This window comes from Carcharodon carcharias, chromosome 32 (assembly GCF_017639515.1).
Source record: "Carcharodon carcharias isolate sCarCar2 chromosome 32, sCarCar2.pri, whole genome shotgun sequence".
In the NCBI taxonomy this organism is placed as follows: domain Eukaryota; kingdom Metazoa; phylum Chordata; class Chondrichthyes; order Lamniformes; family Lamnidae; genus Carcharodon; species Carcharodon carcharias.
The window spans coordinates 20003268-20075356 of record NC_054498.1 but is presented as its reverse complement, the minus strand read 5'-3'; the positions used below and the strand labels follow the sequence as shown (position 1 = coordinate 20075356).

The 72089-nt window shown below is 47.3% G+C and overlaps 1 protein-coding gene across 2 annotated transcripts; it reads left to right on the top strand.

The window, feature by feature from the left end:
- Positions 1-50560: 50560 nt before the first annotated feature.
- cib2 (calcium and integrin binding family member 2) lies at positions 50561-71841 on the top strand. 2 transcript variants are annotated; one of them, XM_041178197.1, is made up of 4 exons: positions 50561-50814; positions 51251-51398; positions 54702-54897; positions 70531-71841. In XM_041178197.1, the coding sequence occupies exons 2-4, from the start codon at positions 51332-51334 to the stop codon at positions 70550-70552; spliced, it is 285 nt and encodes a 94-aa protein (XP_041034131.1). In that variant the 5' UTR covers positions 50561-50814; positions 51251-51331; the 3' UTR covers positions 70553-71841. The 2 variants fall into 2 exon arrangements, with proteins under 2 accessions (XP_041034131.1, XP_041034132.1); XM_041178198.1 differs by lacking the exon at positions 50561-50814 and adding an exon at positions 51036-51107.
- The last annotated feature ends 248 nt before the right edge of the window (positions 71842-72089 follow it).

The window sequence follows — 72089 nt, the reverse complement described above, 5'->3', positions numbered from 1 at the left end:
ACACTCCTGACTTGTGCACTTCTGATCTTAATGCACTAAAAATGTCCCAAAGTGCGTCACAGAAATGCTATCAAACAAAAAACAACAAAGCCAATCAAGAATGTTACATATTGAGCCACATAAAGAAATATTATAACAGGTGACCAAAAGCTTGGTTAAGGAGGATGTGAAGAGCAGTGGAGAGGTTTACGGAGGGAATTCCAGAGCTTGGGCCTCAGCAAGTGTAGTAGTTATGTTTTTATTTAATGTGTAATGTACCTTTAAGAATCATACTTGTGAGGCAAGATCACATGATCTGTAGTAACCAATAGGAGAGTAGCGCGGGCTACCTCAGGAGTCAGTATAGAGATAGAGTTGGAGTTGAAAACACGCGTGTAGTTGCTGCTGAGTATATTGTAAATAAAATTAACGTTTCCATCTAAGAAGTGTCTGATGATCAGCTCTATCAATAATAGCACAACTCGGGCACCCTACAACAGGAAGTAAATACACAATCACCAATGGTGGAGCTTAGGAAATTGCAGAGGTGCAATAGGTGTAATTGAAGGAGCACAGAGATCTCTGAGGAGGTTACAGAGATGGGGAGGGAGTGATTTGAGCTCAAGGGTGAGAATTATAAAATCAAGGCTTTGCTGCACTGGGAGCCAATGTCAGGGGAGACAGAGAGGATGATATTAATGCAAATAGGCATTCAAAATGTGAACTGGAATAAATCCTTTTCACTTAAAAGCAGTGTAGAGGAGTGAACTTACATTTAATGATGCACTCCATGAATGAACAGGCTAAAAAATGGGAAGCTGCTTTACATTCTTGCTGACTTTACTGAGTCCTTCATGGTGTCTCCAATTTAACCATAGCTCATTAAATTCTTTGTGTGCATCTGAGAAGATTTAGAAATTTTGAAACTTTTTGCTTAGCAACAAGTATTATTGAGGAAAAATTCAGCACAAAAAATGAAACACATGATCAGATTCTGAGTAAAATATTATCCAGAAATCTGTCTCCAATCCTCCCATCTTCAGCTGCTTCACCAATGACCTTCCTTCCATCATAAGGTCAGAAATGGGATGTTCGCTGATTATGTTCAGCACCATTCACGACTCCTCAGATAATGAAGCAAGACTTGGAGAATATTCAGGCTTGAGCTGATAAGTGGCAAGTAACATTCACGTCACACAAGTGCCAGGCAATGACCGTCTCCAACAAGAGAGTAGTTAACCATCGCCCCTTGACATTCAATGGCATTACCATTGCTGAATCCCCCACTATCAAAATCCTGGGGGTTACCATTGACCAGAAACTGAACTGGACCATCCATATAAATACTGTGGCTACAAGAGCAGGTCAGAGGCTAGGAATCCTGCGGCGAGTAACTCACTTCCTGACTCCCCAAAACCTGTCCACCATCTACAAGGCACAAGAGTGTGATGGGATACTCTCCATTTGCCTGGATGAATGCAGCTCCCACAATACTCAAGACACGACACCATCCAGGACAAAGCAGCCCATGTGATTGGCATTCTATCGATCACCCCCAACATTCACTCCCTCCACCACCGACGCACAGCAGCAGCAGTGTGTACCATCTACAAGATGCACTGCAAGAACTCACCAAGGCTCCTTTGAGAGCACCTTCCAAACAGGTGACCACCACCTAGAAGGACAAGGGCAGCAGGCGCATTGGAACACCACCGCCTGCAAGTTCCCCTCCAAGCCACACACCATCCTGACTTGGAAATATATCGCCGTTCCTTTACTGTCATTGGGTCAAAACCCTGGAACTCCCTCCTTAACAGCACTGTGGGTGTACATACACCACATGGACTGCAGCGGTTCAAGAAGGCAGCTCACCACCACCTTCTCAAGGGCAATTAAAGATGGGCAATAAATGTTGGCCCAGGACCTGTGAATGAATAAATACAAAATAAAGAGCAGAGAGGACAGAGGGTGGGACTGCTGTATAAACACCAGTTAACCTCATTAAATGGGAGTGAAGCAATCAAGGTGAGCCAACCCACAGTTTCTGAACGCCCAAATAGTCCTTGTTTCTGTTAAATCCAGTTATGAATCAGTGCTTTTTGTGGAAAAAAAAAACACTTCAGCAGTGACACAACCACTGCAATAGTGATGATATTACTACCAATAATCCAGAAAGCAGGGGTTCAAATCTAATCTTGGCCATTGGAGAATTTGAATTCAGTTTTAAAATAAAACGCAGCATCAGTCAAAATGATCAAGAGGCCTTGAGAATGTGACACAAACCAACCTGGGTCCACGAATGTCCTTTAGGGGAGGAACCCTGTCATTCTTACCCTCTCTGCACCTGTGGGTGACTCCAGTTCCAAACACAGGGGCTGTAAGATGAACTGTTAACCTCTTCAAAAGGGGGTGGTGCAATTAAAGTGAACCATGTCCCATGGTTTTCGAGCCTGTTCTGCCATTCAGTGAGATTCTGGATGACCTATGACCTAACTCCATACATCTGTCTTTGCCTTATATCTCTTAACCTTTCAGCAACAAAAATCTATCAAGCTCAGATTTAAAATGGACTATTGATCTATATTGCCATTTACAGAAGAGATTTTTAAACTTCTACCATTCTTTGTGTAGCAGTTCATTTCTATGTTCACTTGGGTCTGGCACCAAATTTCACATTACTCTCCAACCAGTGGAAATAGTTCTCTCTGGGCTGGAGTTTACGCGCCCCTGTGGTGGGTTTGAAGGTGGAGAGGCTCATAAAATCCAGCAGATGGGCCTTCCCACTCCCAATGCCCACCTGTCCCCCCAAACCGATCTGAATTGTTTACGGTGAGAGAGGAGGCAGGGTCAGGCAGCCTGCCTGTCCTTGGGCCTACTGAGGCCCTTAGGTGGATGGCCACTGTCGCTATTTTATCCACAGCAGGGGGAGGCCCATGCCAAGCGGGTAGCTTGCCAGCTTTAGCTGAGTGGCTGGTTTCAGGCAAGGCGCTGGGGAACTCCTTTGTGGCTCCGCTGTGCCGAGAGGCACCCCTCCCCAAGGTCATCCCCTTTATCCTCCCCGCCCGGCCTCTCAAACCCCACCCCCCACCCCCCAAAACCCCTCACCAGGGCCTGCTAGCCTGGCCCAGAACTTCCTTAAGTCAGGACTGCCTATAGTCGCAGCAGTAACTACCTGTGGTAATCTGAGGTGTAATACACCTTTAAGAGACTGTGAGCAGATCGACCACGTGACGATAAGACCCAACAGCTGTGTAGCGCGGGCTACCATGTTAATGTTAGCCTAGAGTAGGGTCTGTTTGGAGAAGCTTACATCATGTTAGTGCTCTGTTGCTTGCGTAAATAAATAATATGTGCTTCATTTCGTATTGTTCTCTGTGTCTGCCGTATATTGTTATCAAACTCACCTGCCGACAGATAAACGTGCAGCCTGTTCGCGAACAAAGAGACCCCGTAGCAGAACATAACACCATCGTTCCTGCCTGGCGCTGATGGGGCTACAGAGCTGTCGGCCATCTGATTGGCCAGTAGCTCTCTAGGGCGGGACTTCCTCCTGAGAAAGGGACGGGGGTCTCACATTAAAGCAATTAACAGGCCTCCCAACGATACTGAGGGGCAGCCATCAGTGGTGGGTGGGCTTGGCACTGACTTTTCAGCTCGAGGTGGGGGAGGTATCAGGGACAATGGCCTCTTGTAATAATCCATCCCTCTATCTGTCCCCCGTAAAATAATGAAATATCCAATAACATTATGGTTGACTCTTAGCTGTCCTCTGAGATACCTGCTCTGAGCAACTGGAAATGGACATTAATATTGGTCTAGTCAGCGACACCTGCCTAAGAATGAATAAATAAAAGATTAATGACTGGATTTCACTACTGTTTATAGATGCTATCATCTATTCAGAAAACAAATGGGCTAGACTGCAGGCTCAGGTGTCTGGATACAGGGTCTGGAAGACTGTATCTGAGGCATGGAGCCAAAACAATTAACGACAAGTAGATTTTACAGAGGTTGACGCTCTCAGGAAGCAATTACCGAAGTGTATCTGTGACTGGAACAGCACTCACAGTGAACGCTACAAACCAACTGGGTTATTTTGGTGGAAAAATATTAAAGTGCTAAATGGTTACAGTGCTAATAAGGAGACCTGTTTGAGAGTCTGGTTATAGCCAGCAGTTTTTGGGGCAAATTGACGATGTTCATGATTTAAATGTGCTCAGGGGCACTAATTCAAACCATTTCACATTTAACACTCAAACCCTGTTTAGAACCATGGAGCTGGGCACCATGTTTAAAGTGCAGCCGTCCGCACACCTCTCAGTGCTTCCAGCCCATGGTCCTGAAAGGCAAGAAGACTGCAGCCCCCCAGATTCAATGGTGCATCCCTCGAGAGCTTTTTTGAATGCAGTGGTGACCCGCTGTGATGTCCTCTACTCCCGCTCTGGCCGCAGGATGGGCAGCAGCATCACCAATCCAGCTAGGGAGGCGGTGGTCAGTGCCAATGCCCTGTAAAAGAGGACAGTCACCCAGTGCCACAAATGGATGAATTATCTCCTCCATTCCGCCAGGGTAAGTCACTCTTCTCATCACTCTCAACTCACACACTCACAAACCCATCACACATCCACAGGGATCTCACTCACTGCCGGTTCAAGGGACATCATCATTCACTCTCTCACACTCATCTTCATTGTCCTCATCCCATCCATGGGATCACTCAGCACCCACACATGCCGGGCATACTTATCATCTGGCCTGGCAGGTGTCCTGCTTACGCTCTCTCCATCTCTATTTATGTCGGGCAAGCTGGCACACAACAAGAGGGAGAGGTAGCAGACCGGTAGCAGGATGCCTGAAATCAAGGTCCTCAATGACTTTGAAAACAGCCATCCAGCCAGCCGGTGACGATCTGGACCATTCCTGTGCTGACAGTGAGGTTGGTGCTGCTCAACCAAGTGAAGATCCAGCAGTGCAACATCCATCAGACAACCATGCTGTGAGTGATGTGTCGTGTTTCACAGGCCATTGCCTTGCACTAATTATCTCCTCTTGCTTTCACAGGCACATCTGGGAAACAGCCAAGAGGGTCCATGACCCAAGGCCTCCAATCAAGCCTTGAAGAAACCTCTGAAGAGGAATCTGGAGGCACCCTCCCTGAAGTCCCATCACAGCGCTCACCCACACCCTCCACCGGCACAGAGACACACACCTTGGTGGGACCTAGCTGTAGAGTAGCCCCGGAATCACAATCTGGTGCGCACTGTCTGATCCACAGCAGGTGGAGGCAGGGACTTCCCATTACCTCGTTACTCAGAGGACTGCTGGAGGCCAGAAACTTGCTGAGTCCGAGTCAGGTGATGAGCCTCTGGACTCGGTCATGTCACAGTTGCTGGAGCTGCAAAGGCAAGCTCAGGAACATCAGAAAGGGATGTCCGCTGCACTCCTCAGATTGCAAGACACATGGAGGAGTCCGTCTGCCTTCAGTCTGAGGTAATAGCACCAGCATGCCAACGCACCGAGGTCAACACTCAACTCCATTGCTGATGCCATAGTTGTCCTCCAACTGTGTGTATGTGAGAGGGGTGCTGGGCATCTCGATCTCACTCCAGATACCTCTTCACCTCAAGGAGTCAGCCAGGAGCCCTTGGGCACCCATTGGGAGGAGGATCAGAAGGCATACCCCGCAGGACCATCCACCCAGGTGACTCCAGGAGTGTCCAGCCCATCCGAATCCCCTCTTCCTGTGACCTCAGCAGCTCCAGCTCCACAAGCCGAGGAGGGTGTCACTGCCACACAGCAGGATCCTAAAAGCAGGGCGGGGCCCTCCAGGTCTCAACCCTTCAGAGGACGCCCGTCAAGGTCATCACAGCATCACAGACAGGGTGTCACAGTCAGCAGGCTGCCTCCACCTACACTGTGGATGTTCAGGGAGCACCAAGACATAGTGGCAGGGTTAGGAAGGTTAAGAAGATGTAACTCTTTCGAGTACAAACACGTTTCCATCTGTTCCTATTCAGATGAAGTTACATTGTTTCATAGTTTGCCATTGTGAGATTTGAACTCTAGATCTTGGGGTTACAAGCCCAGTACCATAACCACTTGGCTATTTAGGCCAAGCAAGTGCACAGCCTGGGCATGGGTGTTAATCACTTGAACATAATGTTCACTATTGTCAATAAACTCTCAAGAATGTCTCCCTGCCAATGGCTCCTTGTTCTGATAAGCAGTGTTCGTGTCAGCTCAGATGTGGAACATTTCTGCACAAGACAAAAGCAGGTGTCTCAGTCCAGGGTCTCTTCCCTGTGCAGTGTGTAACCTTCAGACCAAAGTGATGGTCCGGCTTCTCACTCCCTGGACACATTACTGATGCCTGCACCTCGATGGTGCTGGTCATTGCTGTCAGAACGTTGTGGGCAGGTGTCACAGAGTTCCCTCATTCTCTCTGTGTGCTCTCAGCACCTTTAAGGTGGGGCTGGCCCCCATCTCTTCAGTATCTGTGACCAGTAACGCTGTGCTCCTGAAGGGCTCAGGTGCTGAAGGTGGACAAAGGATCAGATGCTTTTAAAGTTTCTTGGCTGCGTCTCTATGACATGATCACAGAGTGCAAGTGAGCTGCCCTCAGCCAAACAGGAGTCAGACATTCTCGGAGGCTGTGTGAAGATCTATGGAGCATCCACACTGCGTGTTGTCATCATCCCCCTGCAATTAGGGCCTCCACTGTGTCTCCATGACAGGAGCATTCTCACAGAGGGTATGTGCGCTGCCATAAGCCAGACTGGAGTCAAACGTTCACTGATGCAATCTGAGGATCTATGGTGTCACCTCACTGCATGTTGTCATCATTCTCCACAAATCGAGCAGCTATGAGGGCCTCCCGAGGGCGCCTGCCTCATCTGGTCAGTACGATGGTCTCATCCACATCATCATCGCCTTCAAGGACCTCCTCACGCTCATCACTATCGACATCCTCCTCATTGGAGGAAACCGCCAGGTCCTCCATCTCCTCCTCAGCCAGCTCCTCTCCCCGCTGCAGTGCCAGGTTGCAAAGGCGAATCAGGCGATGATGATCTGTGACACCCTCTGTGGACTGTATTGCAGGGCCCCACCAGACCGGTCCAGGCACCGGAACCTCATCTTCAGCCTCCCGATGGTTTGCTCCACCAAGTTGCAAGTTGCAGTATGAGCCTCATTATAGCGTCGCTCTGCTGGAGTCTGAGGCTGCTGCATAGGTGTCATCAGCCACGTCCTCTGTGGGTAGCCCTTGTCCCCGAGGAACCAACCCTGCAGCCTCTGTGGCCTGTGGAAGACGTCAGAGATCTGTGACCGACTGAGAATGTGGGAGTCATGGGCACTCCCTGGAAACTGTGCACACACCTGCAGGATGCGTTTGTGGTGGTCACACACCAGCTGCACATTCAGAGAACGGAAGTCCTTGCGGCCGACACAGTCGACCCCTTGTTGCGATGGAGATCTAAGCAGTGAGTGCAGTCGATCGCACCCTGTACCTATAGGAAACCCGAGATCTGGGCAAATCCAATCGCTCTTGCACCCTGGCTCCTTGGTCATGGGTGAAATGTACAAAGCTATGTGCCCTTGTGAAGATGGCATCCATGACCTCATGGATGCATTTGTGGGTGGAGGCTTGTGATATCCCACAGAGGTCACCTGTGGAGCCCCAAAAGGAGCCACTGGAGTAAAAATTGAGCGCCGCTGTCACTTTCACAGCCACTGGCAGTGGATGCCCTCTATAACCCCGTGGTGCCAAATCCTGCAGCAGGTGGCAGGTGTGACCGACCAGTTCCCCAAATATGCGCAGTCTTCGGCAACACTGGTTCTCAGTCATCTGCAGGAATGAAAAGTGGTGTCCCTCAACCCGAGGCATCAGCCAGCGACGGCTCGCTTTGGCTATTCGGCAGTGTGCTCGGAAACCCCAGATGCTCCTTCTCCCTGAGGGCGTTGTCCTCCCTCTGCCCAGCCAGGCACCTCCGTCACTCTCTTCTCTGTCATCTCTGCTCTCTGTACACCACGAGGCATACAGATCGTTCATCAGGCTCCATGATCCTGATGTACTCCTCCTGCAGGATGAAAAAGAGAGCGACACATGGGTTAGCTTGGGTGTGCTAAGAATCTCTCTTGGTTAAGTCTGAAGGCCCCATAATGCATCCCGGAGATTGCTGGCCACCACTTGCATGGTCAGAGATTGGTGCGCTGTTTGGCTGCCTAAAACCCCACCTTCCTCTGCCCCACTCCTCCTGATCGGTTGGTGGCAGCCTTGCCCACTGGACTGCATCTGTGCTCTCAGCTCAGGCACAGGCATTCTCCTAACCCGCACTGTGAGGCTGCACTGTTAGCTTGAACCGTGGGGGAGACTGGTCCAAACTGGGATTCGAACATTGTAAGGGGCTGTGAGCACCTCCACCAGTGACTGCTCCATGGCCAGCTTTAGCGAGGAGATTGTACAACGTGCCCAGTCATCCAACTGTTCTGCAGCCACTAAAATGCCCAAGGGGTGAAAAGCTCTGGAGCATTTGGTGCCACTTTCATGCCTCTGTGTTGCTTGAGTGAGCAGATAAGCTAGAGCCCCGACTCTAAGCATGTCAATGTGGCTGCGCCTGAACTGTCTCAGCTGCAGGGGAATGGTCACTGGGGGTGACCGAGGCGGGACCCTGAGTGTGGCCAAGGCGGGACCCGGGGAGTGACCAAAGTGGGACCCGGGGAGTGACCAAGGTGGTACACTGGGAGTGACCAAGGTGGGACCCTATGAGTGACCAAGGCGGGACCTTAGGCATGGCCAAGGCGGAATCTTGGGGGTGACCAAGGCGGAATCTTGGGGGTGACCAAGGCGGGACCCTGGGGGTGACCGAGGCGGGACCCTAGGGGTGGCCGAGGCGGGACCCTGGGGGTGACCGAGGCAGGACCCTGGGGGTGGCCAAGGACGCTGAAGGAGATTTTCAAGGAGGTGGCCAATTGAAAGTCTGCCTCCTAGAGCCCCGTCCAATGGTGGGCAGATTCTGCAGCTGGGCGGCCAATAGAAGTGTCCGAGGCTCATGGTGGCCGGTAGCCCCACTGGGAGAGACAGGCCAGTTCACTTAGCCCAGAGAATCCAAACGGTGTGTGAACTCTGTGCCCTCAATTGGCACTTCGATTGATCTAATTGGATGCCCACTGCTAAGCAGGCAAGCAGGCCTCACTTCCTCAACCACCCCCACAACCCAGCACCACCCCCCACTCCCCCCACCCCCACCCCCCCCAGAAGCTGACTCCCTGGAAATCAGCCAGAGGCAGGTACATGCCAGCGGATTGTCACGCCGGCCAGGTAGTGAGAAAGTGCCAGCATGCCCACCCCCAAACCAGTCTCCCTGTCAAGATGAAATTTCAGCCCCGGGTGTCAGTGCAGGAAGGGGGTTGGACACTGAGCATTTTTAATGAACTGTGAAACGTTCAGAGGAAACGTCAGTTTGATGGACGATTGCTGCTAGAAAAACCACCCCCTTAAAAAGGAAAATATACTCCAGCCCTTCTTCTAAAAGGAGAATAGCAGTGCATTGAGATCAGTGCCACTATCATATCTGCAAACTGGTGGCCAGCTTTCACGAATAATATCGTCGCTGGGTGTATTTTATCTGCCAACTATTTACAGGAGGGTTTTGATTGCTTACTGTGATCAGAGATCCTCATGGGGATATCTGGTTCCTCTTTTAATTTGTGCTAATGAAGCAGCAAGGCTGAATGGGATATAATTAACATTGCAGGCACAAGCCTCCGGTAATGTGATTCCCGTCTCTGTTGACATATGGGATGGGGTGGCACCCAGCACCTCCCTGGCCGAACCACTTGCAGGGTTAATATCCTAATGAAAACATTACCTGATCAAAGTCGGTTGCTGCGACACGGCTGCTTTTCAAAAATTTATTCCTTCATGGGGATGTGGGCACCGCTGGCAAGGCCAGCATTTGTTGCCCATCCCTAATTGCCCTTGAACCGAATGGCTTGCTAGGCCATTTCAGAGGGTAACCTTTACACTTGCCATGGCTTCTAGTCAGTCCATATTTTACCTCACCACGATAACTTGAGGGCGTGTGATGTAAACTTGTGCGGCCAGGTTGTGTCTCTTGGTGTAAGATCAGTTCTGGATGATGATAAGAATTGGTACTGATGCTGCAAGAATGTTAAACTGCTGATGGCGTGCATTGTCCTGGGTCAGTCCTGTAGTGATTGACCAGGTCAAGATTAAGTCATGGGTACCTGTAAGGAGTCTAAATTTAAAAAGAAAAAAGAAAGGCTTGTATTTATATAGCACCTACTAGATGTCTGAAAGTGTTTTACGGCAAATCAATTACTCCCCTTGATTCCCATTGACTCCAGTTTTGTCAGGGCTTCTTGATGCCACACTTGGTCAAATGCAGCCTTAATGTCAAGGGCAGTCACTCTCACCTCACCTCTGGAGTTCAGCTCTTTTGTCCATGTTTGAACCAAGGCTGTAATGAGGTCAGGAGCTGAGTGGCCCTGGCGGAACCCAAACTGGGCATCAATGAACAGGTTTTGCTAAGCAAGTGCCACTTGATAGCACTGCTGATGACCCCTTCCATCACTTTACTGATGATGGAGAGTAGACTGATGGGGTGGTAATTGGCCGGGTTATATTTGTCCTGCTTTTTTGTGTACAGGACATACTTGGGCAATTTTCCACATAGCCAGGTAGATACCAATGTTGTAGCTGTACTGGAACAGCTCAGCTAGGGGTGCAGCAAGTTCTGGAGCACAAGCCTTCAGTACAATTGCTGGAATATTGTCAGACCCTTTGCACTATCCAGTGCCTTCAGCTGTTTCGTGATGTCACATGGAATGAATCGAATTGGCTAAAGACTGGCATCTGTGATGCTGGGGACCTCCGGAGGAGGCCGAGATGGATCATCCACTCAGCACCTCTGGCTGAACATTTACCGGTTTGATACAACTGAGTGGCTTGCCAGGGCATTTCAGGGTCAATCCCATTGTCTGGAGTCACATGTAGGCCAGACCAGGTAAGGATGACAGATTTCCTTCCCTAAAGGGCATTAGAGAACCAGATGAGTTTTTATGATTCGATGATAGTTCGATTATTATTGAATTCAAATTCCACCATCTGCAGTGGTGGGATTCAAACCCAGGTCCCCAGAGCATTACCCTGGGTCTCGTGGATTACTAGTCCAGCGACAATACCACTATGCCACCACCTCCCCAACTCTAACTGCAATCCAGGCCTTTACTTGCACAGCTTGTGATTATCAGTAATGTCATGGACCAGTGTGAGATGGAACACATAAACCCAGAATTCAACTAGCATTCATCCTGGGTCCAGGGAGACACACACTCACTGTTCTCAACCCATCATCCCAATGAGAATCCAGCCCCATGCCCTCCCCAACCCGTAGAAACTCTGGGGCAGTTAAACTGAGGCCAATCACTTGCTCCCTCTGATCCTGGCGTGACGCGAATTTAATCTGCTCCTTTGTGTGAGGGTCCAGTGGGAAGGGGATCCTGTTTAGATTTGCATAGTGGGTCTCATAGAGTCATTGAAAATCGATCTGTGTGGGGGATGGGGGAAGAGTCACTGGCATCGCCTGCCCCCTCTCCACCACCCCCCACCCAACCCATGAGGAGAGGGTTGGGGGGATTCATAGACCAGAGGAGACCCAGTCAGGTAGGCCTGGGGAATTGGATTAGTTTTGTTTGGAATCTGTCAGTGCAGGAGTATTCTCCCAAGGCTCACAGTGAATTGTTGGGATCTCCCTTGCCCTGATCCACCTCACCACTCCCCAGTCACATCGAGAGCCCTCCCTCCCCTCAATTGTTGGCCAAGTCCCCTCTCCCACCCTCAGGCCAGCTTGCATTTGCCTGGATTTGACCATTGACTCCAAGGGCATTTATTCAAACGAGACTCACTTATTAAGATGGTCTGAACCCAGGTTCACCACCGACATTTAAAAAAATTCTTTCAAAGGATGCGGACATCGCTGGCTAAGCCAGCATTTATTGCCCATCCCTAATTGCCCTTGAGAAGGTGGCGGTGAGCTGCCTTCTGGAAGGCTGGAGTCCATGTGGTGTAGGTACACCCACAGTGCTGCAAAGGCCTTAGGGAGGGAGCTCCAGGATTTTGACTCAACAACAGTGAAGGACCAGTGATATATTTCCAAGTCAGGATGGTGAGTGGCTTGGAAGGGAACTTGCAGATGATGGTGCTCCCATGAATCTACTGCCCTTGTCCTTCTAGGTGGTAGACGTCACGGATTTGGAAGGTGCTGTCAAAAAAGTCTTGGAGAGCTTCTGCAGTGTATCTTGTAGATGGTACACACTGCTGCCACTGTGCGTCGGTGGCGGAGGCTGTGAGTGTTTAAGCTGGTGAATGGGATGCCAATGAAGGAGGCTGCTTGTCCTGGATGGTGTTGAGCTTCTTGAGTGTTGTGGGAGCTACACTCATCCAGGCAAGTGGTGAGTATTCCATCACACTCCTGACTTGTGCCTGGTAGATGATGGACAGTCTTTAAGGAGTCAGGAGGTGAGTTACTCATCGCAGGATTCCTAGCTTCTGACCTGCTCTTGTAGCCACAGTATTTATATGGCTAGTCCAGTTTAGTTTCTAGTCAATGGTAACCTCCAGGGTGTTGATAGTGGGGGATTCAGTGATGGTGATGCCATTGAATGTCAAGGGGAGATAGTTGTATTCTCTCTTGTTGGGGATGGTCATTGCCTGACACTTGTGTGGTGTGAATGTTATATGACACTTACCAGCCCAAGCTTGTATATTGTCCAGGTCTTGCTGCCATGCGGACATGGACTGCTTCACTATCTGTGGAGTTGCAAATGGTGCTGAACATTGTGCAATCATCAGCAAACATCCCCACCTCTGACCTTATGATGGAAGGAAGGCTGTTGATGAAGTAACTGAAGCTCGTTGAGCCTAGGACACTATCCTGAGGAACTCTTGCAGAGATATCCTGGGACTGAGATGATTGTCCACCAGCAACCAGAACCATCTTCCTTTGTGCTCGGTATGACTCCAACCAGTGGAGTGTTTTCCCCCTGATTCCCATTGACTCCAATTTTGCTGGGGCTCCTTGATGCCACACTCGGTCAAATGCTGTCTTGATGTCAAGGGCAGTCACTCTCGCCTCCTCCATGTTTGGACTAAGGCTGTAATGAGGTCAGGAGCTGAATGGCCCTGGAGGAACCCAAACTGAGCGTCAGTGAGCAGGTTATTGCTGAGTAAGTTCCACTTCGATAACATTGTCGATGACACTTTCTGTCACGTTGCTGATGATCGAGAGGAGACTGAGAGGGCAGCAACTGATCAGGTTGGTTGAGCGGCTTTTCAGATTTCACACAGGTACCATAACCCCTCCACCCGTCCCCGTTAAAATCGGGGCTGTGTCTACACAAGTGCTGTTACAATGCAAAGGCTTTTGGCTAAAACGTGCCAGCAATTGTGAGATATTTCACTCTGTGTTAATGTGTTGTTAAATGAAAGTGAGAATCGCTGCACGTGTGAATCTTGCACGGGTTCCAGATCACTGAGCAAGAGGATGTTATGGTGCTCCGAACCAATGGAATTCTGCCAAGCTGTCCTTTGTCATCACTTTATGATGACTCTTTGCTGATTCAGCCCACAGGTAGCGAGAACATTTCAACTGTAATTAAACATTTCCCCAGCTGTCCTTCCTTGGTATATATTCCCGTCCTGTAGCTTTCAACATTATTTCGTTCTCAATGCACGCATTGTTTGCTTAACTGCGGGTACAATTATCCTGGATGAAGCTGTAAAGAAAAGATATGGCTTGGAGGACAAGATTAATTTCAGTCATCTGGTAGTTAATGAGATGTTTTCATACATTAACTTTTAATGGTCATCAAACACGCTGTTTATGCCCATCATTGAGGGATTATGTGGCTTAATCTCTTGTTTTCAACCTTCCAGAAAGGTTGTGGTTATTTAGGAATCGTACCCGTCCCTTGGACAGAATCAGGGGTGAAGATGATTAATTAATTGATCAGATCAAGTCAAGGGCCCAAAAACCTGCCCCAATTTTCTGCTCCACTAGATTTGGTGTAAATTCGTATAATTTCATCAATCTTGTCTACAGTGGGTTATGTGGACCGGCACACTGTTCACCGAAGTTAGCAGGGAGCAATATTGGACAGGGCATGACACCACCATTCCCACCCATCCCATAGGATTCCTGTATGGCACATTAGGGTTAAAAATCACTCCGTGTGCATTATCCATGGGCAGGGCCAACCCCAAAATCCAAAACCCTCCTTTCCTCCCACCAGCATGTCCAAAAAATACTGTGACATAAATCACCAATTTCTGGCATATCACTTGTCGACTTCAATTTCATCTTGGTCTCGCTTGGTGAGGGAAAGCCTTGTATTTATTTGGCACTTTTCACAACCTTAGCATCTCAGTCAATGAAGTGCTTTTCCCCTAATGAACTAACTGTTGTAAGGTGGAGCACAGGGCAGCCAATGAGCGCACAGCACGATCCCACATCTCCGCCCTCCACCTTCCTGCCCGGGAAAACGGCCTCCCCTGCCTCCAAGAGGGGAGTGGGGTTGGCAGTGGGGGCAGACAAGCATTAAATTCTGCCCAGTGAAAGGGTCTGGGTCCACTTTTTGGCTTTTAAATCAACTCTCAGTTCTCTCTCGTCTCCACGATGAAGAGGCAGCTGACCCTGGCTTCACTGGCAACAAACCGGTGCCAATATTGGGCCACCCTAGTTGGCAGCAGGAGGATCAATGAGTGTTTTTGGAAAGGTGGGGGGGGGGGGGCGGTCACGACTGTGGAAAGGGTGAGATGGGGGGGTGGGGGGGCGGGGTAGCCTTGGGGGAGCAGTGACAAAGATTATTCCTGTAAGGTCACAAGCAGAACTCTGGTTCCATCTGGCCTTTCAAAAATAATTTTACCAAGGCCCCAGGGAGAGACTGTGAGTGACCGATGGCCCTTCATTTTCATACTAAAAGGGGCCTCATGCCGAAACAGGCCAATGCTTCGGCCGTCTGGCCCTTATTCTCTTAACCAATAAAATGGGAGGTCCAATAAATAATTAAAATATTCTTGAAAATTGCCAGTAATTTTTTTTGTCTCTTTCCTTTCATGGGTTGTGGGTGTCGCCGGCAGGGCCAGCACTTTCTGCCCATCCCTAATTGCCCTTGAGCTGAGTGACTTGCTCAGCCACTTCAGGGGGCAGTTAACAGTCAACCACATTGCCGTGGGTCAGGAGTCACGTGTAGGCCAGACCAGGTGAAGACAGCTGATTTCCTTCCCTAAAGGGGGACCAGATGGGTTTTTACAACAATCGATAGGCGCTGTGGTCACCATTACAGAGACGATCTTTCAATTCCACATTTTATTAATGAAATTTAAATTCCACCAGCTGCCATAGTGGGATATGAGCCTATGTGCCTAGGACATGAGCCTAAACCTCTTGACGTTATCACTACACCATCTCCCCTGTGAATGTCAGTGTGAGATATTTAAGACTCTTGTTTCACGTTTCTCACTCTACATGGCAGGTAGCAGAGTGTTTAGTTTATAGGTGGCCTTTGTTAAGCTAGCAGAAAGGGGAATTTGATCAGACTTCATTAGTATCTGTATTATAACATGGTCGACGATCACTACCAGCTAGGATTAAAAATAGCTTCAAAGCGACTGGAGTTCAGGCGAACCTGTTGCAAACTACTTTCCACCCAAACATTTTTAATAATTGACCAACATCACTGAAGACAAGTTATCTGGCCATTGCTGTGGGATCTTGCTGTGTGCAAATTGGCTGCCGCATTTCCACCACTACGCAGCGGCTACGCTTCAAAAGAATTCCATTGGTTCTAAAGTCCTAAGGTTGTGAAAGATGCTATATAAATGCAGCCCCTCAGAGGCGAGCTGGTGAACCACAGCGCCTTAAGGTTTAGTCCGATAGTTTAGCAACTGCTTTCAAAAGGCCAGTGGGGGTTGTAGTCGGGAGGAACATCTACTCTCTGCCGTGCTGGTGGGGAAGCTTGAAGCATAAAAGCCTGACACTGCCCAGCACACTTGGTTGTCTGTGAAGACGCTCCCACTGTTTGGGGATTACAGTTTGGGAAGATCGTCAGGGGTGTCGCAGGGTGGGGACGGTGACAGTAACAGATTGGCCAGGATCGTAGGAAATGGCACTTCATAGTTTACAGAGGTGGAAGTACTCAACCAGCCAGTGTTAGGCGCAGACACATGAAACCAAAGTCTCAGTCTCTCAGGTTATAAATAGTTGACGGAACATACAAAGATCTCCATCTAGCTTAACAGAGCAACATAGTGTCTGATTAACGTTCAAAGAGTGGAACAGCTGCTCTTCAGTGGACTGCAGGACAGGGTTTAACATGGTGTCTGGAATGTGAGGATAAGATGGACATTGGAAGCTTGTTGCTGAGGTGGAAGGGCATCTTGTCTTTATTCGTTAGGGGCGCCCTCAGAGCATCTCCGAAGGGGTCAAAAATCCCCACTGACTCCCAGCTTGTGACCGGCTAAAATGGAGAAGGTTCATTCGGAAAGGGCACCGAACACATCGAGAGACTTCGTAGGGAGCGCGCAGAGATGAAGTTGAGGCGTTGGAGGGAGCATCAAAAAATCTCCAAACCACCCATCTACCCCACCCTTCAAGCACCAGCTGTTCCACATGTGGCAGAGTCTGCAGATCGCACCTTGGACTTATCAGCCACCATGGAACCCATCGAACCAGAGTCAGGGCAAATCATCCTCGATCCCAAGGGACTGCCAAAAAAGTATTGTAATATGCCTTTAAGGAATACCATGCTGCTACCCCTTAATATCACATGATACACGTCCCTTAAAGTGATAGGATGCTGCTGTCCCTTAAAGACATATCACATGACACAGTTCCCTTAAAGTGATAGCATGCTGCTGTCCCTTAAAGACATATCACATGACACAGTTCCCTTAAAGTGATAGGATGCTGCAGTCCCTTAAAGGCATATTACATGACACAGCTCCCTTAAAGTGATAGGATGCTGCAGTCCCTTAAAGGCATATTACATGACACAGCTCCCTTAAAGTGATAGGATGCTGGAGTCCCTTAAAGACATATTACATGACACAGCTCCCTTAAAGTGATAGGATGCTGCAGTCCCTCAAAGGCATATTACAACAAAAGGAAGAAAGCTGTTGCTTTCACAGGGATGTTTAGTGAGTGTTTATGTTTCTGGTTGCTGTGGGTTTCTTGGGCTTTCCATTGTGCAACAGATACCACAACGAATGTCCCAGTCCCACTTCACAGGCTTGCTGTCATTTTCCCGCCTCTGATGAACGCAGGTTGGCAGCAACGTACCCATAAGTTGTTGGGGGACGGGAGGGGTGTGGGGGGTGTGGGGGTTGGGGGGGGTGGGGGGAGGGGGTGCGGTGGTGAGGTGGAGGGGTATCTTCTGTTAAGGCCAATGATCTGAGGCAGAGAGCCAACATCCCAGAATAAATTCTAGTCCAAACCCCCACCCCCTGCTGTCTGCCGCCGCTATACTCACATGGCCAGAGGCTGCCCTGTGAGGGGAGTTCCTGACACAATGGTGCTCCAGCAGCTGTGGCCATTTCTCTTTTACATGTTGTGTAGAAAGTGCTGAGAGACACTTTCACCTCCGGGCACCCTCTTTCTCCCTTAACCGGCCTTCATTGGATGGAGAATGAAGCCACCGATTGGCTTTTCATTGGAAGATTGTTTTGGGTGACTATTCCCGGCACGGTGAAGGGTCAGGATCCGGATTTGATCCTGACATCAGTGCCCTGACCCTAAAGCATGAAGCCAGCCCAGAGAGAATGATTCCTCTTGTGGAGTAGAGCAAAACTGGAGGCCATCAATATAATATAGTCACTAAAAGATCCAATAGGTAATTTAGAAGGAATTTTACTCAGAGAGTGGCGGGAATGGGGAACTCGTTACCACATAGAGTGATTGAAGTGAATAGTATTTAAGGGGAAGTCAGTTATTCGTATGAGGGGGAAGGGAGCAGAGGGTTACAATAATAGATTTGTTTGAGGAAGGATGGGAGGCTCAAGGGAGCATGGACACTGGCATGATCTGGTTGGGCTGCTTTTGTCTCTATGTTCTATATAACTGTTTATCCATATCTATATCTGGAAATGCTGCAGCCAACATGCGTACAGCAAGATCCCACAATCTGTAAGGTGGTCATTTTTTTTAAGTTCATTTACGGGACCTGGGTGTCGCTGGCTGGGCCAGCATTTATTGCCCATCCCTAACTGCCCCTTGAGAAGGCGGTGGTGAGCTGCCTTCTTGAACCGCTGCAGTCCATGTGGTGTAGGTACACCCACAGTGCTGTTAGGGAGGAAATTCCAGGATTTTGACCCAGTGACAGTGAAGGAACGGCCGATATATTTCCAAATCTGGATGGTGAGTGGCTTGGAGGGGAACTTCCAGGTAATGGTGTTCCCATCTATCTGCTGCCCTTGTCCTTCTAGGTGGTAGTGGTTGTGGGTTTGGAAGGTGCTGCCTAGGGAGCCTTGGTGCGTTTCTGCAGTGCATTTGTTTCAGCGATGTCGATCGAGTGATAAATATCAGCCAGAACACTGGGGATAACTCCCTTGGCTTTTTTTCTGACTACTGCTGCACACCCAAGGGGGCAGATGGGACCTCAGTTTAATCTCATTCGAAAGATGGCACTTCCAACTGTGAAGATCGAAAGATTCGATAATTAATTAATGGGAGCTTGCTGTGCACAAATTAGCAGCTCTCTTTCCAAGAGAGAGTGGTGGTGCCCTGGAACTTGCTACCTATGAAGGCGGTGGGGGTGGAGACAATTGTTGCAGGACTGTGGGGATAGAGGGGGAGAATGGGACCGACTGGATTGCTCGACAGCGAGCTGGCAGAGAGTCGATGGGCCGAATGCCATTCTGACCTTATGGATCGAGAGTCTGTTTTTGGACACCAGCCATGAAGGATCCAAACCTGCAGCTCCAGAACCGTGCGTCCATCTGTGAAAGAGAGAAAACGTCGCTCTGCTTGAGTCACCAGAAATCTCTTCCTCCTGAAAAAGTCAATGGAAATAATCAGAGGGAAGACGTTGTGACAATGGGGTGATTTTAACTACCAGCCCAGCAGAATCCACCCATGGGACTTGACTGCTAAGGACATGCTGCAAATTTAAAATTATTTTTCAAAAGCTACTTCTATTAGACATAATATTCACTGCTGGGGGTTTGTAGAGGGCCATCTGCTACATTCACTCCCTTCACCACCGACACACAGTGGCAGCAGTGTCTACCATCTCCAAGATGCACTGCAGCAACTCACCAAGGCTCCTTAGACGTCACCTTCCAAACCCACAACCTCTACTGCCTAGAAGGACAAGGGTGGCAGATGCAGGGAGCATCACCACCTTCTCAAGCGCATTTATGGATGGGCAATAAGTGCTGGCCCTGACCAGCGATACCCACATCCTGGGAAAGAGTAAAAAAAACTTTCTGAGAGACTTTGTCCAGGCTTCACCAACATTCTTTCAACGTTTATTCTGGAAATTCTCTTCAGACTTCATCAAGTGAGCGCAGGAGGTGTTGCTGTACTATTTGAGACCATACAGGAGTCATCAGGAGAAAGGGGGTGCTTGATCATGAACATCTTGCTTGGGATCCCCCCTGCTCTGTGGGAAGAATGGGTGGGGAACATGAGACAAGGCAGAAGAACAGGAAGACCGAGGTATGAGAGGTCCAGAAGGACAAGGTGGGCTTCCTTCTCCCTGTGGGTACAGGATATTCCTCCTCTTCTGGACCTCATTCACCAGGGCATCCAGCGCCGCCTGCAAGGATCCATGTACCCTCTCCCTTGCCCATCCCGAAATGTGCCACTTTGTGCCAACTAGCATGCTTCATACCTTGAGTGGAAGTGGGCAATGGAGCCCACATACATTTCAACATGAAAACTGTTGAATCAGGACTACAGTGTTAAACCTGCAGCTGTCCCTGGTTTAGCACCTCCAGGCAAGTTCAAAATATGATAAACAGGCATTAGGACTGGAATTACGAGCGAAATCCAGACTTTTAAACAAGCGCATTTTAACCTTGAGTAAGCTGATTTCACAGTTACACCATGTAGAATTTGCTAGAAAAGGACCACTTGTTACCTTAAAAGAGAATCTATCTCCCTCCACCTTAAAAATACTCAAAGGCTCTGCTTCCACTGCCTTTTGAGGAAGAGAGTTCCAAAGGCTCACCACCCTCTGAGAGAAAAAAATTCTTCTCATCTCTGTCTTAAATGGGTGACCCCTTATTTTTAAACAGTGACCCCTTGTTCTCCCATAAGAGGAAACATCCTCTCCCCATCCACCCTGTCAAGCATCGTAAAGGTTTCAACAAGTCACCTCTTACTCTTCTAAACTCCAGTGGATACAAGCCTAACCTGTGCAGCCTTTCCTCACAAGACAACCCACCCATTACTGGTATTAATCTAGTAAACCTTCTCTGAACAATATCTAATGCATTTACATCTTTCCTTAAATAAGGAGACCAATACTGTACGCAATACTCCTAATGCGATCTCAAAACTGAAGCATAACCTCCTCACTTTAAAGCAGCGGCCAGTGTCGAAGGGAAACCATTGGGATCGAGGGCGGACTCCCCCCTGACCAAGGTAATGGTTACCTTGGCGCTCCATAAACTCCAGCCTGAAATTTCTCCTGAATTCCTTATTGGATTTAGTGGTGGCTCTCTTATATTTAAATTGGTAAAGTAATGAAGGGGATAGTTTTAGGCTTTTAAAGAAAAAAATATTCTTTCATGGGATGTGGGCATCACTGACAAGGCCAGCATTCATTGCCCATCCTTAATTGCCCCTGAGCTTGCCAGGCTATTTCAGGGGGCAGTTAAGAGTCAACCACATTGCTGTGGGTCTGGAGTCATATGTAGGCCAGACCAGGTAAGGACAGCAGATTTCCTTTCCCCAAAGGACAATAGTCAATCGGATGTGTTTTTACAACAATTAATTATAGTTGTCATGGTCACCATTACTGAGGCTAGCTTTCAGTTCCAGATTTATTCATTGAATTCAAATTCTACCAGCTGCTGTGATGGGATCTGAACCCATGCCCCAAGAGGATTATCCTGAGTCTCTGGATTACAAGTCCAGTGACATTACCATTACACCAGTAAAGAATGACACAGGCAGCCACCTGTGCTGTAGGTTTCTATGATTCTATGGCTTATGGCCCCTAATTTTAACTCCGCACCACTGGAAACATCTTGGGCGTTATTTTTTGTGTCAGGCACTAAAGGATACTGTTGCAAATAAGATGGACTTAAAAGTGGTTTCAAGATTTTCATGCAAACATTGAGTAAGAGCATTTCACACGACCGATCAATCAGTAGCAAGAATATTAACATGTACAAACCTATTAAAAACAAGTAGCCTGACCAATCAGCAGTTGCCTCTTTTACCTGTTCCAGAGGGAGCGGAGGTGCTTCTGATGGCCTCAGGGGACCACGTCCACCATAGGATGTTTCCCCCCCTTCCCTTGCCCAACGCCAGCCCGCACAGCTAAAGCTGCCCGCTTTTCTGCATGGCGTGGACCTCCCTGTGCACCCCCACCCCGTCAGATTGCAGATAGGAATTTTATACACCCCCCTCCCTGCCCCCCCCAACTTTGAACATTGGGAGTGTAAAATCCAGCCCTTCTTTACTCAATGAGTGATTAGAACGTGGAACTCGCTACCATTTGGATTATGTAAGATGAGTAGTATAGAAACATTTAAGGGGAAGCTGGATAAACACATGAAGGACAAAGGAATAGAAGGACATATGGATGGGGTAAGATAGAAGCGGTTTGGTGCATGTGGAATACGAAAACCAGCATAGATCTGTTAGCCGGAATGGCCTTGGCTGTAAACCTTTATGTAAATGTTATTCAAATTATGCCAAAATGAAGAAAACATTAGCGGGTGATATATAACAGCTGGTGTATGAAGATTGCGCTGCCACTCTCCAATAACACTTCCACTGCCATGTTTCATTAATCCGATGGGACTCGTGTTACTATGGCAACAGCTCAGGGCTGCCTTCCTTCCTACCCCAATGGGATGACACAAAACCTTTAATGGGATTTAGTTGTAGTTTCCTGTGATTTATTTGGCTGTTCAGTTCTATTGGCTTCAACAAGCATCGGCAAATTACTGGTGTTTGCAGCTGAGATAAAGAATAAATGGTAGCATTTGTTAGCAGGCTTACGTGAATCTGCTAGGCTTGGGGCTAACAGGGTTCAATCATGTGAGCAGGATGCGTAAACCCTGGCTTGTATTCCCTTGAGTATAGAAGGTTTAGAGGAGCGATCTGATCAAAGTGTTTAAAATGACAAAGAGTTTGGTGTAGCTACAGAGAAACTATTTCCTCTGGTCAGAAAATAGACAAGAAGAAAATAATCTTAAAATTAGAGCCAGACCAACTGAAGTGTTCAAGGTCGAGGTTGATAGATTTTTGTTCGTGGTATCAAGAATATCAAGGGATATAGAACAGTGCAGAGTAAATGGAGTTGAGGTGCACAGCAGCCATGATCTAGCTGAATGGTTGAACAGGCTTGAGGTTCTGAATGGCCTAGTCCTTTCCCCATGTTTAGACCATAGGTTAGATTATTCAGATACCGTATGTTATATTCAGATGTGTTTCAGAGAAAAGCAAGATTTGAGTGGTGCAGTGCCCTGAACTTGACTAATGAGCTTCCTGTGGATATGTAGCAGCTCGTCCATCCAACCTAAGCGAGGCCTGAGGCCCAATTTCACTCGGGCCTCAGGCCTACTTGATCCCGGGCAGGGATCAGTCCCTGTACCCAGTTTACACTATACAAACCCAGCTGCAAAGTACACTGCACCTCAAAATGTAATTTATTAGCAGTGAAACGCTTTGGGATGTGACATTTGCCACGTAAATACAAGATTCCCTTTCCTTTTCTTAACCATTGCTAAAAAGAAAGTTTCCAAAAACTTGCTTTCACGCGCTCATCAGGACAAATGCAAGAATGCCAAATTTCAAACAATTACAACAACTTATACTACAGGGGCAAAAGGTGCTGATTGGTTTGCAAGTCAACTCTGATTGGCCAAGGTGTTACCATGGAGAAAACAACAGGGAACTATAGTCTCCCAAGTACCCAGGTAATACAAAAAGGGCATAAGGCTTGAACATATTCCTTTTGTTTGCAAATGAAAATATGTAATTTCTAGCAAACCTAAATGAACCATGTTACGAGCTTGACTGATGACAATGCTGATGGCACAGTTTCAGAATAAAGGGAAGGCCATTTAAAACTGAAATGAGGAAGAGTTCCTTCACTCAGAGGGTGGTGAATCTTTGGAATCCTCTGCCCCAGATGGCCGTGGAAGCTCAATCCTTGACCATGTTGAAGACAGAGATCGATAGATCTCGGGATACTAATGACATTGAGGGTGTGAGGATAGTAAGGAAACATGGCGCAGAGGTAGATGATCAGCCATGATCTGTTTGAATGATGCAGCAGGCACGAAGGGCCGAATGGTCCACTCCTGTTCCTACTTCTTACGCTCCTGGGTTGTTAATGCAGCTATAGCACAGTCAGGATTGCTCAGCAAGTACTGTCCAATTGCGGAATCATATTTAACAATAGAGGTTTTGTTTTGGGTTTTGCAAGTACGGGCTGATTGAGGACGGACTGTGCTCTGCCTGTTATTAATAACCGAATGTGCTGTTTATCTTTCTTCCTTCTTTGATTTGAAGCCATAGTCCTGCAGCAGTTGCCAAGTCAGGTTAGATAAATAATGGTGATTGTTTCAAAGTAACTCCAAAGATATTTCTCCCAGTTTGACGAGGCACAAAAAGTGCCATCCAGGGCACTAGTAGGCAATAGAGATGGGCGAACATATCTGTACACAGTGTTGGAGGGGAAGCTGCCCTCAGTGGCGCCAGGGTAGCATGGAGCCTTCCCCCGCAAAGACACCCTGTAGCTAACATATATCACAGGGAACCAGCACTGGTGGCAGTCAAGGTCACTACTGTCCTCAGCTTTGTTGCCTTTGGACCGCTCTCCACAGGCCAGCATCACGACTACCTGTAGATCAGTCCAAGAGGACAACAAGTACAGTGGGTTGGTCATTTTAACAACTGAATACAATTTGTTACCCACAGTAATGAGGCAGTCTGGGCAAAAGATGGACATTACCCCAATCCTTTATGTATTGACACTGCCTGTCCATCCCATTCTTCCCCTTAATGAAGTTCTTTATATCCCCCCAAGCCGCATGCTGTGGCCACATGACCACGACATCGACCATTCTCAGCCAATCAGCGACACTGTAGCCCCTTTATTCCATTTGGTTTCCCGCTCACTCTTTTCAGCTGTTTTTCAGCTCAAGTTCAAGTAGGTGGGTTTGGGGGTACAGTTCCGCCCATTAGTGTAACAGGTAGTTGATTGGTCACTGCTTAGTACGGACATCTCTCCCCACTCCTGCTGAATACCAAAAGCCAGTCTCCACATTATCCACATCTCCCAAAGGACAAATCATTGGTTCATCTGGGCAGCAGATTTCTCCTTCACTGGAACCAGTGCAGGCTCCTCCTCAGCTGTGTTTCACCTGGGTCACCTCCTCCTCAAGCAGGCTGACCTGCTATCCCTCAGGGGTGTGTATGTGTGTGTGTGTGTGTGTGTCTGTGTGTGCGTCGGCGGTGGGGTGCACTTCCAATGTTGGTGAAAGGGATCCAAGGATGCTCTGAGGTGTTATAATGTTCTAGGCCTTAGGTGGAGCTACTGGTTGCTTCCACTGCACAGAAGCAGGTCATTGGCCCAGCTGCCGATGTTTATACTCCACATGAGCCTCCTCCCACCCTACTTGATCTCACCCTATCAGCGTCTCCCTCAATTCCACTCTTCCTCAAGTGTTTATCCATTTTCCCCACATCTCAAGGTAACGATGTATGCTGCTCATGTGTGAGAGGCGAACGCCATGGGTGCAGGAATGGAAGAAATGCATCCGAAAATATCCGGATTGGCAGGGCTGTGTTCTGGGCCTCTATAACGGAGCTGTTTCAAATACAGACAGGTACACAGCACAAGCCGCCTCTTGTCTGCGAGTGCCTGGAGAAGGCCGAGGGAGGATTAATTTTAAGCAAAGACAATGCAAAGCCACGAATCAGCTTTGCTGGTGACAGTCCATCCCCTTAGTCAGGTGGCCGGATTAAATGAAGCATCCGAACGGCCTGTGAAGTCAGGCCCTTGCAAGGAGACAAGGAGCTCTGAAGTGTAACCATCGCTGTTCATTGAATGGATGATTCGGACAAGTTTTTGACGGAGTTTGTGTGCTTGTGCCAATGGCTGCTGCTCCATTATGAAGCTGACTGCTGCTAGAATCAACGTGGAAAGAGCCGGGAGGGTTGAGCTGCTATTGATGCTTTGAGTTGCGTATTCGGGCATGGGAGCCAGGGCGCTGGGCACAGCGCGGTGAACACCCACTGCCCTGGGAGTTCAGTTTAACCGCTGACAGCGGTGCCAAGGTGCGGGGCCATAACAAGAGGACAGCGAGATCCCGATCCGTGCACCAGGGAAAGTGAAGGATGAGGAAGCCCAGGCCGATGCTTCGAACCTCCAAATTCTCGGGAGCTGCATCGGAGGCAATCCCTGGGGAATGGCCTCCTCCTGGTGGGGACGGGCTCGAAGTGCCTGAGCTCCTGTCGGTGGCGTTCCACAGGGAAGAACCCGGGTCCACCTTAGCCGAACAGTGGGTGTAGGCCTCAGAGGCCTACAACAACAACTTACATCTATGTGGCGCTTTTTACTGTCGCAAAATGCCCCAAGGCGCTGAACACGGACGGCAGTGAGGCACAGGAGGAATCGGGTCGGGTGGCCAAAGGTTTGATCAAAGAGAGAAGAAAGAGTTTGGGAGGAGATTTGATAAAAGCGTTCAAAATCAGGAGGGGCCTGGGCAGAGTGGATAGAGAGGAACGGCTCCTATTGGCAGAGGGATTGAGAACCAGAGGACACAGATTGGAGGTGATTGGCAAGAGAAGCAATGGTGACATGAGGAATTATTTTCTCTTATGCGGCGAATGGTTAGGATCTGCAATGCTCTGCCTGAGGGTGTGGTGGAGGCAAATTCAATCAGAGCTTTCAGAAGAGAATTGGATCAATATCTGAAGAGAAAGGATTTTCAAGGGGTACAGGGAAAAGGCACAGGGGTGGGACAAGGTAAGTTGCTCTTTCAGAGAATCCCGGACACAATGACGTAGAGTACAAGAGCAAGGAGGTTATGTTAAACTTGTATAAAACACTGGTTCAGCCTCAGCTGGAGTATCGTGTCCAGTATTGGGCGCCACACTTTAGGAAAGATGTGAAGGCATTAGAAAGAAAAGTTCCAGGGTTGGGGAACTTCAGTTATGGAAATAGATTGGAGAAGTTGGAACTGTTTTCCTTGGAGAAGAGAAGGTTGAGAGGAGATTTGATAGAGGTATTCAAAATCATGGGGGATTGGGACAGAGTATAGAGTAGAAAGAGAGAGAGCAACAGTTCCCATTGGCGGAAGCATCGATAACCTGACTAAGGCGACTGGCAACAGAACCAGAGACGGCCTGAGGAAACAGCTTTTTTGTGCAGCGAGCGGTTAGTATCTGGAATGCACTGCCTGAGATTGTGGTGGAGGAGGATTCAATCGTGGCTTTCAAAAGGGGATTGGATAATTATCTGAACAGAAAAGATTTTCAGGGCTCCAGGGTAAAGGCAGGGGAGTGGGACTAGCTGGTTTAGTTACAGTGACTACTAGCTGTTTTGCTCTTGCACAGAGCAATCATTGTGAGGATGGGCTGAATGGCCTGCTTTGGTGCTGTAACCACGCAATACCCACGGGCCTTCCTGGAGGAGGCAACGTGGGTCTCTTGCTGGCTCTCCAGGCAGCTGGCAAGACCCTCAAAGCCGCCAGAAAATCTCCCTAATGTTGTTGATGCACTAACACATCCTTTCTACTGCACCCCCACCTGCACCCCCCCCCACCCCCAACTCCCCAGCTCCCCACACTCTCAAACAGAAATTCAAACAGGGACAATAGAAAGGAAATTCTTGGTTGTATTGTACAGCAAGGTTCAGTTACAGCAACACGAGTCACACATGTTCCCACACACATATATAGCCTGTGGGTGGGTTTTTTTTAACCTCCTGGCTGTATTGCTGGCTCTCTCTCTCTTTGTGTGAGAAAGTGGCCTCACTCCTTCCTTTAGTTTACAGCCCCACAGCAACCAACACCTCCAGATGGGCATCCAACCACATATCCACACCACCACCACCGATTTCCACATTTGTAACACTCTTGGACCTCTCAGCTCATCTGCTGCTGAAACCTCATTCGTGCCTTCATCACCTCTAGTCTTGACCATTCCAACGCACTTCCTGGCTGGTCTCCTACGTTCTATCCCCCATAAACTCTGCAGACTGTATCCTCGCTTGCAGCAGCTCCTGTTCCCCTATCTCCCCTGTGCTCGCTGACCTACACTGGCTTCCAGTCAAGAAACACCTCTGATTTAAAATTCTCACTCTTGTTTTCAAATCCGTCCGTGGTTTCCTCCCTCCCTATCTCTGTAATCTCCTCCTTCCCCACAACATTTGGAGATATCTGTGCCCCTTTAATTCTGGCATTCCCAATTTTAATCGCTTCACCATTGGCGGCCGTTGCCTTCATTTGCCTGGGCCCGAACCTCTGGAATTCCCTCCCTACACCCCTTCGCCTCTCTACCTCACTTTTCACTCCTTAAAATCCACCTTTTTGACCAAGCTTTTGGTCATCTGACCAATAATCTCCTTTGGCTTTTGTTCTGCATCATCCTGGTAAAGTATTTTTATTCATTCACAGGATGTGGGCATCGCTGGCCGGCCCAGCATTTATTGCCCATCCCTAATTGCCCTTGAGAAGGTGGTGGTGTCCTGTGATTGAGATAGGCGCTATAGCAGAGTAATTGATTGTTGTTACATTTAAGTAGTACCCTTAACAACATCCATTTGCATTTGTATGGCACCTTTAGTAAAAAGAACAAATTCCAAGGTGCTACATAAGAGCGGAATAAGATAACGGGTAAAATTTTTACCTTGGCTGGTGCGCGCCTGACCCGCTCGAGCGTAAATGACACACATTGACATCAGGCGAGCGTCCTGACGTCAGTGTGCAGCTGCGGTATTTTTAATTAAAAGGCCTATTAAGGCCATTAACAAGGTAACTAAAATAAATTTTTTGCTGCCCGCCCAACCTTACGGTCGGTGGGGGAGGCGAAAAGGCCAAGCGGCCCGTGCACTTTTTAGGAAACCTCATCCCACAGCAAATAACAGTGAAGTGAAGCATTTAACATTTCATTTGTCACATGTGTGTGACAGAGTCACAAGAGGGGACACGTTTTGTTACATCTTCGAAATCTCTAGTTTATATTTGGAAAAATGTTCACCTCCCCAAGGCAGCTCTGAGCCTGGGAGATTTTCGAGTGTACACTGGCACGCGTGCGCTAAATTCGTGCTCGCCCTCCTCCTCCCCCCCCACCAACCTCCCACCTCCCAACACAGGCAGCGCTGAAGCACGCGTTTCACACTGGGCGAGCCTTAATTGGCCCCGATCGTGGGCAGCGGTTAGCTTCCCGAATGCCCCCGCCCGCCCCAAATTCTGTCCAATATTTCACACAAAAATTCACCTTTCCACAATCCGTCCTTTGACAGGATAGAGCAGTGTTTACTTGTTGAGGTGATTCATTGCTTGTTTCACTCATTTATGATCTGTGGTGCTGCACATTTCTGTGCAAGTCGTTAATGGATTACAAATGTTCGATATAGGCGGTGGGGGGGAGGGGTTATCAAGAGAAAATGGGTCAAGCTGCATCACAGAAGGACAATCAGGCAAAAACAAAAACCCATTGACACGGGGGCCAGAGGAGGAAGCGTTAGAACAGGTGACCAAACACTTGGGGCAGGATTTTCGTGCCATTGGATGGGCACGGCTGGCAGGCATGGTGGGTGGGCACGGTGGGCTGGCATGGCGGACAGGCACGGTGGACGGGCACGGTGGGCAGCGGGGAAATGACCCACCGCCCATGATCGGCACCCCCCGGTGGCGATTTCACGCCGACTGACCAATTAGTGGCCAGCCAGCATGAATGGCCAGCCGGCTAGTGGGCTCAGCGCTGCCCGGGTGAAGGCAGGAGGAGGGCGAGCACTGAAGTCTGCGCACACGCTCAGGGGGAGCGGGCACCGAATGCTCCTCGAAGGCAGGGAGCTGAATAATGCTAAAATCAAAATTAAGGATTTAGAAAATTGGACTAACATGTCCTTACATAGAACCCACTCACATGAACAGAAACGTAATAAAAATGATGTGAAAACATTTTTTTTTCAAATAATGTCAGAAACTTCATCCCGCCCGTGGATGAGCTTTCCTAAAAAACGTTGATTTGCCCGCTCGCCAACCGTAAGGTTGGATGGGCAGTGAAAAATAGCTTTAAATTAATTGGCTGATGGCCTTAATAGGTCTCTTAATTGTCGGCGGGTGCACTGCTGACTCTCGCACGCGTCCGCTGACTGAAATATCGTGTGAGTGCGCAATGACGTCAGGACGCTCGCCTCACATCATCACCCTCTACTCTACTCCCGATCGGGTCAGGCATGCACCCGCCCACACAACGTAAAATCCTGCCCTTGGTCAAAGAGGGAGGTTTGAAGCAGGGTTTAAAGCAGAGAGAGAGAAAGAGAGAGAGAGAGGGAGGAAGACGGGTTTAGCAAGGAAATTCCAGAGTTTAGGGTTTAGGTAGCTGAAGGAACAGCCACCCCTGGTAGGATGAAGGAAGCAGGGGCTGTAAGAGGTCAGAGTTGGAAGAGCGCAGAGATCTCGGAGAGTTGGGTGGCTGGCGGAGTAGGGGGTCAGGAGGAGCAGTTTAATCGCACTGTATGCTGCAGCTTTCACTTGACAGGAGTGCAGGTTGCGATTTGGGAGCAGAAGCCAGGAAAACAGAGTTTGTGACAAGATGTGTGCACTGGATTCTGTTCTGCATTCTCCAGATCAGCAGCAGAGTGTCACAGATGGTAGCGGGTGCTATCATTGAATTACACAATGTATGTTGTGTGGTTCCACTCTGGGAAGAGTTTAATGTTTGCGATTGGGGTCTCACTTGCTGTCCAGAGGGCCTGCAAGAACCCCTTGATGCTTCCTTTGGGGAAGACGCTCCTTAAAAACCACCTCCCTGACCCAGCTTTTGCTCATCTCTTCTAATATCTCCTTATGTGGCCAAGTGTCATACTTTGTTTCAAATCGTTCCTGTAAAGTGTTCTTGCCAGAATTAAGTGACCATCAGGCACTTAACTGGCCAGTGTTGGACCTTCCCCGGGATTAAGGATCCCCCCAAGAGCTGTCGGCCAATCAGAAGCTGGCAGCCCTTGATTACCCATTGGCGCCACCAGGAGCAGTGGTAGCTGCTGGTAATGCACCCACCCGTGGCCCAGGACCAACGAGGGACCCCAAAGGTCACAGGTGAGTGTAGATGGGTTGAGGGCTGTGGGGTGGGGATTGTAGGAGTGGGGTTGGGAGGGGTGTTGGAGGCAAGGGCAGAGAGATGGCTTTCTGTGGCCCTACCCTCCCCAATACCAGGACTCTCAATCAAGCACCGAGTGCCCATAAATAAGGGGACCCCTCCCCCCGCCCGCAAGCATACATGACAGGATTTGCTCTTTGGGTTTCCAAGTAGCGACTCCCCCACCCACCCCTGGTTGACTAGCAGGCCTCACCCCACCATTGCTAAGTAGGTACGAATTGCCCATTTAAGGACTTCAATTGACAGCCAGGTGAGTCGGCCATTCACGAGCTCCCCTGCCCTGGACTTATTCAGGAGGAGGTAGGAAGACAGTGGGGTACCCACCCCGCACCCTCTCACCCAATTAAATGCCTTCCCCCCACCCCCCCAACTCCAAGCATGCCCCCGGGGTATTAAATTCTGCTCTCTGTGCGGCATTCCCGTTTCATTCCTGGCTCTGGTACTTTGTCTCATCCATGAGCGGATTGCAAGTTTGAAATAGGCGAATTGCTTCTTCAGAGAGCCAGCACAGACACAATGGACCGAATGGCCTCCCTCTGTGCTCTAAACATTCCACGACTCTATTTTATGATTCTAGCCGGGATTTAAAGACACGGTTGAATATTTTGTCTTGTGCACTAGATCCTCTCCGAGAAAATGCAGCCTAAACTGTGACCTTAGAAGGTAAGTTGAGGCCATAATAACATAGGCTCTAAGCACATTAGAAAAATTAGCTTATTTCCTCTTGTAAATGTGCAGCTCCAATTTCTTAGTTAAGAGAAGCGTCTCTCTCTCTCTCTCTGCAACACTGAATGAAGTGACAGCAGTCAGGCCAGGAGTAAGTAAATAAATAGCCCAGAGAAATTGTTGCAAAGAGCACTATTAAATATTAATCCTTTTTATTCATAAAAGGCCAACATGATATGAGGTATCACTATTAACACAAAGATATGATACAGAGAAATTGCACCAGGGGATTCCCTCTTCTAAAATGACATAGAGTCATAGAGTTGTTTACGGGCACAGACAGAGTCCATTTGTCCCATCGAGTCCATGCTGTCTCCCATTCCTTACTGCATCCCCGTAGCCCTGCAATTTTATTTCCCTCAACTGCCCATCCAATTTCCTTTTGAAATCATTGATTATCTCTGCTTTCACCGCCCTTGTAGTCATTACCAATCCTTGTGTAAAAATGTTCTTCCCTACATTCCCCCCTTACCTCTGTGGATTTCACTCTCAATTGTTTTTTTTAACAATTGGGTCTCATTTACTTCTATCTGATCAGGTCAATTTTGCCAGTTCCTGTTAACTGCTGTGTTCTTTTTAATGCATTTATCTCCACTCCAGCCTGTCACGTTCCTCAAGGTGCCTGTGGACCTCTAGGCCTGTGTAAATAAGCAGCTCCCCCATTGCCCCCTCACAGTCCTGTGCCCCACTCAACCCCCCCTCTCCTTCAAGTTGTTGAATCGTGTAAGGGGGTGAGTGGGAACTGCATCGCAGTGCCCCTTCGAGGGGGTAGTCTTGTATTGGGAGATGGGGCAAAAACCTAAGATGCTTCAAGGGCTCACTGCAGCAGTTGTCCCTTTGCATCTGACCAAAATCAGATTCACGAACATGGGGTGCGGACAGGTCCAGCTGAACGTGAGTCAAATCCCATCAGTACCAAACATTTAAATCACACCGATGTGGACGACACCAGAAATGTGTAAGGAGCGCTGTAGTGAATTGGACCTAGTGTAAATGACAGCTCGGCAGACATTGCTATGAAAGTCAGCACGAGTATCTGTAAATGCAGAAATGCTGTATGAAAGCCCCCGAGGGACACGGATTCACTTGCTGACTGCTGTCCGTCCGAGTCGTACAAAAGAGATAAAATTGTAGATACTGCCAAATTGTCCCAGCTTCAGTGATTACAGACTTAATTACAAAGTGCGGAACAGATGTATGGTGAATTTGAGCTGGCGAAGCCTCAAGGCCAGCCAACTTGGAAATGAGCGCGGATGCTGTCAAGGTCTCTAAGGTTACCTCTGGTTTCTCTGCAGGTTGCATGGTAGATACCACGAGATGGCCCCACACATAGTGCCAATGGATTACACCAACGAGCCAGATGTCAAAATTCCAATTCAACTCATAACAAACATGCCAGAGCTAAAGGTACTGGAATGGAGAAATCCTTGCGAACAGCTCCACTCACTGTCGAATGCAAACAATCCTTCATATGTTATGGGATGTTTCTATAATTGAAGAGGGTAATGTAAACTTAGCCATGCAGGTAACGTCAGTTGTTGTTCTTTACCGTTTAACAAGGTAGAAATTATAGCTAGAATGTGAGACTTAATGGAGAGTTACAGTTATTTTCATGGCTCAAGGAGGGGCATCTGTTGAGCATTAAGTAACAAACAGGTTGATCTATGCTCTGCTGTAGAGCGATGTATTGAGAACGTGAGCGGTGGGTTGTGTCTGCACTGGGAGGAGGATGCAGACTGAAGCTTTGAGTTTTTATGCTGTTGGGAATGATGAATAACCGTGTTGAGGAATGGAATAATGGTTGGGATTTACCGGAGCCCGTCGGAGTGAGACTAGGTGGCCCACATAATCGCAGCGGAGCCTATTCCCGCCGATGGGAAAACTGACTCCCATTTAGTTGGTGATGGGAATGTGCTGACTCGGGCTGAACCCGCTCACTATTGAGCCAGTTAAAGATCATTATGCCTGAGCCCACTGGGATTCAGTGGCTCACGGAGTGTCCCGAACTCACATGGGTTTCCCGTGTCTCCTGAAGACCACCCAGTAATCTCTGCCCGGTTTTCCAGCAACCTCCCTGGGTGGGTGGGGAGGGGGGGGTCTGGTGGGGGAGGAGGGGGTGGTGGGGGGGGTGGGCATGGCAGGGTGGGAGGTGACTCTCTTTCAAAGACATTCAGTGCCTGATCGGGAAGGTGGGAGGCTGCCCACCGAGAGCCAGCACCTGAACACCCCTCCCACACCCCTCACTGACGACCCCCTCCCCACAACCCCCAGCCCTCCCTCACTCACCCGTCCCCATAGATTCCTGGTGAAGGCCCCACTGACATACTGGCAGCAGCTACCCCGCCCGGTGGCATGGCTGGCCTCTGATTGGTTGGCAGTTCTCAGGGGTGGGATTTCCACACGACTAGGGACCTCAGTCTGTGGGAGGCCCAACTCTAACTGCTTAAGTGCCTGATTGCACTTAAAAACCCCTCGAAGAGGCGATATGAGTTTCCCACTGGTTCTCCCACCAGTCGGCTGGACCCACATTACCAAAGTTAAATTCTGCCCAACCTGCCAGTCGTAACATCTGAAGGTTCAAGGCCGAGAGATGATCGTGTGGGTTTGGTTAAATGAGAAGGCACCAAAGATTCAAGTAGATGTTGCCAACCCTCCTGGATTGCCCTAGAGTCTCCAGGGATTAAAGATTAATATTGCGGGCAGCTCAGGTGGAGAGTCATGGTAATGTTTGACCCTGAGATGAGCTTGCGGCTACATTTCCACACCATCGCTACAACCACCTCCATCACACCATCCAACTTCATCTCAGCTCATCTGCCGCTGAGGCTTTCAACCATGCCCTTGTCACCTCTTTACTTGACTATTCCAATGCCCTCCTGGGCAGCCTCTCACATTCTACCCTCTGTGAGCTTGAGGCCACCCAAAACTCTGCTCACATCAAACTCCTTCCCCCCTGTCGCCCCCACCCCCCCCCCCCCCCCCCCCCCCCGCCCTACATTGGCTCCTGGCTAAGCAATGACTTGATTTTGAATTCTCATCCGTCTTTTCAATCGCTCCAAGACCTCCCCCCGAGTGCGGAGAGTTCAGGAGGAGACAGGTTAGAGTGAGTGAGAGGGAGCAGAGACATTGAGAAAACTGATGTTACGCCGATAGTTCTCAATGAAAAGATCAAGAGCAGGTAAGAGGCCAGAGGGAGGGGTCCAGGTGGAGGGAGAATATTGGAGGCAAGTGAAAGGATCCGTTGAACGGGGGGAGGATTCCTGCGTAAAGAAGTGAGCCCGGAGACGAAGACGGCAGAAGGAGAGTTTAGCATCGTGCTGAGCCTGAAATTCATTGAGGTGAGGGTGTAAGAGTATGAAACTGAGCCCTTTGCTGAATGGACATCAGGACTCAGCTGAGTGCTGAATGGGATCCACTTATTTTCATTTTTACTCATTTTTATTTTTGCTCATTTATTCATTGTTTTATCCCCTCTTTTAACCCCACTTTTATTCCCATTTTTGATCCTTTTTCCCCCATCACTGTCCTCCCCCCACCCTCACTAGGGCCATCTGTTACTTGTTCATGTTGTCTTTTCAGAGTGTCTACCCCTGCTCTGCTGTTATTACATTCTGCTTTCTTACCTTTCTGCCACTATCAGCACCTTTTTTAGTTCTAACCACCACCATTAACACTCACTTTGTCCTTTTGTTGATGACATCTTTGTCAATCTCTCCTTAGCCCCCACCTATCGCTGGCCTTCTATCCAGCTTCACTTGCTCCACCCTCCTTAAACAGTAGAAATTCCATCACATTCCTACTTCTCTGTAGCTCTGAAGAAGGGTCATAGGGACTCGAAACATTGACTCTGTTTCTCTCTCCACAGATGCTGTCAGACCTGCTGAGTTTTTCCAGCATTTTCTGTTTTTATTTCAGGTCTCCAGCATCTGCAGTATTTTACTCTTATATTATGATAGTGTCGTTACTGGATGAGTAATGTAGGGAATATGAGCTGGGATCCCACCATGAGAGTTTGAGAATTTGACTTCAGTTTAAGAAAAAAAATCTGGAAATAATCATTTGAAAAACTGGTGCCAGTCAGAGTGATTGAGGAATGTTGTAAAAATCCAACTGGTTCACAAATGTCATTTTGGGGAAGAAAGTTCCCATCCTCGTCTGGCCCTTCCTGTACCTGACTCCAGTCCCATACCAACATGGTTTACTGCATGGTTGAATTGAACCACTCGAGGGCAACTGGACCAACCATATAAATACTGTGGCTACAAGAGCAGGTCAGAGGCTGGGAATCCTGTGGAGAGTAGCTCACTCCCTGACTCCCCAAAGCCTGACCACCATCTACAAAGCACAAGTCAGGAGTGTGATGGAACACTCTTCACTTGCCGGGATGAGTGCAACTCCAACACTCAAGAAGCTCAACACCATCCAGGACAAAGCAGCCCGCCTGATCCCAACACACCAACATATCCATTCACTCCCTCTGCCACCGATGCACGCTGGCAGCAGTGAGTACCATATACAAGAGGCACTGCAGCAACTCAACAAGTCTCAGTTGACAGCACCTTCCAAATCTGCGACCTCTGCCATTTAGAAGGACAAGGGCAGCAGATAGATGGGAACGTCACCACCTGGAAGTTCCCCTCCAAGTCACGCGCCATCCTGGCTCACTCCTTCACTGTCACTGGGTCAACATCCTGGAACTCCCTCCCTAACAGCGCTGAGGGTGTCCCTACACCACATAGACTGCAGCGGTTCAAGAAGGCGGCTCACCACCAACTTTTCAAGGGGTAATTAGGGGTGGGCAACAAATGCTGGCCTATCTAGCAACGCCCACATCTCATGAAGTAGTAAAGACTAAAATTGGGGATGGACAATAAATGCCAGCCTCATCAGGGATGCCCAGAACCAGGAGAAGAGAAAGTGAGAACTCATGTACTACACACAATCCGACAATTCAGACTCAGTGGTGAGATATTCACTTCCTGTCAGGATTCATCTGCAAAATGTCAAGTGAACATTTATTGAAACAGTAAAAAAATCTTCTGATGATAAAGCCAAATAGCAACCTGTTTTAAAACGTTTTCAATGTAACTATTAGCATAAAATGTTGACATCCCTGCCAGGAATTTATCTCTTTGGACTGCACCTCCAAATAGACCAACAGAAATTTACACTGATAAAACTCTGCAATACTCAAGCAAGTTTAACACGGGTCTGATTTTATCCCGTGGGCTTTGTGACTATGGCCGGAATTTTCCAGCCCCTCACGCCAGTGGGATCTTCCATTCCCGCCGACGTGAATGGAGATTTCAATCCCGCTGCGGGGAAACAAGCTGCAGAGGTGCTGGAAAATTCCGGCCGTACGTACAGCAAATCCATCGGGATCTCCTGGAGTTGACCCAAGTTTAATAAGGAAGACGATCTCCCAATAGTGCTGCCAAGCCCCCTGTGAAGTTACACCCTTGTTCAAACAAAAGGGTGTAAAGATAAGCCCAGCAATGACAGGCCAGTCAGTTTAACCTTGGTGGTGGGGAAGCTTCTAGAAAAAATAATTCGGAACAAAATGAATAGCTAAATTAACGTGCAACAGTGTGACATTCGATTTCACTGATGCAGCCGTGGAACGAGGGCCAAGGAGAGCTTGCCCTGCCTGGCATTGGAGAATGATCAGGGCTATTGGGGAGAAGGTGGCAGGAATGGTAAATGTGACGTCCATCCGGGAGAACCTGAAGGAATTTAGTCTGTTGTGAACACTTACCGGGCCTCTCAGCAGCTCTGGGTACAGCAGGAAAGCAGACTTGTCACTTAGTGCCTCCTCGTAAGATGCACCACCTCACCATCCGGTGAACCTTGAAATATTCCCAAGTGAGGCACTTGATCTTCAAGAGCCTTCATCACTTCATGTTCATGTACAACAGAAATTCCGCATTACCACTGAAAACTGAATTTATGACCACACGTGGGAATTTAGGAGTAGGCCATTCAGCCCCTTAAACCTGTTCTGCCATTCGAGTGGATCATGGTCGATCTGAATTATTTACCCATCCTCATTCCATAACCTTGTCCAACAAAATCGACTCACCTCCGCTTTGAAATTTTCAACCCCCAACCCTAACAGCTCTTTTGGAGGAGAGATTCTAGTTTCCCCTTTGTGTGAAGAAATGCTTCTGGACATTCACACCGGAATGGTCCCGCTCTAATTTCACAGGATCACGGGATTGTTATGGTGCAGAAGGAGGCCATTTGGCCCATCATATCTGCAACAGCTCTCTAAATGAGCATTATGACCTAGCGCCTTCGCCCTGCCTTTTCCCCATACCCCTGCACATTGTTTCTATTCAAATAATCATCTAATGCCCTCTTGAATGCCTCGATTGAATCTGCCTCCACCACACTTCCTGGCAGTGCATTCAGGACCTGAACCACTTGTGTGAAAAAGTTTTTTCTCACATCACATTTGCTTCTTTTGCAAATCACTTAAAATCTGTGCCCTCTCGTTCTCGATCCTTTTATGAGCAGGAACAGTTTCTCCCTATCTACTCTATCCAGCCCCTTCATGATTTTGAACAGCTCTATCAAATCTCCTCTTAGCCTTCTCCTCTCCAAGGAGAACAGTCCCAACCTCCTCAATCTATCTTCATAACAGAAGTTTCTAATCCCTCTTTTGCACTCTCTCCAATGAGTTCACATCCTTCCTATCCTGTGGTGCCCAGAACTGTACACAGTACTCCAGATAAAGTCTAACTTCTGCCTTTTATAAGCTCAGCATAACCTCCCTGCTCTTGTACACTATGCCCCTATTAATAAAGCCAAGGGTACTGTATGCTTTATTAACTGCTCTCTCCACCTCTCCTGCCACCTTCAATGATCTATGTACATATGCACCCAGGTCCCTCTACTCCTGCAGCCCTGTAAGAATTTTACCCCTTATTTTATATTGTCTGTCCATGTTGTTCCTACCAAAATGCATCACCTCACACTTCTCCGCATTGAACTTCATCTGCCACCTATCTGCCCACTCCACCAACTTGTCTAAATCCTTTTGAAGTCCTACACTGTCCTCCTCACAGTTCACAACACTCCCAAGCTTCGTATCATCCGCAAACTTTGAAATTGTCCCCTGCACACCAAGATCTAGATCATTAATATATATCAGGAAAAGCAAGGGGCCCAATACTGACCCTGGGGAACTCTAGTACTAACCTTCCTCCAGCCCGAAAAATACCATTAACTATTACTCACTGTTTCCTATTACTCAGCAAATTTTGTATCCAGGTTGCTACTGTCCCTTTTATTCCATGATCTATAACTTTCCTCACAAGTCTGTTGTGTGGCACTGTATCGAATACCTTTTGAAAGTCCACGTCCAGCACACCAACAGCATTACCCCCATCAACCCTCTCTGTTACCCCTTCAAAAAACTCCAGCAAGTTAGATAAACATGATTTCCCCTCTAGAAATCCGAGCTGGCTCTTCCTAATCAACCCACATTTTTCCATGTGACTACTAATTCTATCCCGAATAATTGTTTCTAGAAGCTTCCCCACCACTGAAGTTAAACTGTAATTGCTGGGCTTATCCTTACATCTTCTTTTGAACAAAGGCGTAATGTTTGCAATTCTCCAGTCCTCTGGCACCTCCCCGAGTCTGGGGAAGACTGAAAGAGCCAGTGCCCCTGCAATTTCCACTCTCACTTCCTTCAATATCCTTGGATGCATCTCATCTGGCCCCAGTATCTTGTCAACTTTAAGTACCGACAGTTTTACCAATACCTCCTCCTCATCAATTTTGAACCCTTCTAGTGACGGAGTTTCCTTCTCTGTCACCATGGCCTGGGCAGCATCTGCTGCAGCATCTGCTTCCTTGGTAAAGACATTTAACATCTCAGCCATGCCCCCTGTGTAAATTCCCTTTTTGGTCCCAAATCAACTCTACTCCTCTTTTACCATCCTTTTACTATTTATGTGTCTATAGAAGACTTTGGGATTCCCCTTTATGTTGGCTGCCAGTCTTTTCTCATGACTCTTCTTCACTTCTCTGATGTGCTTTTTCACCTCCCCTCTGAACCTTCTGTATTTCTCTTAGTTTTCAATTGTATTTCCTACCTAAGACCTATCGTAAGCACACTTTTTCTTCATCATCTTAATTTCTATCTCCTTTTTCATCCAGGGAGTTCTGGATTTGCTTGCCCTACCTTTCCTTTTTGATGGAATATACTTTGATTGTGCTTTTCTTCTTTGAAGGTGGCCCATTGTTCAGCTACAGTTTTTCCTGCCAACCTTTGGTTTCAGTCTCACCGACCCCAGCTCTGTCCTTGCCCCATTGAAGTCCTCTCTGCCCCCAGTTAATTATTATTACTCTGGATTGTCCATTGTCCTTTTCTACCGTTATCCTAAACAATGATCACTCTCCTAAATGTTCCCCCACTGGCACTTCACTGGCACTTGATCTACTTGGCCCACCTTATTTCCAAGAACCAGGTCTAGCAGTGCCTCCTTTCTTGTTGGGCCAGGCATTATATGCTACTCGATAATGTTTGCCCCTCTCTGTAACTTCCCTGTAGATTTGTTCCCCTACATCCCTCCCACTAGTTGGCAGCCTACAGACTACACTGAGCAATGTAATTGCACTTTTTTGCTCCTTAGTTCGAGCCAAATTGGTTCTGTCCTTGAACCCTCTGGAATATCCTTTCTTTCTCCAGCATTGAAATGCTTTCCTTAACCAATACAGTCACCCCTCCTCCTCCTCTTCTTGCCCCATCTTTCCTGATTACCTTCTACCCAGGAATATTTAACACCCAGCCCTGTTCTTCCTTGAGCCAGGTCTCTGTTATCACCACAACATCATAATTCCATATGGCAATCTGCACCTGTAACTCCCCAATTTTATTTACAATACTCCATGCATTCATACACATGCGGTATAACCTGATTTAGGCTTCGTTACTTTCTCCTGTACTCCGACTCCACCTATTAACTTACTATTCTCTATACTCGTGCTATCTGTCCCTCCCAGTATTTTGTGCACCCTGATATTCCTCTCTAATATTTTCTCTTAGTTCCCACACCCCTGTCAAGTTAGTTTAAAGCCCTCCCAATAGCACTAGCAAAATGCCCTGCGAGGAACTCAGTCCCAGCTCTGTTCAGGTGCAACCTTTCTGGCTTGTACAGGCGCCATCTCCCCCAGAGCCAGTCCCAGTGTCCCAGGAATCTAAAGCCCTCCCTCCTGCACCATCTTTCCAGTCATGCATTCATCTGTCTTATCCTCCTATTTCTGTACTCACTGGCACATGGCACTGGGAGTAATCCAGAGATTACTACATTTGAGGTCCTGAGTACTAATTTTCTACTTAGCTTCCTAAATTCAGGTTGCAGGACCACATCCCCCTTCCTACCTAAGTCATTGGTACCAATGTGGACCACGACCTCTGGATGTTCACCCTCCCCCAGAAGAATCCTGCAGCCACTTGGTGACGTCCTTGACCTTGGTACCAGGGAGGTAACATACCATCCTGGAGTCATGCCTATGGTCGCTCAAGTGTCTGTCTGTTCCCCTAACTAATGAATCCCCTAACACTATTGCTTTTCCTTTATTCTTCCTCCCTTCCCATATGTCTAAGTCACACATAGTGCCACAAACGTGGCTCTGACTGCACTCTTCTGAGGAACCAGATTTGTGAGCAGGACGCCAGGGGACTCCCGCGCTACCTGCCTGGTTCTCTTGGACTGCCTGGCGGTCACCCATTCCCTTTCTGCCTCAGCTCTGAAATCCACAGCTCAAGTTTCTGCTGCTGGCAGTACTTCCTGCACATGGTGGTCATCTAGGACAGCTGTAGCATCTGTGACTTCCCACATATTACAGGCTGCACATTCCACTTGACTGAGCTGCCCTGCCATGCCTTAGCTTTATTTTACTTTGGTTTACTTACATTACTTTATTTTACTAGCCCTGACTTTCCCTTATTCCTGGTGTTCCTCACTTAAATCCAAGGGGTGAATTTTTCAATTGGCAGGTGGGCTGTTCGGGAATGGGCGCAGAGCCGATCGCTGCCGGCAATTGGCTAGGCACTGCCACTTTACATGGGTGGGCCAATTAAGGCCTGCGCAGTGTGATGCATGCCTGGTAGCACTCAGCGCTACCTGTGCGGGCAGGAGGAGGAGGGAGAATTGGGGCCTGTGCTCTTTCACACAATCTCCCCTGAGGCACGGAGCTGCCTCAGGGAGATTTAAGTTGACAATAAAACTTTTTTTATAAATAAAGTAAAAAAGCATTGAAACATGTCCCCATATGTGACAGTGTCACATGAGCTGGGACATGTTTGTGAATGTAGCAACATTTATTTAATTATTTTATAAAACCTTCAGGAAACATCATCCCGCCCGTGGATGAGGCTTCTGAAAAACGCAAAGGCCGCTTGGGCTCTTCGCCTGCCCGACAACCTTAAGGTTGGACGGACAGCGTTGTTAATAAGGTCAATTACTTTCTTAATGGCCTTAACAGGCTGTTGGCAGTACAGTGGGCACGCAGCCCCACCGAGTGCAATATCGAAATGACACACGCGCGATGACATCTGACGTGATCTCGCGTCATTTTACGTGTCAGCATGTCAGGCCCGTTCCTGAATGCTGACGGCAATATTCTGCCCAAGTATAGTTACTTTTTAAAAAATAATGCCCTTTTCTAATTTGCAGAAATTTAAAGACAGTCCCTAACAGCAGTTTCTTACCAACCAATGAACCTATGGTTTCCCTGTGATGTCACTATTTGTTTTTCCTCACTCTCCTTTTGAACTAGCATGGGCTGGTTGCAAGCAGCTGACTGGTGCGCCTCTCCACTTGAGGTAAGTGTAGGCCTCATGCCTTGGTCCCTGCTTATATTCTCCCACTCCATCTGCTCCCTCGCAGGTCCGCTGCCTCTCCAACTCCCAGGTAAGTGGTGTCAAAGTTATGCCCTCTTGTTCTGGACCAGAGGAAATAGTTTCTCATTATCTACCCTACCAAATCATTTAATCATCTTAGACCATTCAGTTAGATCACCCTTAACCTTCTATAATCAAGGGAATCGAAGACTAGTCTCTGCAGCCTCTCCACATAATTCAATCCCATTAATCTTGTTCATTTTTAACTGGGAGGGTAGAGTCAGAAAGTGATCTCTGGTGTGTGATTGGTGTGTGTATAACGTATGAATGATGTGTGTATGATGTGTGAATGACGTGTGTATGATGTATGAATAATGCATGTATGCTGTATGAATAATGCGTGTATGATGTATGAATGATGTGTGTATGATGTGTGAATGATGTATGATGTATGAATGATGTGTGGATGATGTTTGATGTATGAATGATGTGGGATTGTGTGTATGATGTGTGATTGATGTGTGTATGATGTGTACATGATGTGTATCATGTATGAATGAGGTATGTATCATGTATTAAGGAAGTGTGTATGATGTGTGTATGATGTATGATGTGTATAATATAAGAATGAAGTATGTATGATGTATGATGTGTGCATGATATATGAATGAAGTGTGTATGATGTATGATGTGTGTATGATATGTGAATTAAGTGTGTGTGATGTATGATATATGAATGAAGTGTGTATGATATATGTATGATGTGTGTATGATGTGTGATGTGTGTATGATGTATAAATGAAGTGTGTATAATGTATGATGTGTGTATGATATGTGTATTAAGTGTGTATGATGCATGGTATATGAATGAAGTGTGTATGATATATGAATGAAGTGTGTATGATGTGTGTATGACGTATGATGTGTATATGATGTGTGTATGATGTATGAATGATGTGTGTATGGTATATGAATGAAGTGTGTATGCTGTATGTATGATATTTAAATGAAGTATGTATAATGTATGATGCGTGCTGAATCTCTCACATTCACTGAGATGCAGGAAGTTTAAAGAAAGTGACACCCGGCATTATTGTACGCTGATAGCAGGAGGAACAAATCTGCATCAGAGAAGATTCTGGAAATTTTAAATCCATTTGAAAGGGCCAATTTCCAGAAGATGGTTAACAGTGTACAGGAGGGGTTAATGTGAACTGTTGGTGACAGTGCAGTGGCTGATATTAGATAGTTCTCTAGTTCCACGTTTTGCTCCATCTCCCTTTCCATGGATGTCAATAGGCAGCTCAACCACTACTCGCCATTTTATATCATAATGTAAGGGAGTGAGTGGGAGTAATGCTACCTCCCCCTGCAACTCCCCCTTTACCCCCAAACTCAGAAAAACTCCCATCCTTGTCCCTACTAATGTTTCCCCTCACTCACTAAAACTTGCTCCTCTTCTCTTTCTCGACCCGCCCAGAGTCCCCAAAGCCTCGTAAGAGTTAACACCTCCCACAGCACAGCACCACTCACTCCACCTGTCCAGGTACATCCACCCAGCAGGACTCGGACAGCCAGTTTGTGAAGGGAGCGTTGGGGCGTCACAGAAAATCAGGAACATTTGCTGGTGACAGATTCGGTTCAGATTTTCTGCCCCCTTCAATCACAGGCCGTGTCCTTTGGTGATCCGGACATAAGGTGAAAGAACCGGGGTTGGTGCAACTGCTCTGCAAACTCAGCCATCAACTGGAGTGGTAGAAAACTGAATGAACTATTCATAAAACTACATAAATAAACAGGCTGCAACGGTGGGAATGGAAGGTCAAGATCTATTGATAAACATCTACGTATATTGACATACGTACAGATTTCCATGTATTTACATTGCTGTCTTTCCCAAAATGTCATATTATATTCCTCATTAAGTTTATGCAACAGTTTTATAAATTTGTACATCTACATGACTGGTCCAAAACTACGAATCAGTAAATAATATCAAGGAACGTAATTTAAACTAACCCACCCTATTGTAATGATTATACTTTGTGTAAATTGCGCATAATGTCATCTAGTAACTGCTGCAGGAACACATAGTATTACATCATGTGAGCTATATTACACATTACAATGTGCATTTCTTCACTACATATCCTGTGAAAGGTGGAGAACAATGAGAATGTACAATAGGAAAAGGGCAGCAGACACATGGTAACACCGCCGCTTGGAAATTCTCCCCCCAAGTCACTCACCATCCTGACTTGGAAATATATCGCTGTTCCTTCACTGTCGCTGGGTCAAAATCCTGGAACTCCCTCCCTAACAGCACTGTGGGTGTACCTACACCATGTGGACTGCAGCGGCTCAAGAAGGCAGCTCACCACCACCTTCTCATGGGCAATTAGGGATGGGCAATAAATGCTGGCCCAGCCAGCGACGCCCACATCCCATAAATGAATAATTTAAAAAGTATAACATTCTCCTTTTCCATGAAGATAAATCTGCAATTATAAACGCTGAATTCTTACTCATATTAATGCACAATATTTATTTGTGGAAGTGAATTGAGAGTGGGCGTTGGGGGTAAGGCTGAAGGTTTGCCCAGGGTAGTTGCTACTCTTGGACAGGCCCTGAAAACAACTCATGGTCAACATCATCCAGTCCCTTCAAAGTCCAAAAAACAACAATCGTTTCACCCCTCAGCCTTCCCTTTTCCACAGAGAACGTGGCCCCAATTACATAATCTCATAATCCAGTCCCTGTCTCGTCAATCATTCTGATTGTAGTGCAAGAGGCAATGTCACAGTTGGTGCATTGTGCGGTGTACACTAGGTGTTAGTGCACTGGGAGACTCAATGCCCAGCCTGTAATAGTCTGATAGACGGCTGCTCCTGGCTGTAAAGGTGGAGTCAGCAACCTGCATTGCTCTTGGCTCCACTGGGCCCCATCCTTAGCTTAGGTGGCAAAGTTAATTCTCCATAATGATCCTGGTTGCTTCCCAGGCCTCTCAGTCTGTGGCCATTGCTGCCCCAGAAGCACTGTGAGCCAGGGATGGAGACGAGCAGATGCGGGGGGTGGGGGTCCCTCCCTCCTGTGTCCTGGTCAACATCTATCCCACAACCCGTGTCACTAAAAAAAAAATAAAAACAGATTATCTGGCCATTGCAGTCTGTGGGATCTTGCTGTGCACAACTTGGCTGCCAGTTCTCCTACATTACAACAGTGATGGTGCTTCAAAGAAAGCACCTCATTGGCTGTAAGGAGCTGTGAGCTGTCGTGCGGTAAAGCCATGATAGAAATGTAGGTTCTTCCCTGAATATAGCTGATTACAACGCATTGAGTTGCTGTGGTGATGTGCCTCCTACACTCTCACCTCCAGGTGTGGGAAACCCATTGTAGACTGTTCATATTGCTGCCAGCCGGGGGTGTGAACTGACTGTGAGCATCAAGCACTGGGGAAAGTCGGGGAGGGCGCTTGTGCTCAGAATTCAATCAAAACACAGCTCGACAATACAATGAGACTTCGAGTCTCAGCAGCTGGACTGACCCTGACCTTGAATTACAGCCCTTTCTAGAAAGAGACTGTTAATCAAATATATTGTACTTTTCTAACACTGAATCCCTCCAATAATAAGATATCCCAGGCAGGGAATAGTTCAAGGTCACGCAGATTGTGATGCATTTCATTTTTATTTGGGGACAAGGCGGACAGGTTTTACATAGGAATGTAGGAGGAGTAGGCCATTCGGCCCTTCGAGCCTGCTTTGCTATTCGATAAGACCACAGCTGATCTGGTCGTGGTCTCAACTCCACTTGCCTGCTTGCCACCTACCCCCCCTCCCCCTTACCCCTCGACTCCCTTGTCAACCAAAAATCTGTCTAACTCAGCCTTGAATTTCTGGGGAAGAGAATTCCACAGACTAAAACCCTCTGAGAGAAAAAATTCTCACCTCCATCTTCAAATGGAGACCTCTTATTCTTAAACTGTGGCCCATATTCTAGTCTCCCCCCCGTAAGAGGAAACATCCTCCTGATATCCACCCTATCAAGTCTCCTCAGGATCTTAGACGTTTCAATAAGGTCACCTCTCATTCTTCTAAACTCCAATGGGTATAGGCCCAACCTATTCAACCTTTCTTCATAAGATAAGCCCTTCATCCCACGGATGAGTTGAGTGAACCTTCTCTGAACTGCTTCTAATATAGCTATATCTTTATTCAAATAAGGAGACCAAAACTGTACACAGTGCTCCAGATGTGGTCTCACCACATCTTGCAGCTAGCAAGGCCCTAGGTGCAGTAAAACCTCCCTACATTTATTTTCCATTCCGCTTGCAATAAAGGACAACATTTAATCACTTGCTGTGCCTGCATACTAACATTTTGTGATTCATCTACCAGGACACCCAGATCCCTCAGTTCTGCCATCTCTCTCCATTTAAATAATATGCCACTTTTCTATTCTTGTAGCCAAAGTGGACAAGTTTACATTTATCATATTATACTCCATCTGTCAATCTGTTGTCCACTCACTTAACCTGCCCATATCCCTTTGCAGACTTGCCAGCTCCTCTTGACAACTTACTTTCCTCCCTATCTTGGCATCATTGGCAAATTTAGCTACCATACACTCGGTCCCTTCATCCAACTCACTGATGTAGATTGTAAACAATTGAGGCCCCAGCACTGATCCACTATTTCCAGCTCGCCAACCCGAAAAAGACCCATTTTAGAAGGTGAATGGTCGAAAAATATTTCCATTGATTTGTGTATGAGGACATAGCAAGATGCCAGTTGTGGTTCAGTCACTCTCAACTCCTGTCAGAAAGTTGAGGTTTCAAGTCCCACTCCAGAGACTTGGGGATATAATCCGAGCTGCTAACAGCCCAGTGCAGTATTGAGGGAGTGCTGCACTGTCAGAGGTGCCGTGCGGTGTTAAACCGAGGCCCTATTTTGGTGGATGTAAGAGATCCAATAGCCACAATTTGAAGAAGTACTGGTGAGTTCTTCCTGGTGTCCTGAGCAACATTTAATCCACCAACCAACCAGAAACAGATTATCTGGTCATTTGTCTCATTGCTATGTGAGGGGGTGGGATCTTGCTGTGCACAAATTAGCTGCAGTGTTCCCTGCAGAAACAGAACAGCCTCGTTGTTCTGGGGGACTCACTGGGAATCTAGGCGAAGTCCTCTCCCTGATGGACAGTGTAACTTTTCCAAACTGCAGAAGAGCATCCCAAGGTTGTGGGAGGCAGACACAGAGAAAGGAGTTTATTATTCTACAGGAGCATTGGCTTTAGGAACCTGATGGAGACTTCATACTGGGGCTCAGTTGGGGTTACTGATCTATCAAATTCAACCAAGGGTTGGCATTTTCTGCCCTTACCCATGGCATGGGATGGGGAGGGGGTGGGGGGATGATGGGGGTGGTTGCTTAATCAGGCAGGAAAGGGGGGGGTTGGGGACCCAGTGAAACCTGTGGCAGGAAGGCCCATGGACGGCCTTTCTGCCCCACCGTCAATTAAAACCTTTTTTGGGGAAATTAATGCCCACCTAAATGCCTCATCCCAGTGCCTGTGTGAACCCAGTGATGAGCAGGCCTGTAGTCACACAGTGAGCAGTAGGTAAGGCCTGTACTGATTGTCTGTGGTTTCCTGGGTGGGGCGGCTGAGCTCCCACGTTCAAAGGCACTCGGTGCCTGATCGAGGGACCCGGCATCGGGAAAGGAGGCCAACTGGGAGTTACCCATCTGCCCTTGCAGCTGGTGCGGCCCCTCCCACCCACCCCCACGACCCCTTCCCCGAGACCCCCATCCCGTGAGACCCCTCCCACCATCGCTCACCTGTGGTCTGGGTTACTCCATGACCCTGGGCCGCCGGTGGATCTCGAGGGTGGCTGCTGAAGATAAGAGCTGATGGCCTCTGATAGGCTGGCAGCTCTCGGCGGGAGGGGCTTTCCGCCTCCAGGTTCTTGACCCCATGGAAAGCCCCCTGCTGGCCTGTTCAGTGCCTGATTGGCTCGCGTTTTGGCTGGCCTTCCCAACAGAGGCTAGCAACGTGGGTCTCTCGCCGGCTCTCCAGCTTGCAGGCAAGACTCTGTCGCCTCATTAAAGTCCTCCACAACCGGTCAACTTGGAAAGAAGAATAAGGAGGAACAATATAAATTAAATGGCACAATTACAGACAGACCCAGGGTCTTACAAGGTGGTAGGACAAGTCTTTTCAAAACACAGAGGCCGGGATTTTCTGGACCCACCCATAGAGACTTCCTGGGTATATGGATAGAAATTTAGAATTTTTAAAAAGTGAGAAAGTTATGCTAAACTTTTATAAATCATTGCTCATGGCCTCAGTTGGAGTATCAAATTCTATTCACTGCGCTTTAGGATGTAAAGGCCTTGAAGCATGTGTAGAGGAGATATGGAGACTTCAGTGATGTGGAGAGCCAGGAGAATCTGGAATGTTCTCTTTAGAGCGGAGAAGATTAAGAGGAGATTTAATAGAGCTGTTCGAAATTATGAAGAGCGTTGATAGCTTCTATGAAGAGAAACAGTTTCCACTGGCCGGTGGGTTGGTAGCCAGAAGACTCAGATATGAGATTATTATCAAAAGAGAGCCAGGGAGAAAATTAGAAGTCCCTTTTAAGCGCAGTGAGCTGTTAGGATCTGGAATGCGCTGCCTGAAAGGGGTGGTGGAAGCTGATTCAATGGGGAATCGGAGAAATGCTTGAAAAGGACAAAAAAAAAGCTACCAGTCTTTTCTGTGGAAAGAGCAGGATGAGTGGGACTAATCAGATAGCTCTTCCAAAGAGCTGGCACAGGCACGATGGGCAGAATGGCCTCCTTCCATGTTGCACATAGCTCCCCACACTGAGGTACCCGTGCCTGGGTGGGAAGTGGCAAATCGAGGCGGAACAATTCCCCCCAGCCGGGTGGTGGGGGGGGGGGGGGTACAGAGAGAACACTGCAACACTGAACACTGCAGGGTGCTCATGTGTCTGGTTTTAAGGGTGAAATTTCAGTGGCTGGGAGGCAAATCGTTCGCCCGCCCTGACCACAGACTGAGCTCCACGCTGGGATAGGAGTGAAGAGCTGGAGAAAATTGAGCGGAAAAGAGAAAGGCAAACCTTCCTCGCAAAAAGAATAAACATTTTGTTAACACAAGACGACAGAGACTGCTGGAGGATGAGCTAAGCTGGAATCTCTGGTGCTTTGGTGCATTTGGCCTCATAAAGCAAATGACTTATTGATATGACAATACTGTGTCAAAGCAAGCGAAACCCTAAGAAATGTATTGGCCTATTCAAGAACATTAGATAAAGATGTTGCAATATGATTATGGTAATGAACTGGCAGGCAGGGAATAAGTGAGCTGTTTATTGGACCAGCTTAGTTCAAGCAAACAGGCACAAACTGCCCATTAAGCAACCCAATTATCCTCAATGCATCAAACACAGTCACTCTGTTGACTCAGCTCACCACAAAGAGCCAACGTTGCTTCTTTAACCATTGTGGCATCGGTTAAGAAAACAACCTCAAGCTGTTCAGATAGTTTGCGAGAATGAGCAATAATTTGATTGAACTGCGTTCATTATCAACACATTATTCCCAAATATTGGAAAACGAACACTGACTATTTATTAACCATGACAATCCCAAAAAGGTGCCATGAATCATGGCAGCCACAGAAGTGTTTTTTTAAAAATCGTTATCTAATCTCAGGACGTGGGCAAGGTCAGTGCTGAGTTCCCATTAACCAGTTGCCCTGGATACAAGGCTTACAGGCAATGCACCCAGGGAGAGGCCTAGGATTGCCCAGAAGCCCAGGCCAAAGGTGAGTGAGGGCAGAATGAGGGTTGCGGAGTGGGGAGGGAAGTGGGGAGGGGGGGCAGGTGGAGGGGAGAGGGGAGGTGTGGCGGCTGTAAGGCAGGGGCTGGCCTCTCCTGGTGCTGGATCCCAGGCTCAGGCACTGAGCGCCTGTGAAGAAGGGACCTCCCCCTCCCCCCTCCCCCGGGGAGTTCAATAACCCCAAAAGGGTTTGCTTTGTGGTCTTCCCGCATGGCAACTGCCTTGCCATTGGCTGCAGGGTGAGGTTCTTAAGAGGGCATTAATTGTCTGCTTAACAGGCGATGGGGCAGGAAGACTATCCACCAGCCTTCCCATCGCAGGACCAATCATGGTAGAAGTGGGAAGATGGTGGGGGGGGGAGGTGGAAACACCACACAGCCCTGACCCCATCTCCGAACTCACCTCAGAGAGGGTATTAAATTCCACCCATTGATTTGGAAATAGTCGGAATCTTTGCAAAGGCAAATACACCCCTTCCAAATGTGTTTCCTTGCCAGGAGATGTGAGTAGGCATGCTGGGAGACAGGCGAGTTATTTATTGTTTGCAAACTTCTAACAGGCTTTAAGCTTCCGCATTAAGACCTGCACTGACCTGATGAGCAATGGTCTAACGTGGGCACTGCGCTGACATTGAGGTGCAGACCCCAACGTCACCATCAACAAAACTATCGCCCTCCCCTTGTGGATTTTACTGCAATCGCTTGGCAAAGGCCCAATTCTCGAACACATCACCTAGTGCAGTGCGCAACAAAATCGCATTATGTCACGTAAAGACCATTACTACAAATTGAAGATTTATTTTTAATTGCTTGCTGTAAAGGTGAGTGAAGGGGTCCTGCCCTTTCATCTAATTTAACTCTCCTTGGACTTAAATCTCTCAGTTTTATGGCTTTCATAAAAATATTTATCTGGGACTGGTAACCTAGACGAGTTGTGATTCTGACTGGGCCCCACTCCTTTCCTTTAATTAATATTTCCAACCAGTCTCCACATTTCGCATCATCGCAGAGTCAGCTGTCCATTCCCAATCACACAGCACTGCGGGACTGTAAAGGGTTAACCCTTTGTCAGTGCAAACTGCGAGCGGTGTGAGAGTGGGATGTTAACCCTTTGGTGAGTGAATACTGTGAGAGTGGGGGGGAAATGGTACAGGAGGGTTAACCCTATCGGAATAAAGCCGATGCAGGATGCCGGAGTGAGGGAGGCAAATTGAAAGTTTTTTTTGTTTACAAAACCCAGCATGTTTGTTTTCACAGGAGAATCCATTCAAAGAGCAAATAGTGAAGACCTTTTCTGAGGACGGTGCTGGGAATCTGAGTTTCAATGACTTTGTGGACATGTTCTCGGTACTCAGTGAAATGGCTCCTCGAGAGCTGAAGGCCATTTACGCCTTCAAAATCTACGGTACAGGGAAACCACTTCCTTTATTTATTGAACCGATCGCGACTTCTCTTAACAAAGCAGAACGAGACCGACACAGAAACTTAAAGCAGGGCAATCAGAAACATGAAGGGGGGTGGGGGGGGCCAGAATACAAAGTTGATCTTTGTCCAAGAAAACTGTAACCTTGCTTGCTGTAAAACCACACTTACAGTAGTCACACATTTCGTAACATTCACATTTCAGCCGCCGACTTTACACTTACCTTTACAAATAATCTCTTCAAAAAGTCAGCCTGAGGAGGATCTGCCTTGTCACTTTCATGGAAAAGGAAAAACTAGTAAAACTGGGAAATGAAGGGTACCAGTAAAACTTGTCCGAACTGGTCCTGTGTACTTTAAACTGAGACTCCAGTATTACTGATTTTTGCTGGAATTTGAAATTTTGAACCAGTTTTCTTCCTCCTTTAACTCACAGACGAGAATGCGGCCTAGCCAGAGTCTGGCCGGAAGTCCGGTCAATTTTAATGGCCCGGACAGGCTGAATTTGTGACCAAAACAGCTGGAGGTCGGGCCAACATGTGGGGACGGGGTGGGCGGGGGGGTGGTTTCTGGGACAGTCGGTGTTTCGGGAAGCAGGGAGGATATCCAGGGAGGGAAGGCCTACACTTCCCTCGTGGGGCCTGGCAGAGGACTCCTGCTTCCCCTGGCTTTGCAGAGGAAGGTTTTAAACTGTAGGCTGCAGGCTCTCTCCCAGCATCTAACCAAGGCCATGCTGCCAGAGGGTTAAGGTGATATCTTGGGGTTCTGTTGACATGATAGTAGGCATTGTGCACAATCTTTAATTCTCCTTAGTGAGAGCAGAGCACTGGAGGATTGCAAATATTACACCACACCTAAAAAAAAGGCGACGAATAAAGCCGTCAATTTATAGGCTAATATCGGTGCTGGGGAAACACTTAGAGATAGCAATCAGGGACAAAATTAATTGACAATTAGAACGTGAGTTGACAAGCGAAACCAAGCATTGTTTTGTTGAAGGGGAAATGTGCCTGGTTAACTGTGTTCTTTATTAACATAATGGAGAGTGTTAGTGAACGTGGTGTGGTTGATTTTGATGAACATTAGAATCAAGTGTAGATCATATGGCCCCATGAATCTGCTCCACCATTGCTGAACATTTACAGAATTCCACTTTCCCGCATTATCCCCATTTCCTTGGATTCCCATAGTGCCCAAATTTACTTGAACATGCTCATCAGCAGCTCTCTGAAATTGAAAACTTCCAAATGTCTAGAAACCTCCAAGTGAAGAAATTTCAGTCCCAAATGGTCGACCCCACTATCCTGAATCTATTGTTAAATGAGCCCCAAGACAGGGATGGATGAAACTTAACACTAATCCTTTTTCTTGATAATAGATTTATTTACAGAATGCAGCATTATAGATATATATCTGCCTCCTACCTACTACCCCTGGGTCCCAATTGCCGCTCTTGTGAGAAAAGTGTGACTTCCCTCCTCCACCAAACCTCCCTCTACTTCATTCAAGTGTTAATTGGTACTGGTCTTAATTTAGACAGCTGACTTAAAGCCACTACCACATCCTTTGTGGGATTTGAACTCAGCAGCAGCACCACAAGCCCAGCAGCATTACTACAATGCCATCATGCCCCGTGCTTTTGTTTTAATGCACACGTGGAGATTCAGCTCTTAAGTTCTCTTCCCAAAGGCGGGTCCTTGGGCAACTACTTGCCAAACCACAAAAAAGGGCTGTGAGGTTTTTTTTAACCATGGGTGGGGGCGTGCGGAGGCTGACCCCTCCTCTGCCCCAGCCAGAACAAGAATCGAACCCCATGCTGTTAGCGTGAATCTGATCCACACGCCAGCCACCTGGAGAAACGGAGCTAAACACCGCCTCTACCTCATCTTTCCTTCTCCTTTTTTTCCCTCTTTATAATCTTTTCAGCATTGCAAGTAAACAAATAGGCAAATTAACAAAGTAAACTAAAATAAAATTGATAGCCCCTTAAAGGGGCACTGCCACGGGAACAAAACTCCAAAAGAAACTTTTCTAATAAAATCACAATGTCGTTTTGGGGTCCGATGAAGCACTCCAGGCCCCCATTGTGGAAGCCACCCCTCTTACTCAGAGCTCTAGGTATTTAGTTACGCAATGCCCTTCACCTGTATGTCTTAACAGTATCATGAACTTACCAATAATATCTATGACCCCTAATTCTAAACTCTCAAGCCAGGGGAAATGGGCTTTCAGCATCCACCTTATCAAGCCCGATAAGGATTACATACATTTCAATGAGATCACCCCTCGTTCTTCCTGACTTCAGAGGATAAAGCGTATTGATAAGGTATACAGGATCCTCAGTCTACATATTGATAAGGTATACAGGATCCTCAGTCTACATATTGATAAGGTATACAGGATCCTCAGTCTACATATTGATAAGGTATACAGGATCCTCAGTCTACATATTGATAAGGTATACAGGATCCTCAGTCTACATATTGATAAGGTATACAGGATCCTCAGTCTACATATTGATAAGGTATGCAGGATCCTCAGTCTACATATTGATAAGGTATGCAGGATCCTCAGTCTACATATTGATAAGGTATACAGGATCCTTAGTCTACATATTGATAAGGTATACAGGATCCTCAGTCTACATATTGATAAGGTATACAGGATCCTCAGTCTACATATTGATAAGGTATACAGGATCCTCAGTCTACATATTGATAAGGTATACAGGATCCTCAGTCTACATATTGATAAGGTATACAGGATCCTTAGTCTACATATTGATAAGGTATACAGGATCCTCAGTCTACATATTGATAAGGTATACAGGATCCTCAGTCTACTAAACAAAGGCAGAGAGGACAAAAGCAAAGACGTCAACTGGTGTCTTGTGTCCAATTATGTAAAAGAGCTAGAACAAGCAACAGTGTTGTCCTTTACCTCAAAGTGAATTTAATCAGGTTTGTTATAGCAGTCAAGCCTTCACAGGGTGGGGTGGACCAGTCCTTGACTAGGACAGAGATTACAATCATGTAGAATAGTAGATTAACAGTTAAAAGTGAGTGTGATGCCAGTGTTTCCTGGATCGAGGGAGTCGGAGAGGAACTCTCCAGAGTATTTAACCTCTCGCAGGTGTTTACCTGCATGTGAAGGGTGGGGTGGGGAAGAGCTGAAAAGCATCTAGTCACGATGCCACTGAGTGTGGGGTAGGTTTGATGGACAACCTGGTCTCTTCCTATCCATTTTTTGTATATCTACATAACGTGCTGCGTTCCACTCCATACAGACTTCAACACAGACAATTTCATCTGTAAGTCCGACCTGGAGAAGACCCTCAATAAGTTGACCCGGGAGGAGCTCGCTCCTGAAGAGGTGACCCTGGTGTGTGAGAAAGTGATTGAAGAAGCTGACTTGGATGGTGACGGGAAGCTTAATTATCCGGATTTCGAGAATATGATCGGCAGAGCACCCGACTTCCTCAGGTAGGTTCGAATAAGGGAAGCAAATTTGTGAGCTGGTAAGTACTCACTGACAGGGAGAGTTTGGGAGGGACACGAAATGAGTGGAGGTTACACAGTGGACTGATTATGACGGGTTCAATACTTCAGACGGTTTCTATTTTGAAAGTATATGTGAACGCTGAAAGCCAGGCTACAGTTTCATTGGACATGGCTCAGTGGGTAGCACTCTTACCTCTGAGGTCATGGATTCAAGTCCTATTCCAGGACCTTGGGCACATACAGTCATTATGGCACAGAAAGAGGTCATTCAGCCCATTGAGTCCCTGCCAGAAACACGATCTGCAGCAGGCAGGGTTAAAACCTGCATGGGGAGACCCCATTGGAATTTGTTACGATCTTGGTAGAGACCAAAACCTTTCATTTTCAAAGTAGACAAAAATTCCAAGTCAAAGGTCCTTGTTAAAAGCACGAAGCCACAAGATTCCACGGGTCAGGGTTTTGCCTATGGCGGGCAGGCTGGGCTGGAGCAGGCGCGGAGCTGATCACCGCCCGCGGCGATCGGCTCTGTGCCACCATTTTATGCGGGTGGGTGGGCCAAATAAGGCCCGCCCTGCGTAATCCATGGCTGGCAGTGCTCAGTGCTACCTGTGCGGGCAGGGTTGTGGGGGGTGGGGGGGGTTTGGGGGGGGGGGGGTGGGAGGAGAGAGAGTCAGGGCCAGCGCTCTCTCACACATGCGCATGAAAGAGAGCAGCGATCTCCCTGAGGCACAGAGCTGCCTCAGGGAGATCGAATGGATATTAAACTAATTAAAGAATTGAGTTAAAAATTTATTTAAACATGTCCCCTCATGTGGTTGTGTCACATGAGTGGGGACATGCTTTTATATTTATGAAAATTAATTATTTTATTTCATAAAAGCTTCAGGGAACCTTGTCCCGCTGGTGGATGAGGTTTCCTGAAAAACGTGTAGGGCGCTTGGGCTTTCCACCTGCCCGTCAACCTTAAGGTTGGGCGGACAACGTTCTCAAGTGGCTCAGTTGATTTCTTAATGGCCTTAATAGGCCGTTTACATTTTGGCAGATGCGCAGCCGACTCTGGTGTACCCCTGCTGAATGAAATATCACGATGACATCGGGACACACGTCCGACATCATCACGCATCATTTTACGAGTCGGCGTGTTGGGCCTGGAAAATTCTGCCCATGGTTTAAAACAGAAGAAGTTTTATTATACAACAGCCAACAAAGCAAACATTAAATACTATATACACTATACTCCAGAATTAACATGCGTTAAACGTGAGTTAACAGGCAAATTGTGGTCAAATATAAACTAAAATTACACAGTAAATGGCAGGTACAACAAAGGCATATCTTAGAATAACAAAAATAACTGGAAAAACTCAGCAGGTCTGGCAGCATCTGCGTAGAGGAGCACAGTTAACGTTTCGAGTCCTCATGAGCCTTCAACAGAACTAAGTAAAAATAGAAGAGAGGTGAAATATAAGCTGGTTTAAGGGGGGGGTGGGACAAGTAGAGCTGGATAAAGGGCCAGTGATAGAAGGAGATAACCAAAATATGTCACAGACAAAAGGACAAAGAGGTGTTGAAGGTGGTGATATTAGGTGGTTATCTCCACCTATCACTGGCCCTTTATCCAGCTCTACTTGTCCCACCCCACCCCACCCCCCACCCTTAAACCAGCTTATATTTCACCTCTCTTCTATTTTTACTTAGTTCTGTTGAAGGGTCTTGAGGACTCAAAATGTTAACTGTGCTCTTCTCCACCGATGCTGCCAGACCTGCTGAATTTTCCCAGATATTTTTATTTTTGTTTTGGATTTCCAGCATCCGCAGTTTTTTGTTCATGTCTTACAAATTGGCCCAGCAGTCCACCCAGGTTGTAGTGATCACAGTTAGTCACAAAGTTCTTCAAACTTTGTCTTCCTCACAAGGAATTTCAGCTCTGATCCTTCTAGGATCTAGTCCAATCCCAGCTGACAGCAGCTCACAACCAACCAGGTTCAATGGGCATTGCCTTCACCACAAATGGCACATGTCTGCAGAACCTGCTCAGCTCGCTCTGGATGGCGTAGATTCACCAATGTTATCATCAACAGAAACAGCTGCAGCAGCTTTATTCTCTTTGCTTATTCTCAGCTTCTATACCTAGCCTCTTCTTGAGTATCCTTCAGCTTCTCTGTTCTGCTCCATTGGATTCAGCAATTACTACTACCCAGCTTGGACTGACCTGTGACCTTTTATATCTTTCAACAAGTTTTAGTTTCGATTTCCCAATCTCAGCTTGCTCCTGATTTCCTTTGAGACTGGGAAGTTCAGTCTCATTTCTGTGTTTACCTTTTCTGCTCCCCTTTTAGTTTTATTTTCAGTTCATCTTCTGTTTTAAGGAAGCGTGTGCCTCAAAAACATACAAACTAAATTTTAAAATATAGATTCCCTCACAAGCTTAATACAACACCTTAATCGCTCAACTGTCAATGCAGCAGAATATAAAGGCAGAACCTCTGGCAGTGCAGCACTCCCTCAGTACTGCACTGGACTGTCAGCCTTCATTTTCATGTGCAAATCCTGCAGGGGGACTTGAACCCAGAACCTTCTGATCCAGAGACAAGGATGCTACCAAGGAACTACGTCTAACAGGAATCTAGAGTGGCATACCTGTGCATCACCCTCCCTGATCTGCACCGCAAGTGCAAACAGGCTAAGAAAATTGGACATATCGATTTATCTGCCCTAACTAACGTGCCTTCATCAAGTGCTGGTGTGAATGGGCGTTAGTAACTGAAAAAAGAAATACCTGCAAATACATCCCTTCCTAACAGCACTGTGGGTGCACCTATACCACATGGACAGCAGTGGCTCAAGAAGTTAGCTCATTACCACTTCAGGGGCAATTAGGAATGGGCAACAACTGCTGGCCTTACCAACAACGCCCATCTCCCATGAAAGGAGAGAACAAAACTGAGGATGGTAGCATAGTGGAAATGTTATTGGCCTGGTAATTCGGAGACCCCAAACTAATACTCTGGAGACATGACTACAAAACACAACATGGCAGCCAGGGAACCTAAATTCAATTAATTAATAATGTTCATGAAACTACTGAATTGTTATAAAAGCTCACCTGGTTCACGAATGTCCTTCAGGGAAGGAAATCTGCCGTCCTTACCTGGTCTGGCCTACACGAGACTCCAGACCCACAGCAATGGGGGTTGGCCCTGAACTACCCTCTGAAATGGCCGAGCAAGCCTCTCATCTGCTCAAGAGTAATTAGGATTGGGCAATAAATGCTGGCCTTGCCAGCGAAGCTCACATTCCAAGAGCCAATTTTTAAAAATGCAATGATAGAATGGAAATGGAAATAGTGTGAAGGGGAGGGGGGTGGTGGTTCTATAATGAGCAGCCAATCAGGTTTGCTAGCTTTATGTCGCCCCATGAGGTTTTTGGGTTATGGGCCCAATTTTAATTCTGTAAAATAATGTAGGTTTTGTAAGACATTAACTTTCTACTTTTATGATTACTGTACTGTCCAGATATGAGAACTATGAGAAATAATGAGGCAACACTCAATGCCCAAATTAAACACCAATGTCTTTACTAGAATCAGTGGGAATATCTTTTAAAAATACAATACACCCATTAGAATACACCCAGTAGTCATATATGCGTTAGAAGGAGTTATTCATAAGATCACCCAGTAAGCTGTGAACATCTTGTCGATTGCACACTTTAGCAACACTTTCTGCTATGATTTTTATACCCTTCCTTCCGAGGTGGGCAGGATGCTTCATTGACAAGATCGTACTGTCCTATCAAAATCCACCTTAAGCTACAATTGTCCAATGGGGCATCTAACTCTTTTTTCAAACCATGATATTAAAGTCTGCCCCAACATTATACAACTGTTTTAAATTTACTTCAGTAATTAAATCACTCATGCTGAAGGCTTTAAGATTGTTATCAGCAAATACAGCAGCAACTTTCCTTTCCATTCCTGCTGGAGTCCGGCCTGTTCATTGGTGTGAGTGGACAATATGGTGACAAGGCCAAAAATTAGTTTCATGACATTGTGAGACCAGTTTGCGATCGTCCGCTCCACCCATCAATGGTGGGCTGCATTCCCCACCCTCGGACATGGGGAACATCATTGTATTACGTCAGCGTATCATTATAAGGCCAGCCCGTCGGACTCATCCTTCCGCTGGATTGTCTGCCCACCAGGGTGAGAACACCGGTGATGCCAGGGGGCGGTCAACTGTGATGGGGGAGGGGAAATAGGTGACTGGGGGAGGAGAAAGGATGGGGGTGTGAATGAAATATTGTATCACCACCATTGCAGAACACGTCTTGATAACTATAACATGTAGAAGTTGAGACTTACCACAAGGGCCTTGCTCGCATCACGGACGTCTGAGGAGTAGAAGATGCTGGAGCCCGACAGCAACAGCACACTGGAGGAACGTCCATGGCATGCTGGGTAGCTTCTCATAGGCACGGCTCCGCTGCAAAGCAGCTCATGGAATTTGGGTGATGGTCAAGAGGGTTGGAGAGGAAGGGCTAGGATTGACTGGGAGAGAAAGAGGTGTCGGGGGGCGGGGTTTGAGGCTGGGAGGGGTGGAATGAAGGAGTTAGGAAGGAGGGAGGTTGGGAGGGGTGGAATGAAGGAGTTGGGGGGGGGAGATTGGGAGAGGGAGGAGAGAACGGGAGGAGGGGGTAACGGGGGTAGAGGACTGCAACTAGGGAGGTAGGTGTAAGGGGGGGGAGGCAGGTTCAAGGTAAGGAGTGCAGAGAGGGGCGGGTGTCCAGGGGTGGAGGAATGGGTGCGGAGAGGGGAAGGAGAAAGGGTTAAGGAAGAAGTAAGAGTGGAGGAAGGAGTCAGGAGGTGTCTAGGAATAAGGCTGGAGCAAGAAGTGAGGCTGGGGGAAAGGGTCGGGAGGAGGAGGGACTAAGGGTTGTTGAAGAGGTAAGGGTGGAGGAAGGAATCAGGGAGGGGGAGGGACTAAGTGGGAGGAGAGTCTGGGGGGGGGAGGAGGGGTGCAGAGGAGGGAAGGGGTCCGGAGGGGGGATGTGCAGGTGAACATGCATGGGAGGGGTCTGATGTGTCCACATCGGTCTCCTGGGGACCGAACTGAGTGTGGGCGTGGGATGGAGGAAGGATGAGATTGACCAAGGGCAGAGTGAGGCAGTAGGGTGGGAGGGTGAGGGTTTGACGGTATGGTAGAAGGGACGGTGAGGGTGGTTGGTGGGGATTCAGAGGCAGACAGAGACCCTGGGAGTGGGAATAAGGAGGTCGGGGAGGTGAATGTGGACGGTGGTGGAGATTTCGGGAAGGAAGGGAACGTGCACGTTCACCTGGACGTCCCCGAAGGAAAAGTTGTGGCTGGCAGGTCACAGAGGGGAGGTGGGAGGTGATGCCGGGGGGCGGTCAACTGTGATGGGGGAAGGGAAATAGGTGACTGGGGGAGGGGAAAGGATGGGGGAGTGAATGAAATATTGTATCACCACCACGCTGTCCAAACCTGAAAGTGAAATGAGATTCGTGGTGGGTGAGATCAGGTGCTGCATGGGGGTGGGATCAGTGGGTGGGTGGAGATGCAGGTCAGCTCAGACGGACAACTGAAAGAGACCCCCAGCAGGCAGCACTCAAAGTGCTCAGGACATTGAGGTTAGAATGAAAAGTGAAGGATCCACGTGCGAGGGAGAGGCTTGCACGAGGCTCCAAAAGGCCCTGCCACACTCACACACACACACATACACACACACTTCTCCCTCCAAATCACTCATGGGCTGGCTGCTCCCTCTGCGGTGACAGGCCTTCCAGGCTGCTTATTCCCAGCTCTTCAATGGAGGAGGTGTCCTCTTGGCTGGAGGTGAGGACATGGATGGAGCTGAGGGACTGGCTGGCTGAGGGTGTCAGTCTCTTGGCAGAGCTCCCTGTGAACCAAAGTAGAGATAATTAGTGCCTGGCAGCAGAGTCAGAAGCAGGAGAGAGAGAGACACTCACAGTCGCTTTGAGAGAGGGATGATGTGGTGCAGGATCCTCACGAGGGTGTTCACCGCTGACCTCACCATCACCACAGGCAGGGTCAACACCCTCACCAGTCAGCACGATGGCTCACTCCTCAAAGTGAGTGAGGGACCTAATGTGGGTCAGTCCACCCCCTGGTCTGGGGCCTCTCCCTGCTGATGTGAGCCAGCTTCTCCTGCATGAAAACAGATGGAGAGAGTGTGAGCGGGACACATGGCGCTGAGTGGAATGTTTGTGTGGTGAGCAGAGCCATGGGCAGGATTAGTGACAATTAGTGACAAACCCAACGAGAGGAGATGCAATTCTAGACCTAGTCTTGGGGAATGAAGAAGGACAAGTGGGTGAAGTGACAGTTGGCGACCATATCGGGGACAGTGATCACAATTCAGTTAGATTTAGCATTACCATGGAAAAGGACAGATAAGGCAGGAGGAAAAGTCTTGAACTGGGAGAAGGCAAATTTTGCAGAAATGAGAAGGGAATTGGCTGAGGTGGACTGGACAGCACTGCTGGAGGATAAAACAGTGGAAAACCAGTGGGATGCACTAAAAAGCGAGATCCTAATTGTACAAAGTAGACATGTCCCCTACAAAAATAAGAGTGGTGCTGCCAAATCTGCTTGTCTAGAGGAACACAGGGGAAGATCAAACAGAAATAGAAAGCGTACGATAGGCACAAAGAACTAAGCACTGCAGATAGCCTAGACGAATATAGGATGTGCAGGGACGAAGTAAAAAAAGAAATAAGAAATTCAAAGAGAGGGGATGAAAAAAGATTAGCAAGTAAAGTTAAAGATAACCCAAAGATTGTTTACCAATACATTAATGCTAAAATGTTAGTTAAGGAAAAAGTGGGACCTATCAGAGATAAAGATGGAAACTTGTATGTAGATGCAGAGCTGTGGGAAGGGTTTTGAATGAATATTTTGTCTCCGTGTTTACAAAGGAAAGGGAGGATGTAGATATAGTAGTCCAGGAGGAGCACTGTGAGATATTGGATGAGATAGTCATAAAGAGAGAGGAAGTACTCGAAAGGCTGAAATCCTTGAAAGTGGATAAGTCACCAGGGCCAGATGGATTGTTTCTGAGGCTGCTGAAGGAAGTCAGGGAGGAGATAGCAGATGCCCTGAGGATGATTTTCCAATCTTCACCAGATACAGGGGAGGTACCAGAGGACTGGAGAAATGCAAATGTAGTTCCATTGTTTAAAAAGGGATCAAAGGAAATGCCAAACAATTATTGGCCAGTTAGTCTTTCATCGGTGGTGAGCAAATTAGTAGAATCAATCCTGAGAGATAGGATTAACTGTCATGTGGAAAGGCATGGACTAGTCAGGGATAGTCAGCATGGATTTGTTAAGGGAAGGTCTTGCCTCACAAATTTGATTGAATTTTTTGAGGAAGTGACAAGAAGGGTTGATGAAGGTAGTGCAGTAGATGTTGTGTACATGGATTTTAGCAAGGCATTTGGCAAGGTTCCACACGGCAGATTGGTCAGGAAAGTAAAAGCCCATGGGATTCAGGGTAATGTGGCAAACTGGATAAAAGGTTGGCTTTGTAACAGGAAACAAAGGGTAATGGTCGATGGATGCCCTTGCGAATGGAAGGTTGTCTTAAGTGGTGTTCCACAGGTGATGGGACCCTTGCTGTTTGTGTTATATATTAACGATTTGGATGTGAACGTGGGGGGCACGATTGGGAAATTTGCAGATGACACAAAGATTGGCCGAGTAGTGAATAGTGTAGAGGATAGCCATAATCTCCAAAACAATATAGATGGGTTGGTGGAGTGGGCGGTAAAGTGGCAGATGGATTTTGACATAGAGAAGTGTGAGGTCATACATTTAGGGAGGTCAAACAGTTACAGGGATTACAAAATAAATGGGAATATACTAAGAGGGGTAGATGAAGTGAGAGATCTTGGTGTACAAGTACACAGGTCCCTGAAGACAGCAGTTCAAATAGACAAGGTTGTAAAGAAGGCATATGGAATGCTTTCCTCCATTGGCAAAGGTATAAAATATAAAAGTAAGGATATAGTGTTGGAATTGTATAAAATACTAGTGAGGCCACAACTGGAGTATTGTGTGCAGTTTTGGTCACCACATTACAGGAAGGATGTAATAGCTCTGGAGAGAGTGCAGAGGAGGTTTACAAGAATGTTGCCAGGGTTAGAAAAGTGTAGCTACGAGGAGAGAATGGATAGGTTGGGGTTATTTTCCTTAGAACAAAGAAGGCTGAGAGGTGACTTGATTGAGGTGTACAAAATTATGAGGGGAATAGATAAAGTGGACAGGATAAAATTATTTCCCTTGATGGAGAATTCTAGAACCAGGGGACATAGATTCAAGATAAGTGGCAGAAGGTGTAGGGGGGACATGAGGAAGAACTTTTTTTATGCAGAGAGTAGTCGGTGTCTGGAATTTGCTGCCCAAGTTGGTGGTAGAGACAGAAACTTTAAACTCTTATAAAAAGTACCTGGATCTGCACCTAAAGTGCTGTAAGCTGCAGGGCTATGGGCTGGGTGCAGGAAGGTGGGATTAGAAAGGGCACCTGGGTGTCCTCGGGCTGGCACGGACAAGATGGGCCGAATGGCCTCCTTCTGTGCTGTAACTTTTCTATGGTTCTATGATGTGAGCTCCAGAGGGTATGAGCCTGATGGAGATGTGAGGGTGTGTGTGAGAGTTAGTGCTGTTGTCCCTTGAGGTGTGAGATCCCTGTGGAAGTGTGATGGGTTTGTGCGTGTGCGAGTTGAGAACGAAGAGAAGAGTGAGTTACCCTGGCAGAATGGATGAGATCATTCATCCTGTAGCAGCACCAAAAAAGTCATTTCAGTGACATGTCATGAACTTGGGGGCTGCAGTCTTTTTGCCTTTTGTGGACATCTTCCCTGCAGCAGTCGGTGGGGGGCGGGGGTGGAAGAACTGAGATGTGTGCGCGGGACTGGACTTTAAATATGGTGCCCGGCGTGGCGAAGCAGCGAGGTGGTAGTGGACAGGACCATGAGAGCCCACCTGCCATGGAAATGGCGTGTCTCCGTTTGATGCGGCGGGTTTGGGATGATACAGCGTGAAAACCCACCATCACAACCGGCATGTTTTACCCACCTGTTATCGCACCTAGTGCAAATCTGGCTCGATTCCGCCCTATACTACAAAAATAAGTCTGTGTATGTAACAGTGTATGTAACGCACTCCATAAATACAAGTTTTTTCTTTAAATGCCTGCAGGCTGTTAAACTACAGACTCATTGAGCAGAGGTAACGGTTATTGTAGCGTCTGCTATAAAGAGCGAGGGTTTATACCCGCTTTAGACTCCTCTATGGCTTCAAGTCATTTCATTCTAACATGCTAAATTATAACCCCGGGTGTCCCTAACTAGCTTAATGTTGGCATTAGCAGTGTGACTTGGCGCTGCCTCATCTGCTCTACAAGGCTGCATGTATTGGACTTCGAGGAAATTGCTTTGTAAATCATTCCTGAAATTGATGCTATTCTGTGTCCCAAATTGGCCTGTAATGGTTTCACTGACAAGGAAATGGCACAATGTTATTTCCCTATCTCCCTGTGTGCCTTGGCAGGTAGTGTGAAGGATTCACAGGCTGCTGAGCCAGCTGACAGCCTTTCAAATACTCCTCCCATCTGTGTGTCCATCTTTTTATTTACTCCTTTCATCAGACATGGGCATGGCTGGCATTTGTTGTCCATCCCTAATTGCCCTGGCTTTGCTAGGCCATTTCAGAGGGCACTTAAGAGTCAATCATGTTATTGTGGATCTGGAGTCGCATGTAGGCCAGACCAGGTAAGGATGGCAGATTTCCTTCCCTAAAGGGACATTAGTGACCCAGATGGGTTTTTATGACAATCATTAATGGTTTCATGGTCACCATATCTGAGGCTATCTTTTCAATTCCAGGTTATTGACTGAATTTTAAATTCCACCAGCTGCCATGGTGGGATTTGAACCTATGCTTCCAGAGGAGTAGGCTGGCCTACTGGATTACTAGTCCAGTAACATTCCCACTGCGCCACCATCTCCACTGCCCCACACCCCCAAGTCAATTCTTTTCTGTACGCGGGAGGGTTTTATTGGCTCCCACAATCCATGGGGAGAGGGGGGCACCAGACACAAGCTCCTTGTTGGATGTCAACCCAGAATTCAGGGTGTCCACCTGTTGGGACTGTTAGGAGGGAGGAATTGAACATTGTGCCCCAGACTCAGGGACATTAATATTGCCACTAGACTAACAGCCCATTGCTGTGTATCTACAGAGAAACTGTCAAATGTAATGGACTGTACTACAGATACCGCAGTCTATCAACATCCTTAACTTTCAGTAATCATGAAAAAAGATGCTCCTTGATCATGTCTAAACTGAAATGAAAATGAATTGAAGCGTACAGCATTTGTCCCATCGTGTGTGTGCACTACCTCTTTAAAAGAGCTACCCTAGGATTCTAAACTCTCTGCTCTTTCCTCATGGTCCCGAAACTTTTTTTTTTTCCCTTTTCAAATATTTATCCAATTCCCTTTCGAAAGTTGCTTCCACTGCCCTTTCAGGCAGCGCATTCCAGATCACAATGACTCACTGCATTAATAAAAAACCTTATCTTCCCCCTTGAGTTCTCTTCCCAGTTGTCTTAAATCCACGTCCCACTGGCAACCCATCCTCCTGCCACTGGAAGCAGTTTCTCCCCATTTTGCTTTGTCAAAACTTCTCCACAGCTTTGAACACCTCTATTGAATTTCCCCAGACCTTTCTCTGCTCTAAGGGGATCAATCCCAGCCTCTCTCGTCTCTTCACATAACTGAAGCTTCTTATCCCTCGAATAATTTTCCTCTTCACCCTTTCCAAAGCCTTGAAGTTTGTCCTAAGTGTGATGCCTACACTGTAGCTGAGGCCAAACTGGTGATTTGTAACGGTGCAGCATAAGTTCCTTGTTCTTCTACTGCAGTCTCCATTTATAAAGCCAGAGATCCCCTATACATCTTGAACAGTCCAAACAACTTGCCCTGCCAAAGACTTGTTATTGTTAGTACAATTGTATTTTCCATGATTTCACACTGCAGTGAGTGGCCTTCCAGTTGATGGGGTTGCATCTTCATCACAGGAGGGTTGTGGGAGCCAGAAATGTTATTTCTTTGAAGGGTTAGGTCTCAGACGCCACAGGCATGAAAATGATTGGAACTTTTTCTAAACAACTCCTCCTCTTGAATTCAACACATAAGAAATCCTGGCCAGGAGGCCAAAGGGAAACATGACACCATGATGAGTGGGTCATTGCTAAAGTGTGTCCCTTAAAGGCTGCGTCCCAATAGATGTGGGTTCCTAGCTTCAGGTACAATTAGGCTACCAATTTTGTTTGATCAACGAGTCATTGCTGCCAGAATTGGGCATCTTACTTGGGACCTGGGGGGGAATGAAAACGTCTATGTATTCGTCTGAATTAGGTCAGGACAGGGTGTAAAGAGGAGAGTTGGATTGGAATTGGAGCCTCCCCTATTGAAAATAATTGAGGTTAGTTTAGGTGGGTTTATGAGAGGGCACGCAGAACTCCCACCCACCCCAATGCCTCCATCCATCGCCACCCTACTCTCCTCCCTAAGCTTCACTCAAGCAGAGGCAGCAATCAACCCCCACAGAGTTTTAGACTGTTTTCTATCCAGACAAGCAGGGAGTTGCATGTAAGAGGCAGAGGTTTAAACTGTTAGAATTATTGTTTAATAATGTTCCTACAATTGCTCCTTTTCACTCGTTTCCACCTTTCCCTGGTCTGTTCCAACCAATAAGAAACTGAAAGGTGGGGTCGGCAGGAATTGTCCATAAATCAGTCACCTAGTAACTGTGGGCCAATCACATGCAGTAGAATAAATTTGCTTAGGTGCAAAGCTTGCCCAGTTTTGAATAAGTTTCTGTTGTAGAGTCATACGCACTCGAAATGTTAACTGTATTCCTCTCTGCAGATGCTGTCAGACCTGCTGGGTTTTTCTAGCTATTTTTGTTTTTGTTTGAATAAATTTGCCTGGATTAGAATAAATTTGCCTAAATTTGAAAACAAATTGCCTAAATTCAATTAAATTTCCCTAGGTCCAAATGCTTTTGCCCAGATTTGGACAAATTCACCTAAGTTAGAATAAGTTTGCCTAAATTAGAATGAATTCACCTAGATTAGAATAAATGTGGATAAATTTAAATAAAAGTGCCTGGGTTAGGATAAATTTGAATATGATTAACTTTGCCAAAATTACGGACAGTATTACACAACAAATGTTGCAAGAAGCTCAATTGTGTGCACTATGAACCAAGCTTTGAGCATGAAATGGTTGGTTTCCTGTGGTTTTCCAATACTAATTCCACACATGGAAAATTACCCCATTGTGTAAATTTTATTTATCCAAAACAGGAAATGGAAAAGAAATAACAGAAGAAATTGTGTAACAAGATGATGCCTTGTGCAATGCTTTATGTTGTAAACCCCCCACCTCCCCACCTCCCCACCTCCCCACCCCCCCCCACCCCCCGCGATGTTAACTAATTTAATCTAGCTGTGAGAATAGAGAAATCATTGTTACCAACTCATTCCATGTTCATGGCAAAAGTCGCAAGAGACAGAAACTGAAAATACCTCCCAAAAAGAAAAATAGCATTTCAACACCCTAGTCCAGCGCTTGTTCCATCCAAACCTCTAGAAAGAGTGAGTTTGTGTTATTTTAGCCAATAGCTATAAATCTGATAGATTGTGAAAGAGAGAGAGAGAGAGAGAGAGGGAGACAGTGAAAGGAAGATGGCGAGAACGAGAAAAAATATTTGTATCGACAGAGTTTATGCTTAACATTAGCCCCGATATTTGTGGAGAGGAGGGGGAGAGACTTAAGGGCCAGGTCACATGGGAGAGATCAAGGATGAGATCTGGAATTCTCTCTTTCACCTCTCCACCTCTCTACCTCACATTCCTCCTCTAAGACATTCTTTAAGACCTATCACTTTGACAAGCGTTTGGTCATCTGACCCAATATCTCCTCATGTGGCTCAGTATTGTTCTTTGTTTTATAATGCTCCTTGGTGAAGCATCTTGGGATGTTTTGTTCTGTCAAAGGCGCTATATAAATATAAGTTGTTGTGAGAGATCATGGGGGAAAGATTGTTGGGGGGGCGGGTGGTGATGATCACATAGAAGAGTCTGAAGATCATGGTGATCATTGCTTCAGTTGATCAGGGCCGATTGGCTTACGGAGCCAGTGGGAAGGAATCCTGCTCCCCTGTAGAGCTGGAAAGACATTTTAATTTCTTGACCTGACTGTTCTCACCTCCCTTTAGCTGCTGCTTTTCCTGAACCTTAGGAATCTCTGCCCAAAGCTGTTCGATCCAAATGGCAGCCAGAAGCTGAGGCATGGAACTTCATTGATGTAATATCATTAATTACTGGCCCCTTGAGAGTAGGTCACTCACCAGACTCCAAAACTGACCCAAATAAACCAGATTAGTCATATCAAGATGGGTTGGAGTTGGGTTTTCCATTTTAAACAATTTAACCCCTTCCCACCCTCTCCCATCCACCCTGGGGGCAACGTGCTAAACTCCCTCCGTGATGTCGACAAGCACTTTACGTCTACACTTCTGTGTCCATCTATTTCACTTTATAATGGGAATTGTCTATGTAAGCTTGTCACAGTGCAGTTTCACCCTCCCACCAGTGGCAGCACTGTGTTGCTTTTGGTTGTGCACCTCGCAGCTCCTCAGTCTGTACCATGGACAATCTCCCAAGCCCAAACAACTCTACTTCCCCTGCTTCCAACATTGCTGTGAGTTTGCTACATAATGGAAGGCGTAAAGTTAGGACATCAAAATGGGGAATCAATTATATCCCTAAGCCCTGGTTTGGATGTCTGAGAGCAACCTCAAACTGTGCAATTCAAGATACAAGCACCCTGTGGGTTTTATTTCTAAATAGGTTTGGTGGCAGCTCTTTTTCGGTTTAAGCAACACTTTTACATGTTATTTTTTCTGCTCTTCTTCTCATGAAAAGTTTGTTCTCTGTCTACATTGGTCGAATTGTGCAGCCCATCTGGAGCCATCATATTACAAATAGGGAGATAGATTCGCTGGAGAGACTGTGTACAATCATTGGCATCACTTGGAAATGAGGAAGATGTCATCCAGGCTTCATTATTTGTGTGCCCTCAGGTGACTTGGCAGGCCAACCCTGGAGCCACAGCTCTTTGGGCAGAGAGGACAAGAGTTGCCCTGAGGAAGTTGCAGGGGTGAGGGGTCTTAGGGTGGCAGGGGTATCTTGAGCCAAGATTCTGCTCTCCCGCCTTCTGCTCTCGTTGCTTCTCTGCAGCAGAAGTTGTGCGGTCAGTTCCCGACTGTGTTGGGACTGTGTTGGATGAGGCACTGTCACATGGTACAGTTTGTGGCGGGTTCCTCCCAAGCACTGATGCCAATTTGTCCCCTTCTCAATGAGGCTATCTGAGTGTCCGTAAAATATTTCCTTCATCCTCCTTGAGGTCCTTTTGTTGTGAAAAGAGGATCTGCTTTAGGAGCTGATTATTACATGTGGATGCAGTGTCCAGACCAACTCGACACAGAATACAGAGTGTCCAAAGGGAGATAAATGGCAATATTTTCAGAATGTTCAGAGACTGGACCTGATTGGAGGAGTGGTTGCATGTTCTTGATTTTTGTAGCAGTGCACAGACAGAAGTTGCACCAGTTGGATTTCCCATTGATTTTAATGCCCTGTATGTTTTACCCAATGTCAGCAAGAAAGATTCTGCTTAGAACTCGAACCAACCCCTTCCTCACCCAATATTAATTGGGCCCATCTTCGAAGGAGTGCAGTTGCAGAAGAAAAGATCCAGATTTCAGGAGCGTCTCGTCATTGCCCTATCAGTTTAATTTAGGGGGGAGTTGGTGGCGTAGTCACTGGTCTGTTAATCTGGAGGCCCAGACTAATGGTCTGGGGACATGGGTTCATTTCCAACCACAGCGGCTGGTGGAATTTAAATCCAATTAATTAATTTAAAAACCTGGAGATAAAAGCTGCCCTCAGTAATGGTGACCCTAAAACTATCACTGATTGTCGTAAAACCCCATCTGGTTCACTAATGCCCTTTAGGAAAGGAAATCTGCCATCCTTACCTAGTCTGGCCTACATGTGACTCCAGACCAAAAGCCATGTGGTTGACTCTTACCTGCCTTCTGAAATAGCCGAGCAAGTCACTCAGTTCAAGGGCAGTTAGGGATGGGCAACAAATGCTGGTCTTGCCAGCGACACCCACAGCCCATCAAATGGATTTTAAAAAAGTCTCTGCTACCAATGTGAATGTCTGTCAGGCAAAGAGAGTCAACTCCCATCAGAGAACAGGTAGGTGCTCAGGTCCTGTAAGGGAGTGATCGAGACCTGAACTTGTTAAGGTGACTTGCTAATCACGACGAGGCTGTTTGATATGTGGTGGTTGTGGAGACGGTGGGGGTGTGGGGGGGTGGTGTGTGTGTGGGGGGGGTTGGTGGTGGTGGTGTGGGGGTGTGTCTCAAAGAACAATAGTGATTTCAAATTTCAACTCGTTATTCAGTTGCATTTTCCATCTCTTCTATCCCTCCAGCACTTTCCACATTCGGATCTGAAGAGCACCAATTGAACAGGCAACGAGATGGGTACACAGGAGATCGAGGCTGGCTGCCCTCTGATGCCATGACCTCTCAGGACCCTTTGGTGGGACACGGAGCCCATTCAGCTGAAGACACGGAGCCAGTGGGAACTCTTCCCCTCGTCTGCCGGACCGAGCACGGGGCCTGGCCGGATTGCCGATAACTTGAAGGTTTCTTGCGCTCAGCTCCGCGCTTTGACAATTTTGAGGCCTCTGCGACCGGTGGCGATGGGGCCTTTCACCGGGACATGGACATTCCAGAGCATCTAGCAATCTCCTGACGCCTTCCCATGTTTCAGAAGTTTATTCTAGAAATTTCTACTGGAGGCCAAGACGGACAATGAAAGTGAAAAGGTGCAGACAGTACACACTAAAGGAAGCACAGGAAAATCTCTAGGGCTAAAAACTCTTTAATGTCAGTATTTTCTATCAGGACAGGCAGTGGCGCTTTATCGCGGTTGCAAGGAAACATTTCTATTTCTTCACGGTTTTGTAATTGCTTGCTGCAGATGTCTAAAGTATTAATGTTCACTCAAGGTTGTTTATTGAATGATGAAGGGACTGATAAGGAAAGTCCGCCTCATCCCATCCCTCCTGAGAGATATTCTCGCCTGTTTTGCAGGTAGATCAAGTGCAAAACTTGAATCCTTTACCCCTTGCCCTCTACCCTCCCTGGCCTTTTTTTCTACTTGCTGTGAAAAACCCGACCACACACACACACACACACACACAAAAAAGGTGACTCTCACAAGCACACATTGTTATCATGACAGGATCCGTTTTTCTACTCCCTGCATTTGCAATCTGGCAGTGGACAGATTTTAACTGGCTGCTAACAATGGGGCAGAGCACAGAGCCAGTACGAGGGAGAAAGTGAAGACCATTCCCTGAACAGCTATGCAATCTTGATCATAAAAATGCATGAGTGTAACCTTCACCTACCCACCCCCCACACCCACCCCTCCTTGCTGCATCCCCACCTGTATCTTCCAGTACCTGATTACTGATGCACAATGACAATCATGTGACTGTGATACAGTCAATGGAAGGGCTTTGTCATTAAACTGCTTGGATCCATTCCAACCCAGATTCTCCCCAGCTCCTCATTTAATATTTTCCTCTCTCAAACCCCTTTTTATTTTTACATTTTTTTTGCTTTTTGTTTGTCGCAGCCAAAGGTGAACGGTCAATGTCCACTGATATCTCCTTTTCCAGTGTAAAGCCTTGTCGAAGACTTCTGGATATATTTTGAATATATGGCTTTTCCGTTGCTTGTTGTGTTAATAAATAATTGGAAGCGAGCTGGTAGCTCGTGGCGTGTTCTTGGTCAGTGTTCTCACACCCATGCATCTCACACCCAACAGCAGGCCAAGGTTTGACCTCACAGAGCTGCAAAGGGAGTATCTTCAATCCTGCATAGCTGAAATAGACGGACTGAGAGTACAGAATTGTAATATAGATATGATAATATCTTAAACATTCAAGAATAAAAGATGTCAATATTTTATTCGAGA

What these genes read in the sequence shown, in the direction of transcription:
- cib2 (XM_041178197.1), top strand. Translation starts at nt 51,332, where the DNA reads ATGTTCTCGGTACTCAGTGAAATGGCTCCTCGAGAGCTGAAGGCCATT. An exon ending in TTACGCCTTCAAAATCTACG is followed by an intron (nt 51,399 to 54,701) that starts GTACAGGGAAAC and finishes CACTCCATACAG; the next exon opens with ACTTCAACACAGACAATTTC. An exon ending in AGAGCACCCGACTTCCTCAG is followed by an intron (nt 54,898 to 70,530) that starts GTAGGTTCGAAT and finishes CTATCCCTCCAG; the next exon opens with CACTTTCCACATTCGGATCT.